This window comes from Cherax quadricarinatus, unplaced genomic scaffold, assembly GCF_038502225.1.
Source record: "Cherax quadricarinatus isolate ZL_2023a unplaced genomic scaffold, ASM3850222v1 Contig1935, whole genome shotgun sequence".
NCBI classification, from domain to species: Eukaryota; Metazoa; Arthropoda; class Malacostraca; order Decapoda; family Parastacidae; genus Cherax; species Cherax quadricarinatus.
The window spans coordinates 1-72089 of record NW_027196961.1 but is presented as its reverse complement, the minus strand read 5'-3'; the positions used below and the strand labels follow the sequence as shown (position 1 = coordinate 72089).

The 72089-nt window shown below is 47.5% G+C and overlaps 1 protein-coding gene across 1 annotated transcript; it reads right to left on the bottom strand.

Moving 5' to 3' along the window:
- Positions 1-38875: 38875 nt before the first annotated feature.
- On the bottom strand, positions 38876-62900 carry LOC138851001 (uncharacterized; the record flags this gene model as incomplete). Its single annotated transcript, XM_070081191.1, is given in 6 exon segments — positions 38876-39027; positions 49175-49354; positions 49711-49916; positions 51296-51434; positions 53426-53532; positions 60585-62900. Coding segments are annotated over 6 exon segments (3068 nt in total), but the record flags the coding sequence as incomplete, so codon positions are not given.
- Positions 62901-72089: the final 9189 nt, after the last annotated feature.

Sequence of the window (72089 nt, the reverse complement as noted above, 5' to 3'; positions counted from 1 at the left end):
TAGTGAAGTCACCTCTGTCACCTGTAGTTACAGTGGTGTAGTGGAGTCACCTCTGTAACCTGTAGTTACAGTGGTGTGGTGAAGTCACCTCTGTCACCTGTAGTTACAGTGGTGTGGTGAAGTCACCTCTGTCACCTGTATTTACAGTGGTGTAGTGAAGTCACCTCTGTCACCTGTAGTTACAGTGGTGCAGTGAAGTCACCTCTTTCACCTGTACTTACAGTGGTGTGGTGAAGTCGCCTCTGTCACCTGTAGTTACAGTGGTGTGGTGAAGTCACCTCTGTCACCTGTAGTTACAGTGGTGTAGTGGAGTCACCTCTGTCACTCGTAGTTACAGTGGTGTGGTGAAGTCACCTCTGTCACCTGTAGTTACAGTGGTGTGGTGAAGTCACCTCTGTCACCTGTAGTTACAGTGGTGTAGTGAAGTCACCTCTGTCACCTGTAGTTAAAGTGGTGCAGTGAAGTCACCTCTGTCACCTGTAGTTACAGTGGTGTAGTGAAGTCACCTCTATTACCGGTAGTTACAGTGGTGTAGTGAAGTCACCTCTGTCACCTGTAGTTACAGTGGTGCAGTGAAGTCACCTCTGCCACATGTAGTTACAGTGGTGTAGTAAAGTCACCTCTGTCACCTGTAGTCACAGTGGTGTGGTGAAGTCACCTCTGTCACCTGTAGTTACAGTGGTGTAGTGAAGTCACCTCTGTCACCTGTAGTTACAGTGGTGTGGTGGAGTCACCTCTGTCACCTGTAGTTACAGTGGTGTGGTGGAATCATCTTTGTCACCTGTAGTTGCAGTGGTGTGGTAGAGTCACCTGTGTCACCTGTAGTTACAGTGGTGTGGTGGAGTCACCTGTAGCTACAGTGGTGTGGTGGAATCATCTCTGTCTCCTGTAGTTACAGTGGTGTGGTGGAGTCACCTTTGTCACCTGCAGCTGCAGTGGTGTGGTGGAGTCATCTGTGTCACCTGTAGTTGCAGTGGTGTGGTGGAGTCACCTGTGTCACCTGTAGTTGCAGTGGTGTGGTGGAGTCACCTGTGTCACCTGTAGTTGCAGTTGTGTGGTGATTCACCTCTGCCATCTGTAGTTACAGTGGTGTGGTGGTGTCACCTGTGTCACCTGTAGTTGCAGTGGTGTGGTGATTCACCTGTGTCACCTGTAGTTGCAGTGGTGTGGTGGAGTCACCTGTGTCACCTGTAGTTGCAGTGGTGTGGTGGAGTCACCTCTGTCTCCTGTAGTTACAGTGCTGTGGTGATTCACCTCTGTCACCTGTAGTTACAGTGGTGTCGTTGAGTCACCTTTGTCACCTGTAGTTACAGTGGTGTGATGGAGTCACCTCTGTCTCCTGTAGTTACAATGGTGTGGTGGAGCCACCTTTGTCACCTGTAATTACAGTGGTGTGGTGGAGTCACCTTTGTCACCTGTAGTTACAGTGGTGTGGTGGAGTCACCTTCGTCATCTGTAGTTACAGTGGTGTGGTGGAGTCACCTTTGTCACCTGCAGTTGCAGTGGTGTGGTGGAGTCACCTGTGTCACCTGTAGTTGGAGTGGTGTGGTGGAGTCACCTGTGTCACCTCTAGTTGCAGTGGTGTGGTGGAGTCACCTGTGTCACCTGTAGTTGCAGTGGTGTGGTGATTCACCTCTGTCACCTGTAGTTACAGTGGTGTGGTGGAGTCACCTATGTCACCTGTAGTTTCAGTGGTGTGGTGGAGTCACCCCTGTCACCTGTAGTTACAGTGGTGTGGTGGAGTTACCTTTGTCACCTGTAGTTACAGTGGTGTGGTGGAGTCACCTATGTCACCTGCAGTTACAGTGGTGTGGTGCAGTCACCTCTGTCACCTGTAGTTAAATTGGTGTGGTGAAGTCACCTCTGTCGCCTGTAGTTACAGTGGTGTGGTGGAGTCACATTTGTCACCTGTAGTTTCAGTGGTGTGGTGGAGTCACCTCTGTCACCCGTAGTTACAGTGGTGTGGTGGTAACCTCTGTCCCCTGTAGTTACAGTGGTGTGGTGGAGTCATCTCTGTCGACTGTAGTTGCAGTGGTGTGGTGGAGTCACCTCTGTCACCTGTAGTTACAGTGGTGTGGTGGAGTCACCTATGTCACCTGTAGTTACAGTGGTGTGGTGGACTCACCTCTGTATCCTGTAGTTACAGTGTGGTGGAGTCACCTTTGTCACCTGTAGTTGCGGCGGTGCGGTGGAGTCACCTCTGTCACCTGTAGTACAGTGGTGTGGTGGAGTCACATTTGCCACATGTAGCTGCAGTGGTGTGGTGGAGTCATCTGTGTCACCTGTAGTTGCAGTGGTGTTGTGGAGTCACCTGTGTCATCTGTAGTTGCAGTGGTGTGGTGGTGTCACCTGTGTCACCTGTAGTTGCAGTGGTGTGGTGATTCACCTCTGCCATCTGTAGTTACAGTGGTGTGGTGGTGTCACCTGTGTCACCTGTAGTTGCAGTGGTGTGGTGATTCACCTGTGTCACCTGTAGTTGCAGTGGTGTGGTGGAGTCACCTGTGTCACCTGTAGTTGCAGTGGTGTGGTGGAGTCACCTCTGTGTCCTGTAGTTACAGTGCTGTGGTGATTCACCTGTGTCACCTGTAGTTGCAGTGGTGTGGTGGAGTCACCTGTGTCACCTGTAGTTACAGTGGTGTGGTGGAGTCACATTTGCCACATGTAGCTGCAGTGGTGTGGTGGAGTCACCTCTGTCACCTGTAGTTACAGTGGTGTGAGGGAGTCACCTCTGTCACCTGTAGTAACAGAGGAGTGGTGGACTTACCTCTGTCACCTGTAGTTACAGTGGTGTGGTGGAGTCACCTCTGACCCCTGTAGTTACAGTGGTGCGGTGGAGTCACCTCTGTCACCTGTAGTAACAGAGGAGTGGTAGACTTACCTCTGTCACCTGTAGTTACAGTGGTGTGGTGGAGTCACCTCTGTCACCTGTAGTAACAGAGGAGTGGTGGAGTCACCTTTGTCACCTGCAGTTGCAGTGGTGTGGTAGATTCACCTGTGTCACCTGTAGTTACAGTGGTGTGGTGGAGTCACCTCTGTCACCTGTAGCTACAGTGGTGTGGTGGAATCACCTCTGTCTCCTGTAATTACAGTGGTGTGGTGGAGTCACCTTTGTCACCTGCAGTTGCAGTGGTGTGGTGGAGTCATCTGTGTCACCTGTAGTTGCAGTGGTGTGGTGGAGTCACCTATGTCACCTGTAGTTGCAGTGGTGTGGTGGAGTCACCTGTGTCACCTGTAGTTGCAGTGGTGTGGTGATTCACCTCTGTCATCTGTAGTTACAGTGGTGTGGTGGAGTCACTTGTGTCACCTGTAGTTGCAGTGGTGTGGTGATTTACCTGTGTCACCTGTAGTTGCAGTGGTGTGGTGGAGTCACCTGTGTCACCCGTAGTTGGAGTGGTGTGGTGGAGTCACCTCTCTCTCCTGGAGTTACAGTGGTGTGGTGATTTACCTCTGTCACCTGTAGTTACAGTGGTGTCGTGGAGTCACCTTTGTCACCTGTAGTTACAGTGCTGTGATGGAGTCACCTCTGTCTCCTGTAGTTACAATGGTGTGGTGGAGCCACCTTTGTCACCTGTAATTACAGTGGTGTGGTGGAGTCACCTTTGTCACCTGTAGTTACATTGGTGTGGTGGAGTCACCTTCGTCATCTGTAGTTACGGTGGTGTGGTGGAGTCACCTTTGTCACCTGCAGTTGCAGTGGTGTGGTGGAGTCACCTGTGTCACCTGTAGTTGCAGTGGTGTGGTGGAGTCACCTGTGTCACCTGTAGTTGCAGTGGTGTGGTGGAGTCAACTGTGTCACCTGTAGTTGCAGTGGTGTGGTGATTCACCTCTGTCACCTGTAGTTACAGTGGTGTGGAGGGGTCACCTGTGTCAACTGTAGTTGCAGTGGTGTGGTGATTCACCTGTGTCACCTGTAGTTGCAGTGGTGTGGTGGAGTCACCTGTGTCACCTGTAGCTGCAGTGGTGTGGTGGAGTCACCTCTGTCTCTTGTAGTTACAGTGGAGTGGTGATTCACCTCTGTCACCTGTAGTTACAGTGGTGTCGTGGAGTCACCTTTGTCACCTGTAGTTACAGTGGTGTGGTGGAGTCACCTCTCTCACCTGTAATTACAGTGGTGTGGTGGAGTCATCTTTGTCACCTGTAGTTACAGTGGTGTGGTGGAGTCACCTTCGTCATCTGTAGATACAGTGGTGTGGTGGAGTCACCTTTGTCACCTGTAGTTACAGTGGAGTGGTGGTAACCTCTGTCACCTGTAGTTACAGTGGTGTGGTGGAGTCACCTCTGTCACCTGTAGTTACAGTGGTGTGGTGCAGTCACCTCTGTCACCTGTAGATAAAATGGTGAGGTGGAGTCACCTCTGTCACCTGTAGTTACAGTGGTGTGGTGGAGTCACCTTTGTCACCTGTAGTTACAGTGGTGTGGTGGAGTCACATCTGTCATCTGTAGTTACAGTTGTGTGGTGGAGTCACCTCTGTCACCTGTAGTTACAGTGGTGTCGTGGAGTCACCTCTGTCACCTCTAGTTACAGTGGTGTGGTGGAGTCACCTCTGTCTCCTGTAGTTACAGTGGTGTCTTGGAGTCACCTCTGTCACCCGTAGTTACAGTGGTGTGGTGGAGTCACCTCTGTCTCCTGTAGTTTCAGTGGTGAGGTGGAGTCACCTTTGTCACCTATAGTTGCAGTGGTGTGGTGCAGTCACCTCTGTCACCTGAATTTAAAATGGTGTGGTGGAGTCACCTCTGTCTCCTGTAGTTACAGTGGTGTGGTGCAGTCACCTCTGTCACCTGTATTTAAAATGGTGTGGTGGAGTCAGCTCTGTCTCCTGTAGTTACAGTGGTGTGGTGGAGTCACCTCTGTCACCTGTAGTTACAGTGGTGTGGTGGAGTCAGCTCTGTCACCTGTAGTAACAGAGGAGTGGTGGACTTACCTCTGTCACCTGTAGTTACAGTGGTGTGGTGGAGTCACCTCTGTCCCTTGTAGTTACAGTGGTGAGGTGGAGTCACCTCTGTCACCTGTAGTAACAGAGGAGTGGTAGACTTACCTCTGTCACTTGTAGTTACAGTGGTGTGGTGGAGTCACCTCTGTCACATGTAGTAACAGAGGAGTGGTAGAGTCACCTTTGTCAGCTGAAGTTGCAGTGGTGTGGTGGAGTCACCTGTGTCACCTGTAGTTACAGTGGTGTGGTGGAGTCACCTTTGTCACCTGTAGTTTCAGTGGTGTGGTAGAGTCACCTGTGTCACCTGTAGTTACAGTGGTGTGGTGGAGTCACCTCTGTCACCTGTAGTAACAGAGGAGTGGTGGAGTCACCTTTGTCACCTGATGTTGCAGTGGTGTGGTGGAGTCACTTGTGTCACCTGTAGTTACAGTGGTGTGGTGGAGTCACCTTTGTCACCTGTAGTTTCAGTGGTGTGGTAGAGTCACCTGTGTCACCTGTAGTTACAGTGGTGTGGTGGAATCACCTCTGTCTCCTGTAGTTTCAGTGGTGTGGTGGAGTCACCTTTGTCACCTGCAGTTGCAGTGGTGTGGTGAGTCATCTGTGTCACCTGTAGTTGCAGTGGTGTGGTGGAGTCACCTGTGTCACCTGTAGTTGCAGTGGTGTGGTTGAGTCACCTGTGTCACCTGTAGTTGCAGTGGTGTGGTGATTCACCTCTGTCATCTGTAGTTACAGTGGTGTGGTGGAGTCACCTGTGTCACCTGTAGTTGCAGTGGTGTGGTGATTCACCTGTGTCACCTGTAGTTGCAGTGGTGTGGTGGAGTCACCTGTGTCACCTGTAGTTGCAGTGGTGTGGGGGAGTCACCTGTGTCTCCTGTAGTTACAGTAGTGTGGTGATTTACCTCTGTCACCTGTAGTTACAGTGGTGTCGTGGAGTCACCTTTGTCACCTGTAGTTACAGTGGTGTGATGGAGTCACCTCTGTCTCCTGTAGTTACAATGGTGTGGTGGAGCCACCTTTGTCACCTGTAATTACAGTGGTGTGGTGGAGTCACCTTTGTGACCTCTAGTTACAGTGGTGTGGTGGAGTCACCTTCGTCATCTGTAGTTACAGTGGTGTGGTGGAGTCACCTTTGTCACCTGCAGTTGCAGCGGTGTGGTGGAGTCACCTGTGTCACCTGTAGCTGCAGTGGTGTGGTGGAGTCACCTGTGTCACCTGTAGTTGCAGTGGTGTCTTGGAGTCACCTGTGTCACCTGTAGTTGCAGTGGTGTGGTGACTCACCTCTGTCACCTGTAGTTACAGTGGTGTGGTGGAGTCACCTATGTCACCTGTAGTTTCAGTGGTGTGGTGGAGTCACTCCTGTCACCTGTAGTTACAGTGGTGTGGTGGAGTTAACTTTGTCACCTGTGGTTACAGTGGTGTGGTGGAGTCACCTATGTCACCTGCAGTTACAGTGGTGTGATGGAGTCACCTTTGTCACCTGTAGTTACAGTGGTGTGATGGAGTCACCTCTGTCTCCTGTAGTTACAATGGTGTGGTGGAGCCACCTTTGTCACCTGTAATTACAGTGGTGTGGTGGAGTCACCTTTGTGACCTCTAGTTACAGTGGTGTGGTGGAGTCACCTTCGTCATCTGTAGTTACAGTGGTGTGGTGGAGTCACCTTTGTCACCTGCAGTTGCAGCGGTGTGGTGGAGTCACCTGTGTCACCTGTAGCTGCAGTGGTGTGGTGGAGTCACCTGTGTCACCTGTAGTTGCAGTGGTGTCTTGGAGTCACCTGTGTCACCTGTAGTTGCAGTGGTGTGGTGACTCACCTCTGTCACCTGTAGTTACAGTGGTGTGGTGGAGTCACCTATGTCACCTGTAGTTTCAGTGGTGTGGTGGAGTCACTCCTGTCACCTGTAGTTACAGTGGTGTGGTGGAGTTAACTTTGTCACCTGTGGTTACAGTGGTGTGGTGCAGTCACCTCTAACACCTGTATTTAAATTGGAGTGGTGGAGTCACCTCTGTCGCCTGTAGTTACAGTGGAGTGGTGGAGTCACATTTGGCACCTGTAGTTTCAGTGGTGTGGTGGAGTCACCTCTGTCACCTGTAGTTACAGTGGTGTGGTGGTAACCTCTGTCCCCTGTAGTTACAGTGGTGTGGTGGAGTCACCTCTGTCGCCTGCAGTTGCAGTGGTGTGGTGGAGTCACCTCTGTCACCTGTAGTTACAGTGTTGTGGTGGAGTCACCTATGTCACCTGTAGTTACAGTGGTGTGGTGGAGTCACCTCTGTATCCTGTAGTTACAGTGTGGTGGAGTCACCTTTGTCACCTGTAGTTGCGGTGGTGCGGTGGAGTCACCTCTGTCACCTGTAGTTACAGTGGTGTGGTGCAGTCACCTCTGTCGCCTGTAGTTACAGTGGTGTGGTGGATTCACATTTGCCACCTGTAGTTGCAGTGGTGTGGTGGAGTCACCTCTGTCACCTGTAGTTACAGTGGTGTGGGGGAGTCACCTCTGTCACCTGTAGTAACAGAGGAGTGGTGGACTTACCTCTGTCACCTGTAGTTACTGTGGTGTCATGGAGTCACCTCTGACCCCTGTAGTTACAGTGGTGTGGGGGAGTCACCTCTGTCACCTGAAGTAACAGAGGAGTGGTGGACTTACCTCTGTCACCTGTAGTTACAGTGGTGTGGTGGAGTCACCTCTGTCACCTGTAGTAACAGGGGAGTGGTGGAGTCACCTTTGTCACCTGTAGTTGCAGTGGTGTGGTGGAGTCACCTGTGTCACTTGTAGTTACACTGGTGTGGTGGAGTCACCTCTGTCACCTGTAGTTACAGTGGTGTGGTGGAGTCACCTTTGTCACCTGTAGTTGCAGTGGTGTGGTAGAGTCACCTGTGTCACCTGTAGGTACAGTGGTGTGGTGGAGTCACCTGTGTCACCTGTAGTTGCAGTGGTGTGGTGGAGTCACCTGTGTCACCTGTAGTTGCAGTGGTGTGGCGATTCACCTCTGTCATCTGTAGTTACAGTGGTGTGGTGGAGTCACTTGTGTCACCTGTAGTTGCAGTTGTGTGGTGATTCACCTGTGTCACCTGTAGTTGCAGTGGTGTGGTGGAGTCACCTGTGTCACCTGTAGTTGCAGTGGTGTGGTGGAGTCACCTCTCTCTCCTGTAGTTACAGTGATGTGGTGATTCACCTCTGTCACCTGTAGTTACAGTGGTGTCGTGGAGTCACCTTTGTCACCTGTAGTTACAGTGGTGTGATGGAGTCACCTCTGTCTCCTGCAGTTACAATGGTGTGGTGGAGCCACCTTTGTCACCTGTAATTACAGTGGTGTGGTGGCGTCACCTTTGTCACTTGTAGTTACAGTGGTGTGGTGGAGTTACCTTCGTCATCTGTAGTTACAGTGGTGTGGTGGAGTCACCTTTGTCACCTGCAGTTGCAGTTGTGTGGTGGAGTCATCTGTGTCACCTGTAGTTGCAGTGGTGTGGTGGAGTCACCTGTGTCACCTGTAGTTGCAGTGGTGTGGTGGAGTCACCTGTGTCACCTGTAGTTGCAGTGGTGTGGCGATTCACCTCTGTCACCTGTAGTTACAGTGGTGTGGTGGAGTCGCCTATGTCACCTGTAGTTACAGTGGTGTGGTGGAGTCACCTATGTCACCTGCAGTTACAGTGGTGTGGTGCAGTCACCTCTGTCACCTGTAGTTAAATTGGTGTGGTGAAGTCACCTCTGTCGCCTGTAGTTACAGTGGTGTGGTGGAGTCACATTTGTCACCTGTAGTTTCAGTGGTGTGGTGGAGTCACCTCTGTCACCCGTAGTTACAGTGGTGTGGTGGTAACCTCTGTCCCCTGTAGTTACAGTGGTGTGGTGGAGTCATCTCTGTCGACTGTAGTTGCAGTGGTGTGGTGGAGTCACCTCTGTCACCTGTAGTTACAGTGGTGTGGTGGAGTCACCTATGTCACCTGTAGTTACAGTGGTGTGGTGGAGTCACCTCTGTATCCTGTAGTTACAGTGTGGTGGAGTCACCTTTGTCACCTGTAGTTGCGGCGGTGCGGTGGATTCACCTCTGTCACCTGTAGTACAGTGGTGTGGTGCAGTCACCTCTGTCGCCTGTAGTTACAGTGGTGTGGTGGAGTCACATTTGCCACATGTAGCTGCAGTGGTGTGGTGGAGTCATCTGTGTCACCTGTAGTTGCAGTGGTGTTGTGGAGTCACCTGTGTCATCTGTAGTTGCAGTGGTGTGGTGGAGTCACCTGTGTCACCTGTAGTTGCAGTGGTGTGGTGATTCACCTCTGCCATCTGTAGTTACAGTGGTGTGGTGGTGTCACCTGTGTCACCTGTAGTTGCAGTGGTGTGGTGATTCACCTGTGTCACCTGTAGTTGCAGTGGTGTGGTGGAGTCACCTGTGTCACCTGTAGTTGCAGTGGTGTGGTGGAGTCACCTCTGTCTCCTGTAGTTACAGTGCTGTGGTGATTCACCTCTGTCACCTGTAGTTACAGTGGTGTCGTTGAGTCACCTTTGTCACCTGTAGTTACAGTGGTGTGATGGAGTCACCTCTGTCTCCTGTAGTTACAATGGTGTGGGGGAGCCACCTTTGTCACCTGTAATTACAGTGGTGTGGTGGAGTCACCTTTGTCACCTGTAGTTACAGTGGTGTGGTGGAGTCACCTTCGTCATCTGTAGTTACAGTTGTGTGGTGGAGTCACCTTTGTCACCTGCAGTTGCAGTGGTGTGGTGGAGTCACCTGTGTCACCTGTAGTTGCAGTGGTGTGGTGGAGTCACTTGTGTCACCTGTAGTTGCAGTGGTGTGGTGGAGTCACCTGTGTCACCTGTAGTTGCAGTGGTGTGGTGATTCACCTCTGTCACCTGTAGTTACAGTGGTGTGGTGGAGTCACCTATGTCACCTGTAGTTTCAGTGGTGTGGTGGAGTCACCCCTGTCACCTATAGTTACAGTGGTGTGGTGGAGTTACCTTTGTCACCTGTAGTTACAGTGGTGTGGTGGAGTCACCTATGTCACCTGCAGTTACAGTGGTGTGGTGCAGTCACCTCTGTCACCTGTAGTTAAATTGGTGTGGTGGAGTCACCTCTGTCGCCTGTAGTTACAGTGGTGTGGTGGAGTCACATTTGTCACCTGTAGTTTCAGTGGTGTGGTGGAGTCACCTCTGTCACCCGTAGTTACAGTGGTGTGGTGGAGTCATCTCTGTCGCCTGTAGTTGCAGTGGTGTGGTGGAGTCACCTCTGTCACCTGTAGTTACAGTGGTGTGGTGGAGTCACCTATGTCACCTGTAGTTACAGTGGTGTGGTGGAGTCACGTCTGTATCCTGTAGTTACAGTGTGGTGGATTCACCTTTGTCACCTGTAGTTGCGGCGGTGCGGTGGAGTCATCTCTGTCACCTGTAGTACAGTGGTGTGGTGCAGTCACCTCTGTCGCCTGTAGTTACAGTGGTGTGGTGGAGTCACATTTGCCACATGTAGCTGCAGTGGTGTGGTGGAGTCACCTCTGTCACCTGTAGTTACAGTGGTGTGGGGGAGTCACCTCTGTCACCTGTAGTAACAGAGGAGTGGTGGACTTACCTCTGTCACCTGTAGTTACAGTGGTGTGGTGGAGTCACCTCTGACCCCTGTAGTTACAGTGGTGCGGTGGAGTCACCTCTGTCACCTGTAGTAACAGAGGAGTGGTAGACTTACCTCTGTCACCTGTAGTTACAGTGGTGTGGTGGAGTCACCTCTGTCACCTGTAGTAACAGAGGAGTGGTGGAGTCACCTTTGTCACCTGCAGTTGCAGTGGTGTGGTAGAGTCACCTGTGTCACCTGTAGTTACAGTGGTGTGGTGGAGTCACCTCTGTCACCTGTAGCTACAGTGGTGTGGTGGAATCACCTCTGTCTCCTGTAATTACAGTGGTGTGGTGGAGTCACCTTTGTCACCTGCAGTTGCAGTGGTGTGGTGGAGTCATCTGTGTCACCTGTAGTTGCAGTGGTGTGGTGGAGTCACCTATGTCACCTGTAGTTGCAGTGGTGTGGTGGAGTCACCTGTGTCACCTGTAGTTGCAGTGGTGTGGTGATTCACCTCTGTCATCTGTAGTTACAGTGGTGTGGTGGAGTCACTTGTGTCACCTGTAGTTGCAGTGGTGTGGTGATTTACCTGTGTCACCTGTAGTTGCAGTGGTGTGGTGGAGTCACCTGTGTCACCCGTAGTTGGAGTGGTGTGGTGGAGTCACCTCTCTCTCCTGGAGTTACAGTGGAGTGGTGATTTACCTCTGTCACCTGTAGTTACAGTGGTGTCGTGGAGTCACCTTTGTCACCTGTAGTTACAGTGCTGTGATGGAGTCACCTCTGTCTCCTGTAGTTACAATGGTGTGGTGGACCCACCTTTGTCACCTGTAATTACAGTGGTGTGGTGGAGTCACCTTTGTCACCTGTAGTTACATTGGTGTGGTGGAGTCACCTTCGTCATCTGTAGTTACGGTGGTGTGGTGGAGTCACCTTTGTCACCTGCAGTTGCAGTGGTGTGGTGGAGTCACCTGTGTCACCTGTAGTTGCAGTGGTGTGGTGGAGTCACCTGTGTCACCTGTAGTTGCAGTGGTGTGGTGGAGTCAACTGTGTCACCTGTAGTTGCAGTGGTGTGGTGATTCACCTCTGTCACCTGTAGTTACAGTGGTGTGGAGGAGTCACCTGTGTCAACTGTAGTTGCAGTGGTGTGGTGATTCACCTGTGTCACCTGTAGTTGCAGTGGTGTGGTGGAGTCACCTGTGTCACCTGTAGTTGCAGTGGTGTGGTGGAGTCACCTCTGTCTCTTGTAGTTACAGTGGAGTGGTGATTCACCTCTGTCACCTGTAGTTACAGTGGTGTCGTGGAGTCACCTTTGTCACCTGTAGTTACAGTGGTGTGGTGGAGTCACCTCTCTCACCTGTAATTACAGTGGTGTGGTGGAGTCACCTTTGTCACCTGTAGTTACAGTGGTGTGGTGGAGTCACCTTCGTCATCTGTAGATACAGTGGTGTGGTGGAGTCACCTTTGTCACCTGTAGTTACAGTGGAGTGGTGGTAACCTCTGTCACCTGTAGTTACAGTGGTGTGGTGGAGTCACCTTTGTCACCTGTAGTTACAGTGGTGTGGTGGAGTCACATCTGTCATCTGTAGTTACAGTTGTGTGGTGGAGTCACCTCTGTCACCTGTAGTTACAGTGGTGTCGTGGAGTCACCTCTGTCACCTCTAGTTACAGTGGTGTGGTGGAGTCACCTCTGTCTCCTGTAGTTACAGTGGTGTCTTGGAGTCACCTCTGTCACCCGTAGTTACAGTGGTGTGGTGGAGTCACCTCTGTCTCCTGTAGTTTCAGTGGTGAGGTGGAGTCACCTTTGTCACCTATAGTTGCAGTGGTGTGGTGCAGTCACCTCTGTCACCTGAATTTAAAATGGTGTGGTGGAGTCACCTCTGTCTCCTGTAGTTACAGTGGTGTGGTGCAGTCACCTCTGTCACCTGTATTTAAAATGGTGTGGTGGAGTCACCTCTGTCTCCTGTAGTTAAAGTAGTGTGGTGGAGTCACCTCTGTCACCTGTAGTTACAGTGGTGTGGTGGAGTCAGCTCTGTCACCTGTAGTAACAGAGGAGTGGTGGACTTACCTCTGTCACCTGTAGTTACAGTGGTGTGGTGGAGTCACCTCTGTCCCTTGTAGTTACAGTGGTGCGGTGGAGTCACCTCTGTCACCTGTAGTAACAGAGGAGTGGTAGACTTACCTCTGTCACTTGTAGTTACAGTGGTGTGGTGGAGTCACCTCTGTCACCTGTAGTAACAGAGGAGTGGTAGAGTCACCTTTGTCAGCTGAAGTTGCAGTGGTGTGGTGGAGTCACCTGTGTCACCTGTAGTTACAGTGGTGTGGTGGAGTCACCTTTGTCACCTGTAGTTTCAGTGGTGTGGTAGAGTCACCTGTGTCACGTGTAGTTACAGTGGTGTGATGGAGTCACCTCTGTCACCTGTAGTAACAGAGGAGTGGTGGAGTCACATTTGTCACCTGATGTTGCAGTGGTGTGGTGGAGTCACCTGTGTCACCTGTAGTTACAGTGGTGTGGTGGAGTCACCTTTGTCACCTGTAGTTTCAGTGGTGTGGTAGAGTCACCTGTGTCACCTGTAGTTACAGTGGTGTGGTGGAATCACCTCTGTCTCCTGTAGTTACAGTGGTGTGGTGGAGTCACCTTTGTCACCTGCAGTTGCAGTGGTGTGGTGAGTCATCTGTGTCACCTGTAGTTGCAGTGGTGTGGTGGAGTCACCTGTGTCACCTGTAGTTGCAGTGGTGTGGTTGAGTCACCTGTGTCACCTGTAGTTGAAGTGGTGTGGTGATTCACCTCTGTCATCTGTAGTTACAGTGGTGTGGTGGAGTCACCTGTGTCACCTGTAGTTGCAGTGGTGTGGTGATTCACCTGTGTCACCTGTAGTTGCAGTGGTGTGGTGGAGTCACCTGTGTCACCTGTAGTTGCAGTGGTGTGGGGGAGTCACCTGTGTCTCCTGTAGTTACAGTAGTGTGGTGATTTACCTCTGTCACCTGTAGTTACAGTGGTGTCGTGGAGTCACCTTTGTCACCTGTAGTTACAGTGGTGTGATGGAGTCACCTCTGTCTCCTGTAGTTACAATGGTGTGGTGGAGCCACCTTTGTCACCTGTAATTACAGTGGTGTGGTGGAGTCACCTTTGTGACCTCTAGTTACAGTGGTGTGGTGGAGTCACCTTCGTCATCTGTAGTTACAGTGGTGTGGTGGAGTCACCTTTGTCACCTGCAGTTGCAGCGGTGTGGTGGAGTCACCTGTGTCACCTGTAGCTGCAGTGGTGTGGTGGAGTCACCTGTGTCACCTGTAGTTGCAGTGGTGTGGTGGAGTCACCTGTGTCACCTGTAGTTGCAGTGGTGTGGTGACTCACCTCTGTCACCTGTAGTTACAGTGGTGTGGTGGAGTCACCTATGTCACCTGTAGTTTCAGTGGTGTGGTGGAGTCACTCCTGTCACCTGTAGTTACAGTGGTGTGGTGGAGTTACCTTTGTCACCTGTGGTTACAGTGGTGTGGTGGAGTCACCTATGTCACCTGCAGTTACAGTGGTGTGGTGCAGTCACCTCTAACACCTGTATTTAAATTGGAGTGGTGGAGTCACCTCTGTCGCCTGTAGTTACAGTGGAGTGGTGGAGTCACATTTGGCACCTGTAGTTTCAGTGGTGTGGTGGAGTCACCTCTGTCACCTGTAGTTACAGTGGTGTGGTGGTAACCTCTGTCCCCTGTAGTTACAGTGGTGTGGTGGAGTCACCTCTGTCGCCTGCAGTTGCAGTGGTGTGGTGGAGTCACCTCTGTCACCTGTAGTTACAGTGGTGTGGTGGAGTCACCTATGTCACCTGTAGTTACAGTGGTGTGGTGGAGTCACCTCTGTATCCTGTAGTTACAGTGTGGTGGAGTCACCTTTGTCACCTGTAGTTGCGGTGGTGCGGTGGAGTCACCTCTGTCACCTGTAGTTACAGTGGTGTGGTGCAGTCACCTCTGTCACCTGTAGTTACAGTGGTGTGGTGGAGTCACCTCTGACCCCTGTAGTTACAGTGGTGCGGTGGAGTCACCTCTGTCACCTGTAGTAACAGAGGAGTGGTAGACTTACCTCTGTCACCTGTAGTTACAGTGGTGTGGTGGAGTCACCTCTGTCACCTGTAGTAACAGAGGAGTGGTGGAGTCACCTTTGTCACCTGCAGTTGCAGTGGTGTGGTAGAGTCACCTGTGTCACCTGTAGTTACAGTGGTGTGGTGGAGTCACCTCTGTCACCTGTAGCTACAGTGGTGTGGTGGAATCACCTCTGTCTCCTGTAATTACAGTGGTGTGGTGGAGTCACCTTTGTCACCTGCAGTTGCAGTGGTGTGGTGGAGTCATCTGTGTCACCTGTAGTTGCAGTGGTGTGGTGGAGTCACCTATGTCACCTGTAGTTGCAGTGGTGTGGTGGAGTCACCTGTGTCACCTGTAGTTGCAGTGGTGTGGTGATTCACCTCTGTCATCTGTAGTTACAGTGGTGTGGTGGAGTCACTTGTGTCACCTGTAGTTGCAGTGGTGTGGTGATTTACCTGTGTCACCTGTAGTTGCAGTGGTGTGGTGGAGTCACCTGTGTCACCCGTAGTTGGAGTGGTGTGGTGGAGTCACCTCTCTCTCCTGGAGTTACAGTGGAGTGGTGATTTACCTCTGTCACCTGTAGTTACAGTGGTGTCGTGGAGTCACCTTTGTCACCTGTAGTTACAGTGCTGTGATGGAGTCACCTCTGTCTCCTGTAGTTACAATGGTGTGGTGGACCCACCTTTGTCACCTGTAATTACAGTGGTGTGGTGGAGTCACCTTTGTCACCTGTAGTTACATTGGTGTGGTGGAGTCACCTTCGTCATCTGTAGTTACGGTGGTGTGGTGGAGTCACCTTTGTCACCTGCAGTTGCAGTGGTGTGGTGGAGTCACCTGTGTCACCTGTAGTTGCAGTGGTGTGGTGGAGTCACCTGTGTCACCTGTAGTTGCAGTGGTGTGGTGGAGTCAACTGTGTCACCTGTAGTTGCAGTGGTGTGGTGATTCACCTCTGTCACCTGTAGTTACAGTGGTGTGGAGGAGTCACCTGTGTCAACTGTAGTTGCAGTGGTGTGGTGATTCACCTGTGTCACCTGTAGTTGCAGTGGTGTGGTGGAGTCACCTGTGTCACCTGTAGTTGCAGTGGTGTGGTGGAGTCACCTCTGTCTCTTGTAGTTACAGTGGAGTGGTGATTCACCTCTGTCACCTGTAGTTACAGTGGTGTCGTGGAGTCACCTTTGTCACCTGTAGTTACAGTGGTGTGGTGGAGTCACCTCTCTCACCTGTAATTACAGTGGTGTGGTGGAGTCACCTTTGTCACCTGTAGTTACAGTGGTGTGGTGGAGTCACCTTCGTCATCTGTAGATACAGTGGTGTGGTGGAGTCACCTTTGTCACCTGTAGTTACAGTGGAGTGGTGGTAACCTCTGTCACCTGTAGTTACAGTGGTGTGGTGGAGTCACCTTTGTCACCTGTAGTTACAGTGGTGTGGTGGAGTCACATCTGTCATCTGTAGTTACAGTTGTGTGGTGGAGTCACCTCTGTCACCTGTAGTTACAGTGGTGTCGTGGAGTCACCTCTGTCACCTCTAGTTACAGTGGTGTGGTGGAGTCACCTCTGTCTCCTGTAGTTACAGTGGTGTCTTGGAGTCACCTCTGTCACCCGTAGTTACAGTGGTGTGGTGGAGTCACCTCTGTCTCCTGTAGTTTCAGTGGTGAGGTGGAGTCACCTTTGTCACCTATAGTTGCAGTGGTGTGGTGCAGTCACCTCTGTCACCTGAATTTAAAATGGTGTGGTGGAGTCACCTCTGTCTCCTGTAGTTACAGTGGTGTGGTGCAGTCACCTCTGTCACCTGTATTTAAAATGGTGTGGTGGAGTCACCTCTGTCTCCTGTAGTTAAAGTAGTGTGGTGGAGTCACCTCTGTCACCTGTAGTTACAGTGGTGTGGTGGAGTCAGCTCTGTCACCTGTAGTAACAGAGGAGTGGTGGACTTACCTCTGTCACCTGTAGTTACAGTGGTGTGGTGGAGTCACCTCTGTCCCTTGTAGTTACAGTGGTGCGGTGGAGTCACCTCTGTCACCTGTAGTAACAGAGGAGTGGTAGACTTACCTCTGTCACTTGTAGTTACAGTGGTGTGGTGGAGTCACCTCTGTCACCTGTAGTAACAGAGGAGTGGTAGAGTCACCTTTGTCAGCTGAAGTTGCAGTGGTGTGGTGGAGTCACCTGTGTCACCTGTAGTTACAGTGGTGTGGTGGAGTCACCTTTGTCACCTGTAGTTTCAGTGGTGTGGTAGAGTCACCTGTGTCACGTGTAGTTACAGTGGTGTGATGGAGTCACCTCTGTCACCTGTAGTAACAGAGGAGTGGTGGAGTCACATTTGTCACCTGATGTTGCAGTGGTGTGGTGGAGTCACCTGTGTCACCTGTAGTTACAGTGGTGTGGTGGAGTCACCTTTGTCACCTGTAGTTTCAGTGGTGTGGTAGAGTCACCTGTGTCACCTGTAGTTACAGTGGTGTGGTGGAATCACCTCTGTCTCCTGTAGTTACAGTGGTGTGGTGGAGTCACCTTTGTCACCTGCAGTTGCAGTGGTGTGGTGAGTCATCTGTGTCACCTGTAGTTGCAGTGGTGTGGTGGAGTCACCTGTGTCACCTGTAGTTGCAGTGGTGTGGTTGAGTCACCTGTGTCACCTGTAGTTGAAGTGGTGTGGTGATTCACCTCTGTCATCTGTAGTTACAGTGGTGTGGTGGAGTCACCTGTGTCACCTGTAGTTGCAGTGGTGTGGTGATTCACCTGTGTCACCTGTAGTTGCAGTGGTGTGGTGGAGTCACCTGTGTCACCTGTAGTTGCAGTGGTGTGGGGGAGTCACCTGTGTCTCCTGTAGTTACAGTAGTGTGGTGATTTACCTCTGTCACCTGTAGTTACAGTGGTGTCGTGGAGTCACCTTTGTCACCTGTAGTTACAGTGGTGTGATGGAGTCACCTCTGTCTCCTGTAGTTACAATGGTGTGGTGGAGCCACCTTTGTCACCTGTAATTACAGTGGTGTGGTGGAGTCACCTTTGTGACCTCTAGTTACAGTGGTGTGGTGGAGTCACCTTCGTCATCTGTAGTTACAGTGGTGTGGTGGAGTCACCTTTGTCACCTGCAGTTGCAGCGGTGTGGTGGAGTCACCTGTGTCACCTGTAGCTGCAGTGGTGTGGTGGAGTCACCTGTGTCACCTGTAGTTGCAGTGGTGTGGTGGAGTCACCTGTGTCACCTGTAGTTGCAGTGGTGTGGTGACTCACCTCTGTCACCTGTAGTTACAGTGGTGTGGTGGAGTCACCTATGTCACCTGTAGTTTCAGTGGTGTGGTGGAGTCACTCCTGTCACCTGTAGTTACAGTGGTGTGGTGGAGTTACCTTTGTCACCTGTGGTTACAGTGGTGTGGTGGAGTCACCTATGTCACCTGCAGTTACAGTGGTGTGGTGCAGTCACCTCTAACACCTGTATTTAAATTGGAGTGGTGGAGTCACCTCTGTCGCCTGTAGTTACAGTGGAGTGGTGGAGTCACATTTGGCACCTGTAGTTTCAGTGGTGTGGTGGAGTCACCTCTGTCACCTGTAGTTACAGTGGTGTGGTGGTAACCTCTGTCCCCTGTAGTTACAGTGGTGTGGTGGAGTCACCTCTGTCGCCTGCAGTTGCAGTGGTGTGGTGGAGTCACCTCTGTCACCTGTAGTTACAGTGGTGTGGTGGAGTCACCTATGTCACCTGTAGTTACAGTGGTGTGGTGGAGTCACCTCTGTATCCTGTAGTTACAGTGTGGTGGAGTCACCTTTGTCACCTGTAGTTGCGGTGGTGCGGTGGAGTCACCTCTGTCACCTGTAGTTACAGTGGTGTGGTGCAGTCACCTCTGTCGCCTGTAGTTACAGTGGTGTGGTGGATTCACATTTGCCACCTGTAGTTGCAGTGGTGTGGTGGAGTCACCTCTGTCACCTGTAGTTACAGTGGTGTGGGGGAGTCACATCTGTCACCTGTAGTAACAGAGGAGTGGTGGACTTACCTCTGTCACCTGTAGTTACTGTGGTGTGGTGGAGTCACCTCTGACCCCTGTAGTTACAGTGGTGTGGGGGAGTCACCTCTGTCACCTGTAGTAACAGAGGAGTGGTGGACTTACCTCTGTCACCTGTAGTTACAGTGGTGTGGTGGAGTCACCTCTGTCACCTGTAGTAACAGGGGAGTGGTGGAGTCACCTTTGTCACCTGTAGTTGCAGTGGTGTGGTGGAGTCACCTGTGTCACTTGTAGTTACAGTGGTGTGGTGGAGTCACCTCTGTCACCTGTAGTTACAGTGGTGTGGTGGAGTCACCTTTGTCACCTGTAGTTGCAGTGGTGTGGTAGAGTCACCTGTGTCACCTGTAGGTACAGTGGTGTGGTGGAGTCACCTGTGTCACCTGTAGTTGCAGTGGTGTGGTGGAGTCACCTGTGTCACCTGTAGTTGCAGTGGTGTGGCGATTCACCTCTGTCATCTGTAGTTACAGTGGTGTGGTGGAGTCACTTGTGTCACCTGTAGTTGCAGTTGTGTGGTGATTCACCTGTGTCACCTGTAGTTGCAGTGGTGTGGTGGAGTCACCTGTGTCACCTGTAGTTGCAGTGGTGTGGTGGAGTCACCTCTCTCTCCTGTAGTTACAGTGATGTGGTGATTCACCTCTGTCACCTGTAGTTACAGTGGTGTCGTGGAGTCACCTTTGTCACCTGTAGTTACAGTGGTGTGATGGAGTCACCTCTGTCTCCTGCAGTTACAATGGTGTGGTGGAGCCACCTTTGTCACCTGTAATTACAGTGGTGTGGTGGAGTCACCTTTGTCACTTCTAGTTACAGTGGTGTGGTGGAGTCACCTTCGTCATCTGTAGTTACAGTGGTGTGGTGGAGTCACCTTTGTCACCTGCAGTTGCAGTGGTGTGGTGGAGTCACCTGTGTCACCTGTAATTGCAGTGGTGTGGTGGTGTCACCTGTGTCACCTGTAGTTGCAGTGGTGTGGTGGAGTCACCTGTGTCACCTGTAGTTACAGTTGTGTGGTGGAGTCACCTCTGTCTCCTGTAGTTTCAGTGGTGAGGTGGAGTCACATTTGTCACCTATAGTTGCAGTGGTGTGGTGCAGTCACCTCTGTCACCTGTATTTAAAATGGTGTGGTGGAGTCACCTCTGTCTCCTGTAGTTACAGTGGTGTGGTGCAGTCACCTCTGTCACCTGTATTTAAAATGGTGTGGTGAGTCACTTCTGTCTCCTGTAGTTAAAGTAGTGTGGTGGAGTCACCTCTGTCACCTGTAGTTACAGTGGTGTGGTGGAGTCACCTCTGTCACCTGTAGTTACAGTGGTGTGGTGGTGTCACCTCTGTCACCTGTAGTAACAGAGGAGTGGTGGACTTACCTCTGTCACCTGTAGTTACAGTGGTGTGGTGGAGTCACCTCTGTCCCTTGTAGTTACAGTGGTGCGGTGGAGTCACCTCTGTCACCTGTAGTAACAGAGGAGTGGTAGACTTACCTCTGTCACTTGTAGTTACAGTGGTGTGGTTGAGTCACCTCTGTGACCTGTAGTAACAGAGGAGTGGTGGAGTCACCTTTGTCAGCCTTAGTTGCATTGGTGTGGTGGAATCACCTGTGTCACCTGTAGTTACAGTGGTGTGGTGGAGTCACCTTTGTCACCTGTAGTTTCAGTGGTGTGGTAGAGTCACCTGTGTCACCTGTAGTTACAGTGGTGTGGTGGAGTCACCTCTGTCACCTGTAGTAACAGAGGAGTGGTGGAGTCACCTTTGTCACCTGAAGCTGCAGTGGTGTGGTGGAGTCACCTGTGTCACCTGTAGTTACAGTGGTGTGGTGGAGTCACGTTTGTCACCTGTAGTTTCAGTGGTGTGGTAGAGTCACCTGTGTCACCTGTAGTTACAGTGGTGTAGTGGAATCACCTCTGTCTCCTGTAGTTACAGTGGTGTGGTGGAGTCACCTTTGTCACCTGCAGTTGCAGTGGTGTGGTGGAGTCATCTGTGTCACCTGTAGTTGCAGTGGTGTGGTGGAGTCACCTGTGTCACCTGTAGTTGCAGTGGTGTGGTGATTCACCTCTGTCATCTGTAGTTACAGTGGTGTGGTGGAGTCACCTGTGTCACCTGTAGTTGCAGTGGTGTGGTGATTCACCTGTGTCACCTGTAGTTGCAGTGGTGTGGTGGAGTCACCTGTGTCACCTGTAGTTGCAGTGGTGTGGGGGAGTCACCTGTGTCTCCTGTAGTTACAGTGGTGTGGTGATTCACCTCTGTCACCTGTAGTTACAGTGGTGTCGTGGAGTCACCTTTGTCACCTGTAGTTACAGTGGTGTGATGGAGTCACCTCTGTCTCCTGTAGTTACAATGGTGTGGTGGAGCCACCTTTGTCACCTGTAATTACAGTGGTGTGGTGGAGTCACCTTTGTCACCTCTAGTTACAGTGGTGTGGTGGAGTCACCTTCGTCATCTGTAGTTACAGTGGTGTGGTGGAGTCACCTTTGTCGCCTGCAGTTGCAGCGGTGTGGTGGAGTCACCTGTGTCACCTGTAGTTGCAGTGGTGTGGTGGAGTCACCTGTGTCACCTGTAGTTGCAGTGGTGTGGTGGAGTCACCTGTGTCACCTGTAGTTGCAGTGGTGTGGTGACTCACCTCTGTCACCTGTAGTTACAGTGGTGTGGTGGAGTCACCTATGTCACCTGTAGTTTCAGTGGTGTGGTGGAGTCACTCCTGTCACCTGTAGTTACAGTGGTGTGGTGGAGTTACATTTGTCACCTGTGGTTACAGTGGTGTGGTGGAGTCACCTATGTCACCTGCAGTTACAGTTTTGTGGTGCAGTCACCTCTGTCACCTGTAGTTAAATTGGAGTGGTGGAGTCACCTCTGTCGCCTGTAGTTACAGTGGTGTGGTGGAGTCACATTTGGCACCTGTAGTTTCAGTGGTGTGGTGGAGTCACCTCTGTCACCTGTAGTTACAGTGGTGTGGTGGTAACCTCTGTCCCCTGTAGTTACAGTGGTGTGGTGGAGTCACCTCTGTCGCCTGTAGTTGCAGTGGTGTGGTGGAGTCACCTCTGTCACCTGTAGTAACAGTGGTGTGCTGGAGTCACCTATGTCACCTGTAGTTACAGTGGTGTGGTGGAGTCACCTCTGTATCCTGTAGTTACAGTGTGGAGTCACCTTTGTCACCTGTAGTTGCGGTGGTGCGGTGGAGTCACCTCTGTCACCTGTAGTTACAGTGGTGCGGTGGAGTCACCTCTGTCACCTGTAGTAACAGAGGAGTGGTAGACTTACCTCTGTCACCTGTAGTTACAGTGGTGTGGTGGAGTCACCTCTGTCACCTGTAGTAACAGGGGAGTGGTGGAGTCACCTTTGTCACCTGTAGTTGCAGTGGTGTGGTGGAGTCACCTGTGTCACTTGTAGTTACAGTGGTGTGGTGGAGTCACCTCTGTCACCTCTAGTTACAGTGGTGTGGTGGAGTCACCTTTGTCACCTGTAGTTGCAGTGGTGTGGTAGAGTCACCTGTGTCACCTGTAGGTACAGTGGTGTGGTGGAGTCACCTGTGTCACCTGTAGTTGCAGTGGTGTGGTGGAGTCACCTGTGTCACCTGTAGTTGCAGTGGTGTGGCGATTCACCTCTGTCATCTGTAGTTACAGTGGTGTGGTGGAGTCACTTGTGTCACCTGTAGTTGCAGTGGTGTGGTGATTCACCTGTGTCACCTGTAGTTGCAGTGGTGTGGTGGAGTCACCTGTGTCACCTGTAGTTGCAGTGGTGTGGTGGAGTCACCTCTCTCTCCTGTAGTTACAGTGATGTGGTGATTCACCTCTGTCACCTGTAGTTACAGTGGTGTCGTGGAGTCACCTTTGTCACCTGTAGTTACAGTGGTGTGATGGAGTCACCTCTGTCTCCTGCAGTTACAATGGTGTGGTGGAGCCACCTTTGTCACCTGTAATTACAGTGGTGTGGTGGAGTCACCTTTGTCACTTGTAGTTACAGTGGTGTGGTGGAGTCACCTTCGTCATCTGTAGTTACAGTGGTGTGGTGGAGTCACCTTTGTCACCTGCAGTTGCAGTGGTGTGGTGGAGTCACCTGTGTCACCTGTAGTTGCAGTGGTGTGGTGGAGTCACCTGTGTCACCTGTAGTTGCAGTGGTGTGGTGGAGTCACCTGTGTCACCTGTAGTTGCAGTGGTGTGGTGATTCACCTATGTCACCTGTAGTTACATTAGTGTGGTGGAGTCACCTGTGTCAACTGTAGTTGCAGTGGTGTGGTGATTCACCTGTGTCACCTGTACTTGTAGTGGTGTGGTGGAGTCACCTGTGTCACCTGTAGTTGCAGTGGTGTGGTGGAGTCACCTCTGTCTCCTGTAGTTACAGTGGTGTGGTGATTCACCTCTGTCACCTGTAGTTACAGTGGTGTGGTGGAGTCACCTTTGTCACCTGTAGTTACAGTGGTGTGGTGGAGTCACCTTCGTCATCTGTAGGTACAGTGTTGTGGTGGAGTCACCTTTGTCACCTGTAGTTATAGTGGTGTGGTGGTAACCTCTGTCACCTGTAGTTACAGTGGTGTGGTGGAGTCACCTCTGTCACCTGTAGTTACAGTGGTGTGGTGCAGTCACCTCTGTCACCTGTAGTTAAAATATTGTGGTGGAGTCACCTCTGTCACCTGTAGTTACAGTGGTGTGGTGGAGTCACCTTTGTCACCTGTAGTTACAGTGGTGTGGTGGAGTCACCTCTGTCACCTGTAGTTACAGTTGTGTGGTGGAGTCTCCTCTGTCACCTGTAGTTACAGTGGTGTCGTGGAGTCACCTCTGTCACCTGTAGTTACAGTGGTGTGGTGGAGTCACCTCTGTCTCCTGTAGTTACAGTGGTGTCGTGGAGTCACCTCTGTCACCTGTAGTTACAGTGGTGTTGTGGAGTCACCTCTGTCTCCTGTAGTTTCATTGGTGAGGTGGAGTCACCTTTGTCACCTGTAGTTACAGTTGTGTGGTGGAGTCACCTCTGTCACCTGTAGTTACAGTGGTGTGGTGGAGTCACCTCTGTCACCTGTAGTTAAAATGGTGTGGTGGAGTCACCTCTGTCTCCTGTAGTTATAGTGGTGTGGTGGAGTCACCTCTGTCACCTGTAGTTACAGTGGTGTGGTGCAGTCACCTCTGTCACCTGTAGTTAAAATGGTGTGGTGGCGTCACCTCTGTCTCCTGTAGTTACAGTAGTGTGGTGGAGTCACCTCTGTCACCTGTAGTTACAGTGGTGTGGTGGAGTCACCTCTGTCACCTGTAGTTACAGTGGTGTGGTGGAGTCACCTCTGTCACCTGTAGTAACAGAGGAGTGGTGGACTTACCTCTGTCACCTGTAGTTACAGTGGTGTGGTGGAGTCACCTCTGTCCCTTGTAGTTACAGTGGTGCGGTGGAGTCACCTCTGTCACCTGTAGTAACAGAGGAGTGGTAGACTTACCTCTGTCACCTGTAGTTACAGTGGTGTGGTGGAGTCACCTCTGTCACCTGTAGTAACAGAGGAGTGGTGGAGTCACCTTTGTCACCTGTAGTTGCAGTGGTGTGGTGGAGTCACCTGTGTCACCTGTAGTTACAGTGGTGTTGTGGAGTCACCTTTGTCACCTGTAGTTGCAGTGGTGTGGTAGAGTCACCTGTGTCACCTGTAGTTACAGTGGTGTGGTGGAGTCACCTCTGTGACCTGTAGCTACAGTGGTGTGGTGGAATCACCTCTGTCTTCTGTAGTTACAGTGGCGTGGTGGGGTCACCTTTGTCACCTGTAGTTGCAGTGGTGTGGTGGAGTCATCTGTGTCACCTGTAGTTGCAGTGGTGTGGTGGAGTCACCTGTGTCACCTGTAGTTGCAGTGGTGTGGTGGAGTCACCTGTGTCACCTGTCGTTGCAGTGGTGTGGTGATTCACCTCTGTCATCTGTAGTTACAGTGGTGTGGTGGAGTCACCTGTGTCACCTGTAGTTGCAGTGGTGTGGTGATTCACCTGTGTCACCTGTAGTTGCAGTGGTGTGGTGGAGTCACCTGTGTCACCTGTAGTTGCAGTGGTGTGGGGGAGTCACCTCTGTCTTCTGTAGTTACAGTGGTGTGGTGATTTACCTCTGTCACCTGTAGTTACAGTGGTGTCGTGGAGTCACATTTGTCACCTGTAGTTACAGTGGTGTGATGGAGTTACCTCTGTCTCCTGTAGTTACAATGGTGTGGTGGAGCCACCTTTGTCACCTGTAATTACAGTAGTGTGGTGGAGTCACCTTTGTCACCTTTAGTTACAGTTGTGTGGTGGAGTCAACATCGTCATCTGTAGTTACAGTGGTGTGGTGGAGTCACCTTTGTCACCTGCAGTTGCAGTGGTGTGGTGGAGTCACCTGTGTCACCTGTAGTTGCAGTGGTGTGGTGGAGTCACCTGTGTCACCTGTAGTTGCAGTGGTGTGGTGGAGTCACCTGTGTCACCTGTATTTGCAGTGGTGTGGTGATTCTCCTCTGTCACCTGTAGTTACAGTGGTGTGGTGGAGTCACCTATGTCACCTGTAGTTACAGTGGTGTGGTGGAGTTACCTTTGTCACCTGTGGTTACAGTAGTGTGGTGGAGTCACCTATGTCACCTGCAGTTACAGTGGTGTGGTGCAGTCACCTCTGTCACCTGTAGTTAAATTGGTGTGGTGGAGTCACCTCTGTCGCCTGTAGTTACAGTGGTGTGGTGGAGTCACATTTGTCACCTGTAGTTTCAGTGGTGTGGTGGAGTCACCTCTGTCACCTGTAGTTACAGTGGTGTGGTGGTAACCTCTCCCCTGTAGTTACAGTGGTGTGGTGGAGTCACCTCTGTCGCCTGCAGTTGCAGTGGTGTGGTGGAGTCACCTTAGTCACCTGTAATTACAGTGGTGTGGTGGAGTCACCTATGTCACCTGTAGTTACAGTGGTGTGGTGGAGTCACCTCTGTCTCCTGTAGTTACAGTGTGGTGGAGTCATCTTTGTCACCTGTAGTTGCGGTGGTGCGGTGGAGTCACCTCTGTCACCTGTAGTTACAGTGGTGTGGTGGAGTCACCTCTGTCACCTGTAGTAACAGAGGAGTGGTGGACTTACCTCTGTCACCTGTAGTTACAGTGGTGTGGTGGAGTCACCTCTGTCCCCTGTAGTTACAGTGGTGCGGTGGAGTCACCTCTGTCACCTGTAGTAAAAGAGGAGAGGTAGACTTACCTCTGTCACCTGTAGTTACAGTGGTGTGGTGGAGTCACCTCTGTCCCCTGTAGTTACAGTGGTGTGGTGGAGTCACCTCTGTCACCTGTAGTAACAGAGGAGTGGTGGAGTCACTTTTGTCACCTGTAGTTGCAGTGGTGTGGTGGAGTCACCTGTGTCACCTGTAGTTACAGTGGTGTGGTGGAGTCACCTCTGTCACCTGTAGTTACAGTGGTCAGTCGTCACGTGAGGTCACAGACCCTGAGCTGCTTTGGGGATTAGTGTGGACGGTTACAAAGCATGGCTTGCTTCTGCAGTGTTTTAAAAATTGAGGTTGGAGAGTTGAAGGAGGAGGTCTTGCTTCTCCAGGAGGAGATTAGGAGGCTGAAGGACCACTTCAATGGGTCTGGGAGAGAGTGTGAGGTGGCTGGAGTTGTGGGGAATGAGGCTTCTAGCAGCGAGGTGCAGTCTGTCTCTCGCTGTGAGGAGGCTGTAGTTGGGGAGGCAGCAACGGCTACCAGCAGTGAGGTGCAGCCCAGCACCTGCTACAAGTGGCGAGTAGTTCACAGTAATGGAAGGCGCATCAGAGTAAGGAAAGTTAAGAGTGAAGATCTGAAGGTAGGAAATCGCTTCTCTGTTCTTCAGGATGAATGTACTTCAGTGGCCAGTGAAGGTAAGGGTACTACTGCCCCTGCTAATGGAGGTAAGCGCATTCTTGTGGTTGGTGACTCTCAGGTAAGATACATTGACCGTGCTTTTTGTAATAGGAATAAGAAGATGAGAGATAGAGTGTGCTTCCCTGGAGCTGGTGTTGGGGACATTGTCAACAGGCTGGATAATATCATGTCAGGTAATGGGAGCAAGCCCATTATCTGTCTCAGTGCTGGTGGAAATGATATTGGGAAGGGTAGGAGAGAAGAGCTGCTAGATAAGTACAGGTCAGCTATAGATTTCATTAAGTCTAAGGGAGGGATCCCAATCATATGTAGCATCTTGCCTAGAAGGGGAGTAGGAAATGAATGGTTGTCTAGGGCAATTGGTGTAAATTGCTGGCTAGACAGATACTGCAAGGAACTTGCAGTCCCATTCATTGACAACTGGAACAACTTTTATGGCAAACATGATATGTATGCAAGGGATGGGGTACATCTCTCTGGGGCTGGGGTGGTAGCACTTGCAGACTCGATTGAGAAGGCCATTGGTGAAATGGCTATGATTTTAAACTGATGGAAGATAGAGGTATGGGTGTGTGTGGGAAACAAGCAGGTTGCAACACTTGGGTTGGAAACAGTAAATGTATAAAAGGCATTCAGCATGAAGTTATAAATAAAGACAATAGATCAGGTCAGCAAACAAAGGGGGACAGCAGTGGGCAGCAAGGGACTAGCTCCCTTAAGGTTTACTATACTAATAGCAGGAGTGTAAGAAATAAGATAGATGAGCTAAGATTAATTGCAAGTGCAGGAAACATAGATATTATTGCTATAACAGAGACCTGGCTCAATCTGAAAGATAGAGAGATGCCCTCTGAATGTCACATACAAGGCTATAAATTATTCCACTCTGACAGGGTCAACAGGAAAGGTGGTGGAGTAGCGATATATGTCAGAGACAATTTAAATTGTTGTGTTAGACAAGATATTAAATTAGAAGCGTCAGCCACTGAATCTGTTTGGTTACAGCTTCTCGAGGGCCGAGAAAAACTAATTTTGGGTGTGATTTACAGGGCCCCAAATCTTGATAGGGAGTGCAGTAAACTTCTATGGGACGAAATTCGTAAGGCATCTACATACGAAAATGTTGTGCTAATGGGAGATTTCAACTATAGACAGATTGACTGGAGCAATTTGACAGGAAATTTAGAGTCAGGTGACTTTCTTGATACGATCCAGGATTGTTTTTTAAAACAGTTTGTGACAGAGCCAACTAGGGGAAATAATCTCCTTGACTTGGTTCTTGCCAGTAGGGAAACACTAATTAATAATCTTGAGGTTAATGATGAGCTTGGGGAAAGTGATCACAAATCACTCAGTTTTAATATATCATGGAATTCCCCTAATAATGGCAATCAAGTCTCCGTCCCTGACTTTCGCTTAGCTGATTTCATAGGACTGAAAAATTACTTAGGTGGGCTGAACTGGAATGACCTGACTAAGGGTCAGGTAGGTGGTGATGGTTGCCGATATGATGCTTTCCAGGGCATAGTTCTAGCTGCTCAGTCAAATTATGTTCCAAATAGGGAAATCAGATCAAACAAAAATGATCCTAAATGGATGAACAATAGATTAAAATATCTGATTGGTCAAAAGAGAGGCATATATAGGCAAATCAAAAGAGGAGAGGGGCAATTGAGAAATCGATATATTCAGTTAAAGAGAGAAATAAAAAAGGGAATTAGAAAAGCAAAAAGAGATTATGAGGTTAAAGTTGCAAGAGAATCGAAGACTAACCCAAAAGGATTCTTTCAGGTATACAGAAGTAAGATCAGGGACAAGATAGGCCAACTCAAAAGTTCCTCGGGTCAGCTCACTGACAGTGATAAGGAAATGTGTAGAATTTTTAACACATACTTCCTCTCAGTTTTTACACAGGAGGATACCAGCGATATTCCAGTAATGATAAATTATGTAGAACAGGACGATAATAAACTGTGCACTATTAGGGTCACTAGTGACATGGTCCTTAGGCAAATAGATAAATTAAAACCTAACAAATCCCCAGGCCCTGATGAACTGTATGCAAGGGTTCTAAAGGAATGTAAAGAGGAGCTTAGCACACCTTTGGCTAATCTTTTCAACATATCACTACAAACTGGCATGGTGCCAGATAAGTGGAAAATGGCAAATGTGATACCTATTTTCAAAACAGGTGACAGGTCCTTAGCTTCGAACTATAGACCAATAAGCCTAACCTCCATAGTGGGAAAATTTATGGAATCAATAATTGCCGAGGCAGTTCGTAGCCACCATGAAAAGCATAAATTAATCAACGAATCTCAGCATGGTTTTACAAAGGGGCGTTCCTGCCTTACGAATTTATTAACTTTTTTCACTAAGGTATTTGAGGAGGTAGATCATGGTAATGAATATGATATTGTGTATATGGACTTCAGTAAGGCTTTTGACAGGGTCCCACATCAGAGACTATTGAGGAAAATTAAAGCACATGGAATAGGAGGAGAAATTTTTTCCTGGATAGAGGCATGGTTGACAAATAGGCAGCAGAGAGTTTGCATAAATGGGGAGAAATCAGAGTGGGGAAGTGTCACGAGCGGTGTTCCACAGGGGTCAGTGTTGGGCCCCCTGCTGTTCACAATCTACATAAACGACATAGATGAGGGCATAAAGAGCGACATCGGCAAGTTTGCCGATGACACCAAAATAGGCCGTCGAATTCATTCTGACGAGGACATTCGAGCACTCCAGGAAGATTTGAATAGACTGATGCAGTGGTCGGAGAAGTGGCAGATGCAGTTTAATATAGACAAATGCAAAGTTCTAAATGTTGGACAGGACAATAACCATGCCACATATAAACTAAATAATGTAGATCTTAATATTACGGATTGCGAAAAAGATTTAGGAGTTCTGGTTAGCAGTAATCTGAAACCAAGACAACAGTGCATAAGTGTTCGCAATAAAGCTAATAGAATCCTTGGCTTCATATCAAGAAGCATAAATAATAGGAGTCCTCAGGTTGTTCTTCAACTCTATACATCCTTGGTTAGGCCTCATTTAGATTATGCTGCACAGTTTTGGTCACCTTATTACAGAATGGATATAAATTCTCTGGAAAATGTACAAAGGAGGATGACAAAGTTGATCCCATGTATCAGAAACCTTCCCTATGAGGATAGACTAAGGGCCCTGAATCTGCACTCTCTAGAAAGACGTAGAATTAGGGGGGATATGATTGAGGTGTATAAATGGAAGACAGGAATAAATAAAGGGGATGTAAATAGTGTGCTGAAAATATCTAGCCTAGACAGGACTCGCAGCAATGGTTTTAAGCTGGAAAAATTCAGATTCAGGAAGGATATAGGAAAGTAATGGTTTGGTAATAGAGTTGTGGATGAGTGGAACAAACTCCCAAGTACCGTTATAGAGGCCAGAACGTTGTGTAGCTTTAAAAATAGGTTGGATAAATACATGAGTGGATGTGGGTGGGTGTGAGTTAGACCTGATAGCTTGTGCTACCAGGTCGGTTGCCGTGTTCCTCCCTTAAGTCAATGTGACCTGACCTGACTAGGTTGGGTGCATTGGCTTAAGCCGGTAGGAGACTTGGACCTGCCTCGCATGGGCCAGTAGGCCTTCTGCAGTGTTCCTTCGTTCTTATGTTCTTATGTTCTTATGTCACGTGTAGTTGCAGTGGTGTGGTAGAGTCACCTGTGTCACTTGTAGTTACAGTGGTGTGGTGGAGTCACCTCTGTCACCTGTAGCTACAGTGGTGTGGTGGAATCACCTCTGTCTCCTGTAGCTACAGTGGTGTGGTGGAGTCACCTTTGTCACCTGCAGTTGCAGTGGTGTGGTGGAGTCATCTGTGTCACCTGTAGTTACAGTGGTGTGGAGAAGTCACCTCTGTCACCTGTAGTTGCAGTGGTGTGGTGGAGACACCTGTGTCACCTGTAGTTGCAGTGGTGTGGTGATTCACCTCTGTCATCTGTAGTTACAGTGGTGTGGTGGAGTCACCTGTGTCACCTGTAGTTGCAGTGGTGTGGTGATTCACCTGTGTCACCTGTAGTTGCAGTGGTGTGGTGGAGTCACCTGTTTCACCTGTAATTACAGTGGTGTGGTGGAGTCACCTATGTCTCCTGTAGTTACAGTGGTGTGGTGATTCACCTCTGTCACCTGTAGTTACAGTGGTGTCGTGGAGTCACCTTTGTCACCTGTAGTTACAGTGGTGTGATGGAGTCACCTCTGTCTCCTGTAGTTACAATGGTGTGGTGGAGCCACCTTTGTCACCTGTAATTACAGTGGTGTGGTGGAGTCACCTTTGTCACCTGTAGTTACAGTGGTGTGGTGGAGTCACCTTCGTCATCTGTAGTTACAGTGGTGTGGTGGAGTCACCTTTGTCTCCTGCAGTTGCAGTGGTGTGGTGGAGTCACCTGTGTCACCTGTAGTTGCAGTGGTGTGGTGGAGTCACCTATGTCACCTGTAGTTGCAGTGGTGTGGTGGAGTCACCTGTGTCACCTGTAATTGCAGTGGTGTGGTGATTCACCTCTGTCACCTGTAGTTACAGTGGTGTGGTGGAGTCACCTGTGTCACCTGTAGTTGCAGTGGTGTGGTGATTCACCTGTGTCACCTGTAGTTGCAGTGGTGTGATGGAGTCACCTCTGTCTCCTGTAGTTACAATGGTGTGGTGGAGTCACCTCTGTCACCTATAATTACAGTGGTGTGGTGGAGTCACCTTTGTCACCTGTAGTTACAGTGGTGTGGTGGAGTCACCTTCGTCATCTGTAGTTACAGTGGTGAGGTGGAGTCACCTTTGTCACCTGTAGTTACAGTGGTGTGGTGGTAACCTCTGTCACCTGTAGTTACAGTGGTGTGGTGGAGTCACCTCTGTCACCTGTAGTTAGAGTGGTGTGGTGCAGTCACCTATGTCACCTGTAGTTAAAATGGTGTGGTGGAGTCACCTCTGTCACCTGTAGTTACAGTGGTGTGGTGGAGTCACCTTTGTCACCTGTAGTTACAGTGGTGTGGTGGAGTCACCTCCGTCACCTGTAGTTACAATTGTGTGGTGGAGTCACCTCTGTCCCTTGTAGTTACAGTGGTGCGGTGGAGTCACCTCTGTCACCTGTAGTAACAGAGGAGTGGTAGACTTACCTCTGTCACCTGTAGTTACAGTGGTGTGGTGGAGTCACCTCTGTCACCTGTAGTAACAGAGGAGTGGTGGAGTCACCTTTGTCACCTGTAGTTGCAGTGGTGTGGTGGAGTCACCTGTGTCACCTGTAGTTACAGTGGTGTTGTGGAGTCACCTTTGTCACCTGTAGTTGCAGTGGTGTGGTAGAGTCACCTGTGTCACCTGTAGTTACAGTGGTGTGGTGGAGTCACCTCTGTCACCTGTAGCTACAGTGGTGTGGTGGAATCACCTCTGTCTTCTGTAGTTACAGTGGCGTGGTGGGGTCACCTTTGTCACCTGTAGTTGCAGTGGTGTGGTGGAGTCATCTGTGTCACTTGTAGTTGCAGTGGTGTGGTGGAGTCACCTGTGTCACCTGTAGTTGCAGTGGTGTGGTGGAGTCACCTGTGTCACCTGTCGTTGCAGTGGTGTGGTGATTCACCTCTGTCATCTGTAGTTACAGTGGTGTGGTGGAGTCACCTGTGTCACCTGTAGTTGCAGTGGTGTGGTGATTCACCTGTGTCACCTGTAGTTGCAGTGGTGAGGTGGAGTCACCTGTGTCACCTGTAGTTGCAGTGGTGTGGGGGAGTCACCTCTGTCTTCTGTAGTTACAGTGGTGTGGTGATTCACCTATGTCACCTGTAGTTACAGTGGTGTCGTGGAGTCACCTTTGTCACCTGTAGTTACAGTGGTGTGATGGAGTTACCTCTGTCTCCTGTAGTTAAAATGGTGTGGTGGAGCCACCTTTGTCACCTGTAATTACAGTAGTGTGGTGGAGTCACCTTTGTCACCTCTAGTTACAGTTGTGTGGTGGAGTCAACATCGTCATCTGTAGTTACAGTGGTGTGGTGGAGTCACCTTTGTCACCTGCAGTTGCAGTGGTGTGGTGGAGTCACCTGTGTCACCTGTAGTTGCAGTGGTGTGGTGGAGTCACCTGTGTCACCTGTAGTTGCAGTGGTGTGGTGGAGTCACCTTTGTCACCTGTAGTTGCTGTGGTGTGGTGATTCACCTCTGTCACCTGTAGTTACAGTGGTGTGGTGGAGTCACCTATGTCACCTGTAGTTTCAGTGGTGTGGTGGAGTCACTCCTGTCACCTGTAGTTACAGTGGTGTGGTGGAGTTACCTTTGTCCCCTGTGGTTACAGTAGTGTGGTGGAGTCACCTATGTCACCTGCAGTTACAGTGGTGTGGTGCAGTCACCTCTGTCACCTGTAGTTAAATTGGTGTGGTGGAGTCACCTCTGTCGCCTGTAGTTACAGTGGTGTGGTGGAGTCACATTTGTCACCTGTAGTTTCAGTGGTGTGGTGGAGTCACCTCTGTCACCTGTAGTTACAGTAGTGTGGTGGTAAACTCTGTCCCCTGTAGTTACATTGGTGAGGTGGAGTCACCTCTGTCGCCTGCAGTTGCAGTGGTGTGGTGGAGTCACCTCAGTCACCTGTAATTACAGTGGTGTGGTGGAGTCACCTATGTCACCTGTAGTTACAGTGGTGTGGTGGAGTCACCTCTGTCTCCTGTAGTTACAGTGGTGTGGTGCAGTCACCTCTGTCGGCTGTAGTTACAGTGTTGTGGTGGAGTCACCTTTGCCACCTGTAGTTGCAGTGGTGTGGTGGAGTCACCTCTGTCACCTGTAGTTACAGTGGTGTGGTGGAGTCACCTCTGTCACCTGTAGTAACAGAGGAGTGGTGGACTTACCTCTGTCACCTGTAGTTACAGTGGTGTTGTGGAGTCACCTCTGTCCCCTTTAGTTACAGTGGTGCGGTGGAGTCACCTCTGTCACCTGTAGTAAAAGAGGAGTGGTAGACTTACCTCTGTCACCTGTAGTTACAGTGGTGTGGTGGAGTCACCTCTGTCCCCTGTAGTTACAGTGGTGTGGTTGAGTCACCTCTGTCACCTGTAGTAACAGAGGAGTGGTGGAGTCACTTTTGTCACCTGTAGTTGCAGTGGTGTGGTGGAGTCACCTGTGTCACCTGTAGTTACAGTGGTGTGGTGGAGTCACCTCTGTCACCTGTAGTTACAGTGGTGTGGTGGAGTCACCTTTGTCACGTGTAGTTGCAGTGGTGTGGTAGAGTCACCTGTGTCACCTGTAGTTACAGTGGTGTCGTGGAGTCACCTCTGTCACCTGTAGCTACAGTGGTGTGGTGGAATCACCTCTGTCTCCTGTAGCTACAGTGGTGTGGTGGAGTCACCTTTGTCACCTGCAGTTGCAGTGGTGTGGTGGAGTCATCTGTGTCACCTGTAGTTGCAGTGGTGTGGTGGAGTCACCTGTGTCACCTGTAGTTGCAGTGGTGTGGTGATTCACCTTTGTCATCTGTAGTTACAGTGGTGTGGTGGAGTCACCTGTGTCACCTGTAGTTGCAGTGGTGTGGTGATTCACCTGTGTCACCTGTAGTTCCAGTGGTGTGGTGGAGTCACCTGTGTCACCTGTAATTACAGTGGTGTGGTGGAGTCACCTATGTCTCCTGTAGTTACAGTGGTGTGGTGATTCACCTCTGTCACCTGTAGTTACAGTGGTGTCGTTGAGTCACCATTGTCACCTGTAGTTACAGTGGTGTGATGGAGTCACCTCTGTCTCCTGTAGTTACAATGGTGTGGTGGAGCCACCTTTGTCACATGTAATTACAGTGGTGTGGTGGAGTCACCTTTGTCACCTGTAGTTACAGTGGTGTGGTGGAGTCACCTTCGTCATCTGTAGTTACAGTGGTGTGGTGGAGTCACCTTTGTCTCCTGCAGTTGCAGTGGTGTGGTGGAGTCACCTGTGTCACCTGTAGTTGCAGTGGTGTGGTGGAATCACCTGTGTCACCTGTAGTTGCAGTGGTGTGGTGGAGTCACCTGTGTCACCTGTAATTGCAGTGGTGTGGTGATTCACCTCTGTCACCTGTAGTTACAGTGGTGTGGTGGAGTCACCTCTGTCACCTGTAGTTACAGTGGTGTGGTGGAGTCACCTGTGTCACCTGTAGTTGCAGTGGTGTGGGGGAGTCACCTCTGTCTTCTGTAGTTACAGTGGTGTGGTGATTCACCTCTGTCACCTGTAGTTACAGTGGTGTCGTGGAGTCACCTTTGTCACCTGTAGTTACAGTGGTGTGATGGAGTTACCTCTGTCTCCTGTAGTTAAAATGGTGTGGTGGAGCCACCTTTGTCACCTGTAATTACAGTAGTGTGGTGGAGTCACCTTTGTCACCTCTAGTTACAGTTGTGTGGTGGAGTCAACATCGTCATCTGTAGTTACAGTGGTGTGGTGGAGTCACCTTTGTCACCTGCAGTTGCAGTGGTGTGGTGGAGTCACCTGTGTCACCTGTAGTTGCAGTGGTGTGGTGGAGTCACCTGTGTCACCTGTAGTTGCAGTGGTGTGGTGGAGTCACCTTTGTCACCTGTAGTTGCAGTGGTGTGGTGATTCACCTCTGTCACCTGTAGTTACAGTGGTGTGGTGGAGTCACCTATATCACCTGTAGTTTCAGTGGTGTGGTGGAGTCACTCCTGTCACCTGTAGTTACAGTGGTGTGGTGGAGTTACCTTTGTCACCTGTGGTTACAGTAGTGTGGTGGAGTCACCTATGTCACCTGCAGTTACAGTGGTGTGGTGCAGTCACCTCTGTCACCTGTAGTTAAATTGGTGTGGTGGAGTCACCTCTGTCGCCTGTAGTTACAGTGGTGTGGTGGAGTCACATTTGTCACCTGTAGTTTCAGTGGTGTGGTTGAGTCACCTCTGTCACCTGTAGTTACAGTGGTGTGGTGGTAACCTCTGTCCCCTGTAGTTACAGTGGTGTGGTGGAGTCACCTCTGTCGCCTGCAGTTGCAGTGGTGTGGTGGAGTCACCTCAGTCACCTGTAATTACAGTGGTGTGGTGGAGTCACCTATGTCACCTGTAGTTACAGTGGTGTGGTGGAGTCACCTCTGTCTCCTGTAGTTACAGTGTGGTGGAGTCATCTTTGTCACCTGTAGTTGCGGTGGTGCGGTGGAGTCACCTCTGTCACCTGTAGTTACAGTGGTGTGGTGCAGTCACCTCTGTCGCCTGTAGTTACAGTGGTGTGGTGGAGTCACCTTTGCCACCTGTAGTTGCAGTGGTGTGGTGGAGTCACCTCTGTCACCTGTAGTTACAGTGGTGTGGTGGAGTCACCTCTGTCACCTGTAGTAACAGAGGAGTGGTGGACTTACCTCTGTCACCTGTAGTTACAGTGGTGTGGTGGAGTCACCTCTGTCCCCTGTAGTTACAGTGGTGTGGTGGAGTCACCTCTGTCACCTGTAGTAAAAGAGGAGTGGTAGACTTACCTCTGTCACCTGTAGTTACAGTGGTGTGGTGGAGTCACCTCTGTCCCCTGTAGTTACAGTGGTGTGGTGGAGTCACCTCTGTCACCTGTAGTAACAGAGGAGTGGTGGAGTCACTTTTGTCACCTGTAGTTGCAGTGGTGTGGTGGAGTCACCTGTGTCACCTGTAGTTACAGTGGTGTGGTGGAGTCACCTCTGTCACCTGTAGTTACAGTGGTGTGGTGGAGTCACCTTTGTCACGTGTAGTTGCAGTGGTGTGGTAGAGTCACCTGTGTCACCTGTAGTTACAGTGGTGTGGTGGAGTCACCTCTGTCACCTGTAGCTACAGTGGTGTGGTGGAATCACCTCTGTCTCCTGTAGCTACAGTGGTGTGGTGGAGTCACCTTTGTCACCTGCAGTTGCAGTGGTGTGGTGGAGTCATCTGTGTCACCTGTAGTTACAGTGGTGTGGTGGAGTCACCTGTGTCACCTGTAGTTGCAGTGGTGTGGTGGAGTCACCTGTGTCACCTGTAGTTGCAGTGGTGTGGTGATTCACCTCTGTCATCTGTAGTTACAGTGGTGTGGTGGAGTCACCTGTGTCACCTGTAGTTGCAGTGGTGTGGTGATTCACCTGTGTCACCTGTAGTTGCAGTGGTGTGGTGGAGTCACCTGTGTCACCTGTAATTACAGTGGTGTGGTGGAGTCACCTATGTCTCCTGTAGTTACAGTGGTGTGGTGATTCACCTCTGTCACCTGTAGTTACAGTGGTGTCGTGGAGTCACCTTTGTCACCTGTAGTTACAGTGGTGTGATGGAGTCACCTCTGTCTCCTGTAGTTACAATGGTGTGGTGGAGCCACCTTTGTCACCTGTAATTACAGTGGTGTGGTGGAGTCACCTTTGTCACCTGTAGTTGCAGTGGTGTGGTGGAGTCACCTTCGTCATCTGTAGTTACAGTGGTGTGGTGGAGTCACCTTTGTCTCCTGCAGTTGCAGTGGTGTGGTGGAGTCACCTGTGTCACCTGTAGTTGCTGTGGTGTGGTGGAATCACCTGTGTCACCTGTAGTTGCAGTGGTGTGGTGGAGTCACCTGTGTCACCTGTAATTGCAGTGGTGTGGTGATTCACCTCTGTCACCTGTAGTTACAGTGGTGTGGTGGAGTCACCTGTGTCACCTGTAGTTGCAGTGGTGTGGTGATTCACCTGTGTCACCTGTAGTTGCAGTGGTGTGATGGAGTCACCTCTGACTCCTGTAGTTACAATGGTGTGGTGGAGTCACCTCTGTCACCTATAATTACAGTGGTGTGGTGGAGTCACCTTTGTCACCTGTAGTTACAGTGGTGTGGTGGAGTCACCTTCGTCATCTGTAGTTACAGTGGTGTGGTGGAGTCACCTTTGTCACCTGTAGTTACAGTGGTGTGGTGGTAACCTCTGTCACCTGTAGTTACAGTGGTGTGGTGGAGTCACCTCTGTCACCTGTAGTTAGAGTGGTGTGGTGCAGTCACCTATGTCACCTGTAGTTAAAATGGTGTGGTGGAGTCACCTCTGTCACCTGTAGTTACAGTGGTGTGGTGGAGTCACCTTTGTCACCTGTAGTTACAGTGGTGTGGTGGAGTCACCTCCGTCACCTGTAGTTACAATTGTGTGGTGGAGTTACCTCTGTCACCTGTAGTTACAGTGGTGTCGTGGAGTCACCTCTGTCACCTGTAGTTGCAGTGGTGTGGTGGAGTCACCTCTGTCTTTTGTAGTTACAGTGGTGTCGTGGAGTCACCTCTGTCACCTGTAGTTACAGTGGTGTGGTGGAGTCACCTCTGTCTCCTGTAGTTTCAGTGGTGAGGTGGAGTCACCTTTGTCACCTGTAGTTGCAGTGGTGTGGTGGAGTCACCTCTGTCACCTGTAGTTACAGTTGTGTGGTGGAGTCACCTCTGTCACCTGTAGTTACAGTGGTGTGGTGGAGTCACCTCTGTCTCCTGTAGTTATAGTGGTGTGGTGGAGTCACCTCTGTCACCTGTAGTTACAGTAGTGTGGTGGAGTCACCTCTGTCTCCTGTAGTTACAGTAGCGTGGTGGAGTCACCTCTGTCACCTGTAATTACAGTGGTGTGGTGGAGTCACCTCTGTCACCTGTAGTTACAGTGGTGTGGTGGAGTCACCTCTGTCACCTGTAGTTTCAGTGGTGTGATGGAATCACCTCTCTCTCTTGTAGTTACAGTGGTGTGGTGGGGTCACCTCTGTCACCTGTAGTTACAGTGGTGTGGTGGAGTCACCTCTGTCACCTGTAGTTACAGTGGTGTGGTGGAGTCACCTCTGTCACCTGTAGTTACAGTGGTGTGGTGGAATCACCTCTGTCTCTTGTAGTTACAGTGGTGTGGTGGAGTCACCTTTATCACCTGTAGTTACAATGGTGTGATGCAGTCACCTCTGTCACCTGTAGTTAAAATGGTGTCGTGGAGTCACCTCCGTCTCCTTTAGTTACAGTGGTGTGGTGGAGTCACCTCTGTCACCTGTAGTTACAGTGGTGTGGTGGAGTCACTTCTGTCACCTGTAGTTACAGTGGTGTGGTGGAGTCACCTCTGTCACCTGTAGTTACAGTGGTGTAGTGGAGTCACCTCTGTCTCCTGTAGTTACAGTGGTGTGGTGATTCACCTCTGTCACCTGTAGTTACAGTGGTGTCGTGGAGTCACCTTTGTCACCTGTAGTTATAGTGGTGTGGTGGAGTCACCTTTGTCACCTGTAGTTACAGTGGTGTGGTGGAGTCACCTTTGTCACCTGTAGTTACAGTGATGTAGTGGAGTCACCTTCGTCAACTGTAGTTACAGTGGTGTGGTGGAGTCACCTCTGTCACATGTAGTTATAGTGGTGTGGAGCCACCTTTGTCACCTGTAGTTACAGTGGTGTGGTGGAGTCACCTTTGTCACCTGTAGTTATAGTGGTGTGGTGGAGTCACCTCTGTCTCTTGTAGTTACGGTGGTGGTATGGAGTGACCTTTGTCACCTGTAGTTACAGTGGTGTGACTGACTCACCTCTCTCACCTGTAGTTAAAGAAGTGTGGTGGAGTCACCTTTGTCACTTGTAGTTACAGTGGTGTGGCTGAGTCACCTCTGGTACCTATAGTTACAGTGGAGTGACAGACTCACCTTTGGTGCCTCTAGTTAGTGATGTGGCTGACTCACCTCTGGTGCCTGTAGTTAGAGTGGTGTGGCTGATTCAATTTGTCAGCTGTAGTTACATTGTTGTGGCTGACTCACCTCTGGTACCTGTGTAGCTAGCTGCTGCAGAGTGAGGCGCCGATGTACCGCTGACAGGTTCCTTCTCTCCTCTGCTGCCGTCAGTATCTGCGGGTCACCACAGGCAGGTTACCAACACACATACATACACAGAGATACACTCTTCTCAGTGTATATTCTCAGTCATACAAAACTCTGGTAGTATGTACAATAAGAGATGCAAACCTTCTAGTGTATATACCCTGACATATACATCTCTGGGTGTATATGTACTGACAGATGCAAACTAATTTGTGAATATAGGCAAAAATATACACCTCCGAACATATATTCATTCCGATATACAACCCTCTTTGCATATATACAATGGGAAATCCAAAGCTCTCAGTGCGTATATATATATATATATATATATATATATATATATATATATATATATATATATATATATATATATATATATATATATATATATATATATATATATATCTTGCCGAATACGTAAAACATGTGATTTTGGCTTAAATAGCAACGCTCTTCTTGCCGAATAAGGCAAGCGAAAATTTGTGTATGCAATAATTTCGCAAAAATCATTCTGAACCTAACGAAAATAATATATTTCGTTGTGTTTGTTTATTATTAAGTTATTGTAAACTTATATAAAATATATTTAGTTGGAATAGTCTAAATTAAATTGCGCTTATTATAATAAGGTTAGGTAAGTTTCCTAAGGTTCTTTTGGTACAAAGTCATTAATTTTTATATTAACATAAATGAAAAAAATATATCTTTAAATGTATAAAAGAAAATTTTATAAAGGACTTAATTTTCAATGAGTTCTTGCTAATTGACCAGTTTTACCTATTCGGCACGAGATATACACACACACACACACACACACAGACACACACACACACACACACACACACACACACACACACACACACACACACACACACACACACACACACACACACAACAGTCAAAGACCAGGTGATCAGATTAAGGACAGAAGGTGGAGAACTCACAAGAAATGATCAGGAGGTATGTGAGGAGCTGAACAGGAGATTTAAGGAAGTTTTTACAGTAGAGACAGGAAGGGCTGTGGGAAGACAGCACAGAAGGGAACATCAAGAGGGAATATACCAACAAGTGTTGGATGACATACGAACAACTGAGGAGGAGGTGAAGAAGCTCTTAAGTGACCTTGACACCTCAAAGGCGATGGGACCGGACAACATCTCCCCATGGGTCCTTAGAGAAGGAGCAGAGATGCTGTGTGTGCCTCTAACCACAATCTTCAACACATCCCTTGAAACTGGGCAACTACCTGAGAAATGGAAGACAGCTAATGTAGTCCCTATATTTAAGAAAGGAAACAGAAACGAGGCACTAAACTACAGACCTGTGTCACTGACATGTATTGTGTGCAAAGTCATGGAGAAGATTATCAGGAGGAGAGTGGTCGAACACTTGGAAAGGAACAAGATTATAAATGAAAACCAGCATGGGTTCATGGAAGGCAAATCTTGTATCACAAACCTCCTGGAGTTTTATGACAAGGTAACAGAAGTAAGACACGAGAGAGAGGGTTGGGTAGATTGCGTTTTCCTAGACTGCAGGAAGGCCTTTGACACAGTTCCCCACAAGAGATTAGTGCAGAAGCTGGAGGATCAGGCACACGTAAAAGGAAGGGCACTGCAATGGATAAGGGAATACCTGACAGGGAGGCAGCAACGAGTCATGGTACGTGAAGAGGTATCACAGTGGGCGCCTGTTACGAGCGGGGTCCCACAGGGGTCAGTTCTAGGACCAGTGCTATTTTTGATATATGTGAACGACATGATGGAAGGAATAGACTCTGAAGTGTCCCTGTTCGCAGATGACGTGAAGTTGATGAGAAGAATTAAATCGGACGAGGATGAGGCAGGACTGCAAAGAGACCTGGAGAGGCTGGACATGTGGTCCAGTAACTGGCTCCTCGAATTCAATCCAGCCAAATGCAAAGTCATGAAGATTGGGGAGGGGCAAAGAAGACCGCAGACAGAATATAGGCTAGGTGGACAAAGACTACAGACCTCACTCAGGGAGAAAGACCTTGGGGTGACCATAACACCGAGCACATCACCGGAGGCACACATCAACCAAATAACCGCTGCAGCATACGGGCGCCTGGCAAACCTGAGAATAGCGTTCCGATACCTTAATAAGGAATCGTTCAAGACACTGTACACTGTGTATGTTAGACCCATACTGGAGTATGCAGCACCAGTCTGGAACCCACACCTGGTCAAGCACGTCAAGAAGTTAGAGAAAGTACAAAGGTTTGCAACAAGGCTAGTCCCAGAGCTCAAGGGAATGTCGTACGAGGAAAGGTTAAGGGAAATCGGACTGACGACACTGGAGGACAGAAGGGTCAGGGGAGACATGATAACGACATACAAGATACTGCGGGGAATAGACAAGGTGGACAGAGATAGGATGTTCCAGAGAGGGGACACAGGGACAAGGGGTCACAACTGGAAGCTGAAGACTCAGACGAGTCACAGGGACGTTAGGAAGTATTTCTTCAGTCATAGAGTTGTCAGCAAATGGAATAGCCTAGCAAGTGAAGTAGTGGAGGCAGGAACCATACATAGTTTTAAGAAGAGGTATGACAAAGCTCAGGAAGCAGAGAGAGAGAGGATCCAGTAGCGATCAGTGAAGAGGCGGGGCCAGGAGCTGAGTCTCGACCCCTGCAACCACAATTAGGTGAGTACAATTAGGTGAGTACACACACACACACACACAGACACACACACTACACACACATATATATATATATATATATATATATATATATATATATATATATATATATATATATATATATACATATACATATATATATATATATACATATACATATATATATACATATACAGTGGACCCCCGCATAGCGAACGCCTTGCATAGCGAACAATCCGCATAGCGAACGCTTTGTTCGCTGAAATTTTGCCCCGCATAGTAGACAAAAACCCGCTCAGCGAACTTCCTCCGAGACGCGTCCAATGTGGGCCCTCAGCCAGCCTCACATGTGCCGCCCGTCCCATTGTTTACCAGCTAGCCTCCGCGGTAACATTCAAGCATACACTCGGAATATTTCGTATTATTACAGTGTTTTCGGTGCTGTTTCTGGAAAATAAGTGACCATGGGCCCCAAGAAAGCTTCTAGTGCCAACCCTGTGGTAAAAAGGGTGAGAATTAGTATGGAAATTAAGAAAGATTTTGAAGGGTTTGGGGCTAACATTGAGAAGCCTATGCCAGTTGTGGAATCCATTGTGCCTACTTCAAAAATTAAGGAAATGTGTGCACAGTGGGTTGAACTGCAAACCTTTATGGATGAAAATCACCCTGACACAGCTGTTGCAAGCCGTGCTGGTGACTATTTCAATGACAATGTTATGGCCCATTTTAGGAAAGTCTTGAAGAACGGGAGGTACAGAGCTCTATGGACAGATTTGTTGTGCGACAGAGGTCCAGTGACTCTCAAGCTGGTCCTAGTGGCATTAAAAGAAGAAGGGAAGTAACCCCAGAAAAGGACTTGCTACCTCAAGTCCTAATGGAAGGGGATTCCCCTTCTAAACAGTAAGAAGATAATGCTCTCCCCTCCTCCCATCCCATCAATCATCACCAGATCTTCAATAAAAGTAAGTGTCATGTAATTGTGCATGCCTTTTTCAGTTTGTGTGTACTAAAATTAAAATTTTTTTGTGGTAAAAAAATTTTTTTTTCATACTTTTGGGTGTCTTGCACGGATTAATTTTATTTCCATTATTTCTTATGGGGAAAATTAATTCGCATAGCGAACATTTCGCATAACGACCAGCCCTCTTGCACGGATTAAGTTCGCTATGCGGGGGTCCACTGTATATATTTTTTTTTTTTATTATCACACTGGCCGATTCCCACCAAGGCAGGGTGGCCCGAAAAAGAAAAACTTTCACCATCATTCACTCCATCACTGTCTTGCCAGAAGGGTGCTTTACACTACAGTTTTTAAACTGCAACATTAACACCCCTCCTTCAGAGTGCAGGCACTGTACTTCCCATCTCCAGGACTCAAGTCCGGCCTGCCGGTTTCCCTGAATCCCTTCATAAATGTTACTTTGCTCACACTCCAACAGCACGTCAAGTATTAAAAACCATTTGTCTCGATTCACTCCTATCAAACACGCTCATGCATGCCTGCTGGAAGTCCAAGCCCCTCGCACACAAAACCTCCTTTACCCCCTCCCTCCAACCTTTCCTAGGCCGACCCCTACCCCGCCTTCCTTCCACTACAGACTGATACACTCTTGAAGTCATTCTGTTTCGCTCCATTCTCTCTACATGTCCGAACCACCTCAACAACCCTTCCTCAGCCCTCTGGACAACAGTTTTGGTAATCCCGCACCTCCTCCTAACTTCCAAACTACGAATTCTCTGCATTATATTCACACCACACATTGCCCTCAGACATGACATCTCCACTGCCTCCAGCCTTCTCCTCGCTGCAACATTCATCACCCAAGCTTCACACCCATATAAGAGCGTTGGTAAAACTATACTCTCATACATTCCCCTCTTTGCCTCCAAGGACAAAGTTCTTTGTCTCCACAGACTCCTAAGTGCACCACTCACTCTTTTTCCCTCATCAATTCTATGATTCACCTCATCTTTCATAGACCCATCCGCTGACACGTCCACTCCCAAATATCTGAATACATTCACCTCCTCCATACTCTCTCCCTCCAATCTGATATTCAATCTTTCATCACCTAATCTTTTTGTTATCCTCATAACCTTACTCTTTCCAGTATTCACCTTTAATTTTCTTCTTTTGCACACCCTACCAAATTCATCCACCAATCTCTGCAACTTCTCTTCAGAATCTCCCAAGAGCACAGTGTCATCAGCAAAGAGCAGCTGTGACAACTCCCACTTTGTGTGTGATTCTTTATCTTTTAACTCCACGCCTCTTGCCAGGGGTAAATGAAAATGGGGAGCCTTTAATTGAGCTATGTGTAGAAAGAGATTTGGTAATAAGTAATACATATTTTATGAAAAAGAGGATAAATAAATATACAAGGTATGATGTAGCACGTAATGAAAGTAGTTTATTTGATTATGTATTAGTGGATAAAAGGTTGATGGGTAGTCTCCAGGATGTACATGTTTATAGAGGGGCAACTGATATATCGGATCATTATTTAGTTGTAGCTACAGTTAGAGTAAGAGGTAGATGGGAAAAGAGGAAGGTGGCAACAACAAGTAAGAGGGAGGTGAAAGTGTATAAACTAAGGGAGGAGGAAGTTCGGGCGAGATATAAGCGACTATTGGCAGAAAGGTGGGCTGGTGCAAAGATGAGTAGTGGGGGGGTTGAAGAGGGTTGGAATAGTTTTAAAAATGCAGTATTAGAATGTGGGGCAGAAGTTTGTGGTTATAGGAGGGTGGGGGCAGGAGGAAAGAGGAGTGATTGGTGGAATGATGAAGTAAAGGGTGTGATAAAAGAGAAAAAGTTAGCTTATGAGAGGTTTTTACAAAGCAGAAGTGTTATAAGAAGAGCAGAGTATATGGAGAGTAAAAGAAAGGTGAAGAGAGTGGTGAGAGAGTGCAAAAGGAGAGCAGATGAAAGAGTGGGAGAGACACTGTCAAGAAATTTTAATGGAAATAAGAAAAAAAATTGGAGTTAAACATGTTAAGAAAGCCTAGGGAAAGTATGGATTTGTCCGTTAAAAACAGAGTAGGGGAGTTAGTAGATGGGGAGATGGAGGTATTGGGGAGATGGCGAGAATATTTTGAGGAACTTTTAAATGTTGAGGAAGAAAGGGAGGCGGTAATTTCATGCACTGGCCAGGGAGGTATACCATCTTTTAGGAGTGAAGAAGAGCAGAATGTAAGTGTGGTGGAGGTACGTGAGGCATTACGTAGAATGAAAGGGGGTAAAGCAGCTGGAACTGATGGGATCATGACAGAAATGTTAAAAGCAAGGGGGGATATAGTGTTGGAGTGGTTGGTACTTTTGTTTAATAAATGTATGAAAGAGGGGAAGGTACCTAGGGATTGGCGGAGAGCATGTATAGTCCCTTTATATAAAGGGAAAGGGGACAAAAGAGATTGTAAAAATTATAGAGGAATAAGTTTACTGAGTATACCAGGAAAAGTGTATGGTAGAGTTATAATTGAAAGAATTAGAGGTAAGACAGAATGTAGAATTGCGGATGAGCAGGGAGGCTTCAGAGTGGGTAGGGGATGTGTAGATCAAGTGTTTACATTGAAGCATATATGTGAACAGTATTTAGATAAAGGTAGGGAAGTTTTTATTGCATTTATGGAGTTAGAAAAGGTATATGATAGAGTGGATAGAGGAGCAATGTGGCAGATGTTGCAAGTATATGGAATAGGTGGTAAGTTACTAAATGCTGTAAAGAGCTTTTATGAGGATAGTGAGGCTCAGGTTAGGGTGTGTAGAAGAGAGGGAGAATACTTCCCGGTAAAAGTAGGTCTTAGACAGGGATGTGTAATGTCACCATGGTTGTTTAATATATTTATAGATGGGGTTGTAAAAGAAGTAAATGCTAGGGTGTTCGGGAGAGGGGTGGGATTAAATTATGGGGAATCAAATTCAAAATGGGAATTGACACAGTTACTTTTTGCTGATGATACTGTGCTTATAGGAGATTCTAAAGAAAAATTGCAAAGGTTAGTGGATGAGTTTGAGAATGTGTGTAAAGGTAGAAAGTTGAAAGTGAACATAGAAAAGAGTAAGGTGATGAGGGTATCAAATGATTTAGATAAAGAAAAATTGGATATCAAATTGGGGAGGAGGAGTATGGAAGAAGTGAATGTTTTCAGATACTTGGGAGTTGACGTGTCGGCAGATGGGTTTATGAAGGATGAGGTTAATCATAGAATTGATGAGGGAAAAAAGGTGAGTGGTGCGTTGAGGTATATGTGGAGTCAAAAAACGTTATCTATGGAGGCAAAGAAGGGAATGTATGAAAGTATAATAGTACCAACACTCTTATATGGGTGTGAAGCTTGGGTGGTAAATGCAGCAGCGAGGAGGCGGTTGGAGGCAGTGGAGATGTCCTGTCTAAGGGCAATGTGTGGTGTAAATATTATGCAGAAAATTCGGAGTGTGGAAATTAGGAGAAGGTGTGGAGTTAATAAAAGTATTAGTCAGAGGGCAGAAGAGGGGTTGTTGAGCTGGTTTGGTCATTTAGAGAGAATGGATCAAAGTGGAATGACATGGAAAGCATATAAATCTATAGGGGAAGGAAAGAGGGGTAGGGGTCGTCCTCGAAAGGGTTGGAAAGAGGGGGTAAAGGAGGTTTTGTGGGCGAGGGGCTTGGACTTCCAGCAATCGTGCATGAGCGTGTTAGATAGGAGTGCATGGAGACGAATGATACTTGGGACCTGACGATCTGTTGGAGTGTGAGCAGGGTAATATTTAGTGAAGGGATTCAGGGAAACCGGTTATTTTCATATAATCGGACTTGAGTCCTGGAAATGGGAAGTACAATGCCTGCACTTTAAAGGACGGGTTTGGGATATTGGCAGTTTGGAGGGATATGTTGTGTATCTTTATACGTATATGCTTCTAAACTGTTGTATTCTGAGCACCTCTGCAAAAACAGTGATAATGTGTGAGTGTGGTGAAAGTGTTGAATGATGATGAAAGTATTTTCTTTCTTTTTGGGTCACCCTGCCTCGGTGGGAGACGGCCGACTTGTTGAAAAAAAAAAATATATATATATATATATAAATATATATATATATATTATATATATATATATATATATATATATATATATATATATATATATATATATATATATATAAACTTGATGGGGTCATATAGAGACTTGTTAGACTGAAACGGGAGGTCTGATCCAAGGGAAGGGATGGTAGCCTCAGCCCCTTGGATTTATGAACTTAGTGAGCTGGTGTGAGAAGACTAACACCGTAGTACCTGTTTTCTGCTAGGTGAAGACTAGCACCCTGGTACCTATTTACTTCTAGGTGAAGACTAGCACCCTGGTACCTATTTACTTCTAGGTGAAGACTAGCACCCTGGTACTTATTTACTGCTAGGTGAAGACTAGCTCCCTGGTACTTATTTACTGCTAGGTGAAGACTAGCACCCTGGTACTTATGTACTACTAGGTGAAGAACCAGCAAGAGTAACGAGACTAACACCCCATGAGTAGCAATTCTCAGTACTGCCTTAATGGCAGTATGTCACCCACACAGGATAAATGACACTGCCCAGTACTGCCTTAATGGTAGTATGTCACCCACACAGGATAAATGACACTGCCCAGTACTGCCTTAATGGTAGTATGTCACCCACACAGGATAAATGACACTGCCAAGTACTGCCTTAATGGTAGTATGTCACCCACACAGGATAAATGACACTGCCAAGTACTGCCTTAATGGCAGTATGTCACCCACACAGGATAAATGACACTGCCCAGTACTGCCTTAATGGTAGTATGTCACCCACACAGGATAAATGACACTGCCCAGTACTGCCTTAATGGTAGTATGTCACCCACACAGGATAAATGACACTGCCCAGTACTGCCTTAATGGCAGTTTGTCACCCACACAGGATAAATGACACTGCCAAGTACTGCCTTAATGGTAGTATGTCACCCACACAGGATAAATGACACTGCCAAGTACTGCCTTAATGGTAGCATGTCACCCACACAGGATAAATGACACTGCCCAGTACTGCCTTAATGGTAGTATGTCACCCACACAGGATAAATGACACTGCCAAGTACTGCCTTAATGGTAGTATGTCACCCACACAGGATAAATGACACTGCCAAGTACTGCCTTAATGGTAGTATGTCACCCACACAGGATAAATGACACTGCCAAGTACTGCCTTAATGGTAGTATGTCACCCACACAGGATAAATGACACTGCCAAGTACTGCCTTAATGGTAGTATGTCACCCACACAGGATAAATGACACTGCCCAGTACTGCCTTAATGGTAGTATGTCACCCACACAGGATAAATGACACTGCCCAGTACTGCCTTAATGGTAGTATGTCACCCACACAGGATAAATGACACTGCCAAGTACTGCCTTAATGGTAGTAGGTCACCAACACAGGATAATGACACTGCTCAGTACTGCCTTAATGGTAGTATGTCACCCACACAGGATAAATGACACTGCCCAGTACTGCCTTAATGGTAGCATGTCACCCACACAGGATAAATGACACTGCTCAGTACTGCCTTAATGGTAGCATGTCACCCACACAGGATAAATGACACTGCTCAGTACTGCCTTAATGGTAGTATGTCACCCACACAGGATAAATGACACTGCTCAGTACTGCCTTAATGGTAGCATGTCACCCACACAGGATAAATGACACTGCTCAGTACTGCCTTAATGGTAGCATGTCACCCACACAGGATAAATGACACTGCCAAGTACTGCCTTAATGGTAGTATGTCACCCACACAGGATAAATGACACTGCCCAGTACTGCCTTAATGGTAGCATGTCACCCACACAGGATAAATGACACTGCCCAGTACTGCCTTAATGGTAGTATGTCACCCACACAGGATAAATGACACTGCCAAGTACTGCCTTAATGGTAGTATGTCACCCACACAGGATAAATGACACTGCCAAGTACTGCCTTAATGGTAGTATGTCACCCACACAGGATAAATGACACTGCCAAGTACTGCCTTAATGGTAGTATGTCACCCACACAGGATAAATGACACTGCCCAGTACTGCCTTAATGGTAGTATGTCACCCACACAGGATAAATGACACTGCCCAGTACTGCCTTAATGGTAGTATGTCACCCACACAGGATAAATGACACTGCCCAGTACTGCCTTAATGGTAGTATGTCACCCACACAGGATAAATGACACTGCCCAGTACTGCCTTAATGGTAGTATGTCACCCACACAGGATAAATGACACTGCCAAGTACTGCCTTAATGGTAGCATGTCACCCACACAGGATAAATGACACTGCCAAGTACTGCCTTAATGGTAGTATGTCACCCACACAGGATAAATGACACTGCTCAGTACTGCCTTAATGGTAGCATGTCACCCACACAGGATAAATGACACTGCCAAGTACTGCCTTAATGGTAGTATGTCACCCACACAGGATAAATGACACTGCTACTCACCCTTCAGGGCCAAAACAACAATACAACACTTACCCTTGAGATCTGCTTCTCAAAGTGGAGAACATCAGACATGTCCCTGAGCGCTGTGTCGACGGAGGCTCCCAGCATCTGGGTGACCGTCAGCATCAGGTTGAGGTAGGCTTCTCTGTACTGCTGGTCACCGGGGTTGATGAAATACTCTCGTCCAGGCAACCCCAGCTCTGGCTGGTCCAGCTGACTCAACCAAACGTGTACAATCGTGAATTTGTTGCACAGTTAAAAAAATTGCCACAAAGGCCACGGTGATACAATGATAAATGAGCAAAATAGTCATTAAAGAACAAAAGGCACAATACCGCGACTGGAACAATACACAAATAACCCGACTTGCACCATTTACAAAGTCAATGACTTTTTTTAATCACACATAATGTTTGCAGGACACTTTTAATGTAAGTTAAGGTCATTTTTTTGCAGAGGAAAATCTAAAAACACAGAGTTATCTGTGAATTGTATGTTCCACAGAGATCCACTCCAGCACACTACTGCTGAGGAAGGTCTTACAACCAGAGCGAAACACACACACGTACCTGTATGATGTGGTTGGACGAGTTAGTGATGTCAGCAGCGACCCACTCGGAGATAAGGATGTCGTTGTTGTAGTTCCTGAGGCGAGCCATCTGTCGCACCCAGTCGTAGCCTGTGTCGTTCCAGGCGTCGCCCTCCAGCACTGGCCACCCACCCAGCTCCTGAAGAAGATCCAGTAGCGGCTTGGCGTCCAGAGCCTCGATGGCTTCTGCAACAGCAGCAGCAGCAGCACGGGGATGTAGTTAGTGCTCTGCAATTCTTATTTATTATAGTTTTAAGGAACCCCTAAATCCCTAAGGGACCTACAGCACCTAGGGAACGGGACGTCAGCAGCATTGTACTGAGGAAGATCAGTGACTATGTGTGAGGAAGCAATAGTAATAGTTTGACTATGAATAAGGCAGCAATAGTCATAGTCTGACTTTTATTACGCGGTGTATTGGTGGATATTGTATAAAAAAAATGCTCCATATATAATGTCAATTTCCTGGATTGTTGTGAAGCCAGACACGTATTGTTCCTGGTCAGTCAGAGTGGCCAGGAGAGGAAAGTGAGGTATGTGTGTGTGTATCATGACTCACGAAATCGTAATGACACGATTGCAAACAAACCAAACCACGGGCGGGATTTGAACCCGCGACGGTCTGGAGTTTTGAGACTCTCTGACCGCGGGTTCAAATCCCACCCGTGGTATGGTTTGTGTGTATGAGTTTGTTGAGGGCAGCAGCTGCAGCAAGATGTCCTAAGACGTCACGGTTTGTTTTTTGTAGGGATGTTTTTTTTTTTTGTAAGTTTATACCATAGGTTATTTTATTGCTTAAATACTCTCATGTTTACCTGTAAGGCCCTAGTGTGCAGAGGCCTGTGTAAGTTTTAGGAGAACACTTGTACGTGTTTTTACCAACTGGTAGACAAACCGGCATAAGGAGGGGGACGGGGTGTCATGGAGCCTCCCTGTTTACAGATGTTTGTATATTTTGTTTTACTCACTAGTAGTAGTGAACTAGTGAGTTAATGTGAGTGAGTGAAGGTGATGTTCTATATAGAGTGGATTGTACGTTGTATATATTACTTTATTATTAATATATTATATTTTTGTATAGATGAGTTTTTGTGTCCTTCCTCATAATAAATTGACCATTTAAATTGATGCTTCACAACCTACAATGGTATCTTTTTCTATATTAAGTAATATAAATGCCCCTAGACTAGGCAGGTCGTCTAACCTTTAGCAGCCAAGACTTTTATTAACCGTACACTAGTCAAGAAACCTAACACTATGAATGAGGCAGCAACAGTGGTAGTCTGACTACCACACCTGACATAAAATAATCCATGATCATTGTTAAGTATTATATTACTTTAAAGATCAGCAATATTATAAAGTGGTCGCTGGCCACAGATAAACAACATACAAAGAAAAACATAAGAATTTTAAATTGTAGTTCCTCTTGCTGTCGAGAAGAGAAACTGAACCACGACACTGAGGATGTAAATACTTACTAATTTTAGGAGAGATCGTAAAGATAGTGTGTGTGTGTGTGTCTGGCTGTGCCTCACCTGTGTGTGTGTCTGGCTGTGCCTCACCTGTGTTCATACATCCAGCGTAGAGAGTCTTCACAGCCAGGGTGATGTTGTTGTCCGTGTCAAGGGGCTGCTCCTCTAGCAGTGATCTCAGTACCTCGTCCAAATCTTCCTTAAGACGCTCGAAGGTGTTGTCTACAGCCTGGTGATGGTGGTGGTGGGTTACTGGTAGTGGTGGTGGTGGTGAGTTACTAGTAGTGGTGGTGGTGGTGGTGGGTTACTACTAGTGGTGGTGATGGTGGTGGGTTACTACTAGTGGTAGTAGTGATGGGTTACTAGTAGTGGTGGTTGTGGTGGGTTACTAGTAGTGGTGGTGGTGGTGGGTTACTAGTAGTGGTGGTGGTGGTGAGTTACTAGTAGTGGTGGTGATGGTGGTGGGTTACTACTAGTGGTAGTAGTGATGGGTTACTAGTAGTGGTGGTTGTGGTGGGTTACTAGTAGTGGTGGTGGTGGTGGGTTACTAGTAGTGGTGGTGGTGGTGGGGTTACTAGTAGTGGTGGTGGTGGTGGGTTACTAGCAGTGGTGGTGGGTTACTAGTAGTGGTGGTGGTGGTGAGTTAATAGTAGTGGTGGTGGTGGTGGTGGGTTACTAGTAGTGGCGGCGGTGGTGGTGGGTTACTAGTAGTGGTGGTGGTGGTGATGGTGGTGGTGATGGTGGTGATGGTGGTGATGGTGGTGGTGATGGTGATGCTGGTGATGGTGGTGGTGGTGGTGGTGGTGGTGGTGGTGGTGGTGAGTTACTAGTAGTGGTGGTGGTGGTGGTGGGTTGCTAGAAGTGGTGGTGGTGGGTTACTAGTAGTGGTGGTGGTGGTGGGTTACTAGTAGTGGTGGTGGTGGGTTACTAGTAGTGGTGGTGGTGGTGGGTTACTAGCAGTGGTGGTGGGTTACTAGTAGTGGTGGTGGTGGTGAGTTAATAGTAGTGGTGGTGGTGGTGGTGAGTTACTAGTGGTGGTGGTGGTGGTGGTGGTGGTGGTGGTGGTGGTGGGTTGCTAGTAGTGGTGGTGGTGGTGGGTTACTAGTAGTGGTGGTGGTGGTGGGTTACTAGTAGTGGTGGTGGTGGGTTACTAGTAGTGGTGGTGGTGGTGAGTTACTAGTAATGGTGGTGGTGGTGGTGGGTTACTAGTAGTGGTGGTGAGTTACTAGTAGTGGTGGTGGTGGTGGGTTACTAGTAGTGGTAGTGGTGTTGAGTTACTAGTAGTGGTGGTGGTGGTGAGTTACTAGTAGTGGTGGTGGTGGATTACTAGTAGTGGTGGTGGTGGTGGGTTACTAGTAGTGGTGGTGGGTTACAAGTAGTGGTGGTGGGTTACTAGTAGTGGTGGTGGTCTACTAGTAGTGGTGGTGGGTTACTAGTAGTGGTGGTGGGTTACTAGTAGTGGTGGTGGGTTACTAGTAGTGGTGGTGGGTTACTAGTAGTGGTGGTGGGTTACTAATAGTGGTGGTGGGTTACTAGTAGTGGTGGTGGGTTACAAGTAGTGGTGGTGGGTTACTAGTAGTGGTGGTGGTCTACTAGTAGTGGTGGTGGGTTACTAGTAGTGGTGGTGGGTTACTAGTAGTGGTGGTGGGTTACTAATAGTGGTGGTGGGTTACTAGTAGTGGTGGTGGTGGTGAAGTTACTGAAGTATGAGTGGGGGACCATCTGGCAAGACTGAAGTGTGAGTGGTATGAGTGGGGGACCATCTGGCAAGACTGAAGTGTGAGTGGTATGAGTGGGAGACCATCTGGCAAGACTGAAGTGTGAGGGGGGCGCGATTATGGGATTTAAGGGCCACAAGCGACTCGAGGGCCACCTCGTCTGACTCTCTGGTGTAATGCTCTTTCATGTTATGACTTGATGAAGCTCTACTCAGAGCGAAACGTTGCCTCTATAAAAGCTTGTTTTACACCGTGTATGTCTGTTTACCTTCTTGACTCACGAAATCATAATGACACGATTGTAAACAAATCACACCACGGGTGGGGATCGAATTCGTGGCGATGGAGTCGTGAAACTCCAGGCCAGGGCGTAAGCCACTGGGCCAGCTTACGCGCTGCCCTGGAGGTTTACGATTCACTCACCAAAAGTTCAATCCCCGCTCGTGGTGTGGTTTGTATTACCTTTTCTAGGAAGCTGAAGAAGGAGGAGGAGCATACTCACTTTGTCTTGCCGGCTGGGAAACTTTCCATTCCACCGGCCGCAAGCGAACTGGTAGAAATCGTCGCAGGGGTCAGCCGCCGGGTCCATGAGCTGCAACATCAAACTCCCTGCAACACAATACTCAACATCAAGATTACGTTTACATGTTGAGCGGCTCTGGTCAGGAAAGGTCGATGGTTTAACCCGTGTGAGCAAGTCTCAGGTTGTATCTGACGAAGGACACATCGGAGGACAACTTTATCCCGTCACTCACCAAAAGACTAAGATATCCAGGAGGACAAAACAATGGAGATGATAAGATTTATGAAGAACAAGACTCCGGGCATTTGGCCGATGGACATTTCACCGAAAGGACATATCGTCGAACTGGCCTTTATCACCTTAACCTAACCTAACTTAACCTAACAAGACCTAGCATAGCCTAACTTAACCTAACCTAACTTAACCTAGCAAAGGCTAACCTATAGCAAAAGTTAACACAACCTAACTTAACCTAGCATAAGCTAACCTAACCTAACTTAACCTAACATAACCTAACCTAACCTAACTTAACCGAACCTAACTAGACCTAGCATAGCCTAACTTAACCTAGCATAACCTAACCTAACTTAACCTAACCTAACCTAACTTAACCGAACCTAACTAGACCTAGCATAGCCTAACTTAACTTAGCATAACCTAACCTAACTTAACCTAACCTAGCATAACCTAACGTAACCTAACTTAACCTAACCTAACCTAACTTAACCTAGCATAACCTAACTTAACCTAACCTAACTTAACCTAGCAAAGGCTAACCTATAGCAAAGGCTATCGTAACCTAACTTAACCTAGCATAAGCTAACCTAACCTAACTTAACCTAGCAAAGGCTAACCTACAGCAAAGGCTAACGTAACCTAACTTAACCTAGCATAAGCTAACCTAACCTAACCTAACCTAACATAACCGAACCTAACTAGACCTAGCATAGCCTAACTTAACCTAGCATAACCTAACCTAACTTAACCTAACCTAGCATAACCTAACCTAACTTAACCTAATCTAACCGAACTTAACCTAACTTAGCCTAACCTAATCTAATTTAACCTAACCTAACCTAGCATAAGCTAACTTAACCTAATTTAACCTAACCTAACTTAACCTAGTATAACCTACCCTAACCTAACCTAACTTAATCTAACCTAACTAATTATCCGTTCAGCCAAATGGCTGTCTGCGCAATGTTCGTTCGGCCAATTGTCCAGCGATCAAATGTCTGTCGGTCAAGTGTCCGTCGGGCATTTGTCCGGCCACGGAAGAAAACTACGTGTGGCACCAATGGTGGTGGTGTGAGGTGTGGTGAAGGTGCTTACCTCATGCAGGTTCTCTGACTCTTCCTTCACAGCTGCTGGAGAGCCAGTAGCATCACCCTGGCTGGTCACAGACCGGTCCGCCGTAACTAGACGGAGAATCCAGTCTCCACTGTTCCTTATAGTGAATTTCTCACACCGATCTACCGCTCCATTTAATTCAGTTTGAAGTTGTTCATAAAAGTTCACAAAATTATGTAACTGTGTGACAAAAGGAAGGCTAGAACAACCTTCCGAGGACGTTACCTATGAGGTTCTTCCCGTCTGGGCTTGACCTGCCTTCCCCGACCTCCTGACGAGAGCCGCATGTGTGACCACTCGGCTACAGAAAGTGACACTAGTATGCACAAGACGTGTGTATCGTGTGCATTGTAATGTTTACTTACGTGTCTCTATATTCCTACCAATTCCCACTATGATTCAGATATGTCGTGATATTAACAGTTTGACGAGGGAGAACGTGTATGTGTGTGTACTCACCTAGTTGAGGCTGCAAGGGTCGAGTCCAAGCTCCTGTGTGTGTGTGTGTGTGTTTGTGTGTGTGTGTGTGTGTGTGTGTGTGTGTGTGTGTGTGTGTGTGTGTGTGTGTGTGTGTGTGTGTGTGTGTGTGTGTGTGTGTGTACTCACCTATTTGTACTCACCTATTTGTGGTTGCAGGGGTCGAGTCTTAGCTCCTGGCCCCGCCTCTTCACCGGTTGCTACTGGACCCTCTCTCTCCCCGCTCCATGAGCTTTATCAAACCTCGTCTTAAAACTGTGTATGGTTCCTGCCTCCACTACGTCATTTTCTAGGCTATTCCACTGCCTTACAACTCTATGACTGAAGAAATACTTCCTACTATCTCTCTGACTCATTTGTGTCTTCAACTTCCAATTGTGGCCTCTTGTTTCTGTGTCCCCTCCCTGGAACATCCTGTCTTTGTCCACCTTGTCTATTCCACGCAGTATTTTATATGTCGTTATCATGTCTCCCCTGACCCTCCTGTCCTCCAGTGTCGTCAGGCCGATTTCCCTTAATCTTTCTTCATAGGACATTCCCCTTAGCTCTGGAACTAACCTTGTTGCAAACCTTTGTACTTTCTCTAGTTTCTTGACGTGCTTTATCAAGTGCGGGTTCCAAACAGGTGCTGCATACTCCAGTATGGGCCTGACATACACGGTGTACAGTGTCTTGAATGATTCCTTACTAAGGTGTCGGAATGCTGTTCTCAGGTTTGCCAGGCGCCCATATGCTGCAGCAGTTATCTGATTGATGTGTGCTTCCGGAGACATGCTCGGTGTTATACTCACCCCAAGATCTTTCTCCTTGAGTGAGGTTTGCAGTCTTTGGCCACCTAGCCTATACTCTGTCTGTGGTCTTCTGTGCCCTTCCCCTATCTTCATGACTTTGCATTTGGCAGGATTAAATTCGAGAAGCCATTTGCTGGACCAGGTGTCCAGTCTGTCCAGGTCTCTTTGAAGTCCTGCCTGGTCCTCATCAGATTTAATTCTCCTCATTAACTTCACATCATCTGCAAACAGGAACACTTCTGAGTCTAACCCTTCCATCATGTTGTTCACATATACCAAAAATAGCACTGGTCCTAGGACCAACCCCTGTGGGACCCCGCTGCTGTGTGTGTGTGTGTGTGTGTGTGTGTGTGTGTGTGTGTGTGTGTGTGTGTGTGTGTGTGTGTGCGTGTGTGTGTGTGTGTGTGTGTGTGTGTGTGTGTGTGTGTGTGTGTGTGTGTGTGTGTGTGTGTGTGTGTGTGTGTGTGTGTGTGTGTGTGTGTGTGTGTGTGTGTGTGTGTGTGTGTGTGTGTGTGTGTGTGTGGGTGTGTGTGTGGGTGTGTACTCACCTATGTGTTATTGCAGGGGTCGAGTCTTTACCCCGCCCCCCCTTCCCCTATCTTGTTACTTGCTGGATTCTCTCCCTCCTATCCACATGGCCCCTATCGTACCTGCAATTAAAACTGTGTGAAGGCTGCCTCCACCACTTTCTCAACGAGATTATTGTACTTCCTGACGACCCTGAGACTGAAGAAATACTTCCTGACATGCCTGTGGCTCATCTGTGTCCCGGTGTACCTGTTTTGTGTCCCGGAGTACCTGTTTTGTGTCCTGGAGTACCTGTTTTGTGTCCTGGAGTACCTGTTTTGTGTCCTGGAGTACCTGTTTTGTGTCCTGGAGTACCTGTTTTGTGTCCTGGAGTACCTGTTTTGTGTCCCGGTGTACCTGTTTTGTGTCCCGGTGTACCTGTTTTGTGTCCCGGAGTACCTGTTTTGTGTCCCGGAGTACCTGTTTTGTGTCCCGGTGTACCTGTTTTGTGTCCCGGTGTACCTGTTTTGTGTCCCGGAGTACCTGTTTTGTGTACCGGAGTACCTGTTTTGTGTCCTGGAGTACCTGTTTTGTGTCCCGGTGTACCTGTTTTGTGTCCCGGTGTACCTGTTTTGTGTCCCGGAGTACCTGTTTTGTGTCCCGGAGTACCTGTTTTGTGTCCTGGAGTACCTGATTTTTGTCCCGGAGTACCTGTTTTGTGTACCGGTGTACCTGTTTTGTGTCCCGGTGTACCTGTTTTGTGTCCTGGAGTACCTGTTTTGTGTCCTGGAGTACCTGTTTTGTGTCCCGGAGTACCTGTTTTGTGTCCCGGTGTACCTGTTTTGTGTCCCGGAGTACCTGTTTTGTGTCCCGGAGTACCTGTTTTGTGTCCTGGAGTACCTGATTTTTGTCCCGGAGTACCTGTTTTGTGTACCGGAGTACCTGTTTTGTGTCCTGGAGTACCTGTTTTGTGTACCGGAGTACCTGTTTTGTGTACCGGAGTACCTGTTTTGTGTACCGGAGTACCTGTTTTGTGTACCGGAGTACCTGTTTTGTGTACCGGAGTACCTGTTTTGTGTCCTGGAGTACCTGTTTTGTGTACCGGAGTACCTGTTTTGTGCACCGGAGTACCTGTTTTGTGTACCGGAGTACCTGTTTTGTGTACCGGAGTACCTGTTTTGTGTACCGGAGTACCTGTTTTGTGCACCGGAGTACCTGTTTTGCGTACCGGAGTACCTGTTTTGTGTACCGGAGTACCTGTTTTGTGTACCGGAGTACCTGTTTTGTGTACCGGAGTACCTGTTTTGTGTACCGGAGTACCTGTTTTGTGTACCGGAGTACCTGTTTTGCGTACCGGAGTACCTGTTTTGTGTACCGGAGTACCTGTTTTGTGTACCGGAGTACCTGTTTTGTGTACCGGAGTACCTGTTTTGTGTACCGGAGTACCTGTTTTGTGTACCGGAGTACCTGTTTTGTGTACCGGAGTACCTGTTTTGTGTACCGGAGTACCTGTTTTGTGTACCGGACTACCTGTTTTGTGTACCGGAGTACCTGTTTTTTGTACCGGAGTACCTGTTTTGTGTACCGGAGTACCTGTTTTGTGTACCGGAGTACCTGTTTTGTGTACCGGAGTACCTGTTTTGTGCACCGGAGTACCTGTTTTGCGTACCGGACTACCTGTTTTGTGTACCGGAGTACCTGTTTTGTGTACCGGACTACCTGTTTTGTGTACCGGAGTACCTGTTTTGTGTACCGGAGTACCTGTTTTGTGCACCGGAGTACCTGTTTTGCGTACCGGACTACCTGTTTTGTGTACCGGAGTACCTGTTTTGTGTACCGGACTACCTGTTTTGTGTACCGGACTACCTGTTTTGTGTACCGGAGTACCTGTTTTGTGTACCGGAGTACCTGTTTTGTGTCCTGGAGTACCTGTTTCTTTCAAAAAGTCTGTCCCTATCTACTCTATCAATTCCTCTGAAAATTTTGTACGGTGTTAATATTTTTCTCTGGTTATTCTGTCTTGCATTGCCGTTACATATAATTCTGTTAGTCTCTCCTCATAGGTTATATCTCTAAGCTCTGCAACAAGCATCGTTGCATACTTTTGCACACTCTTCAGTTTCATCACATGCTATCATGACAAAAATTTTTTATACTTAATTGTGCACATCAACAACCAAACTTATTTATGGGTAAGTAGGAGTACGTCAGTGTTGTCTAAGTGTTGAATCCACTTTACTCTCGTGAGTTTTTCCAACAGTTTTGCAGCAGCACTTGTTAGAGAAAGTGATCTATGGTTTACTGGGTCTTCTCTGTCATCTTCATTACATATGCTCACAATATGTGTCATCTTCCAAGTGTTTGCTAATTCACTTTCCTGTAGCCAAATTTTAAACATTTTCCGGAGTGGACGGAAGAATTCTTCTGTATATTCTTGTTAAGACTGAAGGTGTTGTCTCGTCTGGGATCCTGTAACTTTTATCTTATCAACATTTATTAAGAATTTCAATATCGTGTAATTCCGGTGTCGCAGCAGCCGCTGCTGAGTGCTGAGAGCAGCGACTCTTATCACTCAGGTCCAGCCATCAAACACTCTCGTATTTGCACATCTTGGTGAGTATAAAGAGGATGCGCGTCTGTATGCTGCTCTGCAGACGGAGGATCAAGCCTCCACCACGTCTTCCTCTGAAGGATTCCCATGGGTTTAGCGCTTAACGTGAATTGAAAAAAAACATGAACACACAGAGTGAGCACAGAGTGAACACAGAGTGAGCACAGAGTGAACACAGAATGAACACAGAGTGAACACAGAATGAACACAGAATGAACACAGAGTGAACACAGAATGAACACAGAATGAACACAGAGTGAACACAGAATGAACACAGAGTGAACACAGAATGAACACAGAGTGAACACAGAATGAACACAGAATGAACACAGAGTGAACACAGAATGAACACAGAGTGAACACAGAATGAACACAGAGTGAACACAGAGTGAACACAGAATGAACACAGAATGAACACAGAGTGAACACAGTGAACACAGAATGAACACAGAATGAACACAGAATGAACACAGAATGAACACAGAGTGAACACAGAATGAACACAGAGTGAACACAGAATGAACACAGAATGAACACAGAGTGAACACAGAATGAACACAGAGTGAACACAGAATGAACACAGAGTGAACACAGAGTGAACACAGAATGAACACAGAATGAACACAGAGTGAACACAGAGTGAACACAGAATGAACACAGAATGAACACAGAATGAACACAGAATGAACACAGAGTGAACACAGAATGAACACAGAGTGAACACAGAGTGAACACAGAGTGAACACAGAGTGAACACAGAGTGAACACAGAGTGAACACAGAGTGAACACAGAGTGAACACAGAGTGAACACAGAATGAACACAGAGTGAACACAGAGTGAACACAGAGTGAACACAGAGTGAACACAGAGTGAACACAGAGTGAACACAGAGTGAACACAGAGTGAACACACTGAAACTTTCCGTGTAAATATCGTCATTTATTCTTTGTATTTGGTCGTTAACATTTAATTTCCTCTTCATAAACTTAAGTAAAAAAGTTGGTTCTACTTGACTCTTCTTTACTTCTTTTCTTTCAAAAATTTGTTCTTCCTGTTCCTTTACATTTATATATTAAATCATTTATATAAATTATTTATATCTGCTCCTTGAGATATATTATTATATTTAATTTCTTTAAAATATCGTTTAAGTCATTGTAATTTATTATAATCTAATTTATTTTTTTTTATTTCGCTGCTTATGTTATTGCTATTAGAATATTATAGCATTTGTCACGTGGTTGCAGGGGTCGAGTCCTAGCTCCTGGCCCCTCCTCTTCACTGGTCGCTACGAGGTCCACTTTTTCCCTGCCCCATGAGCTTTATCATATGTGTGTGTGTGTGTGTGTGTGTGTGAGTGTGTAGAGCAGAGAGGAACTATAAGGAGACCTGTGTACACACCTCGTTCATGCAACACTAGTCTGTAGTGTTCTTCCAAATTTAATCCAGACACTTTCTGGAACATTGATTCGTTGAGGGACACTGAGGTGTTGAGTCCGGTGATGTTGGTTACAAACACAGACCATCCATCGCTTCTAGTGTGAGGGGTCGTGGTGCTCTCGGAGTCAGGGTACTCGCTAGACACGGGAGTGCTCGATGTTGTCAGAGGTTCTGTGGTCGTCGAAGCCAGCAGCACCGTTGTGGTTGATGAAGGCGCCAGTGACGTAACATTGGCTGCAATCTGGTAGTCTGGCGTGTGCAGAGTCACGTCAATGAAATTTGGGTGGGACTGGTTAGTCGTCGGCAGGAAGTCGTCCGTGTTTTCTGTGTGTTTCAGCTGGACATCAAAGTCTTCCACGTCATCTATGCTCGTGTCCACTTTGAGCGTGTCTGAGATCTCCTCGTATATAGGCTTGGTTGTGGTCATCAGCACACCGTCGTCATCCTCAAACCCACCAGTGTTGTCCTTCACCGTGTTGCCATCTTTATCTTCGACGTCTATAGCATTCATAGATTTTCTTGCATCGAGAGATTTGCTGTCTTTCTTTTTTAATACTCTTGGGTCACTGTTTTCGTCAACAAGTCTGACGTAGTATGTTCTGTGAGAGTTGGAGTTAGACTCATCAGCAGAAATGTCTGTGTCATTTTCGTAGAGAAAAGATATCATCGTTGAGGAGAATTGGTGAACACCTAAAGTAACTTGATCATGGCTGCGGTTCTGGATTATAGAATTGACCTTGAATGGATCTTCCAGAGCGTTGGATCCCTGTGCACCTTTTAGAAGAGCAAGGATAGCTTTTCCATCATCCTTTAAGGTCAGAATCTCTTTTGACTCCCCGATTAGAGGTACCAAAGACTGGTCCTCCATAGGTTCCATTACTACTGGTCCCTGAAATTCAAGAACTTTGTGTCCTCTTTCATCGGGGGTCGAAGACATGTTTTGTTGTTCATTACTGTCTTCTAAAGGATCCTTTGATTCCTCCTCTGGTTCATGGTGGGACTCACGTAACTGAGGCAGCGGGTGCATAAAGAAATGTTCCTCGGTAATCTCTCCGTCAAGCAGAGGCGTCGCCACGGTGCTCTCCTGGTCAGGTAAGTTGTGCAATGTTCTTGACACATCAGATGATTTATGCTTTATCAGCAACCTTCCACCTAGAGCTGGATGCATCTCATGGCTGGACTCTGTATCAAGCGTCCCTGGGGCTGCTGCTTCCTCCCCTGCTGCCTCTATGGCGAGTTGAGGCATTATCTCCCCAGCAACTACGTAGGTTTTAAGTGTGCTAGAACTCTCTTGGGGCTGTGTCGTAGGTTTCTGGTTCTCTTCTTCAGTAAAAGTTTTCACACTGGATGTAATTTCTATTTCTGGGGCACTCTTGTATTTCAGCGTTTCTCCTGCAAGCAAGGAATAGTCCAACACTTTATGTAATGGATTTCCCTCCTCTGACTCACCCATTAATGGCTTAGTGTCTCCGTAAGTGTGATCTGCACGTCCTGCGACGTTCACCGAGTGTTGCATTGTGATAATATGTCTTTGTGTTGCGGTTTGTTGTGTAGGTTGGGACGACTGCAGATTCTGGACGTCCTTGTCATCTTTTGATGTCTCATGTGACTGGTGTGTTCCGTCCTCTTTTGGTTTTGCTATGTTGCCTGGTGCTGCCATGTTGCTCGTCTCAGTAAGATTAATGAACCCTGGGAAATCACTTGACCGTGGGACATTACTGGCCCCTAAAACATAAGTGGAGTCTGTGACATCAGTGGACCGTGTTACACCAATGGAATCTGAGACACGATTGGAATCTGAAACGTGACTCAAGCCTGAGAGGAGACTGGAGCCTGGGACATGACTGAAGCCTGGGACATGACTGGAGGCTGGGACATGACTGAAGCCTGGGACATGACTGGAGCCTGGAACATGACTGGAGCCTGGGACGTTGGCTGCAGGAGAGTAGTGACTATTGTCACTAACCTCTTTCGTCAACAACCTCCTCTCCGAGGGCAGAATACCTGCCTCTTGGGTGACATGGGTGGTGGGTGAGACCTGGGTGGGTAGTGGTCTGGCTTCAGGAGGATTAGCACTGCTGAAACGATGCTCTTTTAGAGTGCCACCTACTGAGGTTGACACTGGTGCCGGTGGTGAAGGCTCCTCCTCCAACCCCAGTCTCGAGGGTGTGACGGACTCTTTAGGTCGCCAGAGTGCCAGCAGGAGGTGCCAGCTAGGGTGGGAGGTACTACGTGGCTCTCGTGAGCTTGTCACCGGCCTCTCATCTGTGCCTGTGTCTGCAAGAAGATAAAATACAATTTTAAAATATTAGTATATCTAGGTGAGTACAAATAGGAAGCGTATCTGTCTGGCTTTCAGAAGACGGAGGATCGAGCCTCTGCTACATCTAGCGGTGAATGACACACATGGGTTTAGCGCTTAATATGAATTATTATTATTATTATTATTATTATTATTATTATTATTATTATTATTATTATTATTATTATTATTATTAATTATTACTGAAATATTAACCTTTAAGGGAGGAGGAGTGTGTTTATGTTGGTGAAAATTTCTTATTCCAAGGATTCAGAGCTACATTCCTCCTCCTCAGATCAAACTGGATTATTTTCAAGCGCTATGTGGCCCCTACAGGTTTAACCCATTTGCATGTGTATGATAACATTAATAATTCATGAATATTATTATGTGAGGTGCTGGGATTGTTCTGTCTTAAACCTTTAATGGACAAAGTTGTCTGAAGAACAAAAAGTCACAATACCGTGACTGGAACAATACACAAACAACCCGCACATAGGACACAGAAGCTTAAGATGGCGCTACGGTCCGACTTGAACCATTTACAAAGTCACAATAATAGGAAAGATTGAGGGAGCCAGTATATATAGGTGAGGGGAAACAGGGACGGGACCAAGAGAGGAAGAAAAAGATTGTTTATGTAACTGGCTACACACTGACATGGTGTCGATATATGACTGATGAAAAACTCCATGTAAAATTTTACGTACATAAGTATAATAGAAATAATTCATGTTAAGCGGTAAATCCATATGGAGTCTCGATCCTCCGTCTGCTGAGCATCAGAGCGACCCGGTTCCTGTTAGGTGCTCTAAACAGAGGACGCTAACTATCTGGACATCAAAATATACTGTTACTTCCGGATGTGTGTCTATCAAAGCATATCTTCATCTTTCTAACAGTAATCACTAACCCGTTGAACATTTTCGTCTATACATACTGGCGAAATAACTTTGAATTATATATATTTATTAAGAGTCACTTGTGGCTCCTGCATTTCTGAGGACACTGACCTCTCTGAGACACTTATTATTTCTGGCGCTGCTCAGTTGTACTTTACCTCGGAGGAGTTAGAATCCTTCCTCTGAACGAATCTACCTAGACTTCCTACTCTCTTCTTCAACATTTCAAATTCCTGATGATGTGTTGATTGCGACACGAAAGGCCTAGAGCTATCATTCAACTTCCCTTGTGGCTGTTTTGCATATATAAACGTGTATGCTAGAAAATGTAAAGAAATATATGTAAACAAATTAACATATTTAAGGACTCTAAAATATACACACAAATGTTTCTTATATTTTTAAACATTTACCGTCACCCATATTTTTATTTTCCATTATTCTGTGATAGTTCACATGTGTTTTTATTCTCTCTCTTCCTCTTTCTCTTTTTTTTTACACAGGGTTTAACAAGGTTAGGGTAAGGATTCCTATCTTTATTGACAAACTTAGAGCTGTTACCTATATCAGCTCATTTGAAAGCATTTTTATTGTTATGAGACATACAAGTAGGAACCAGGATGAAGTTGGAGCCAACTGTGGGCCAGCATTTTCATGTGATCAACTGACTTTATCTCGTTGACATCATTATGCTGTACGAATGTGTTCCATACTCGAGTCATCCTGCGGATAAATGATCACAGGCAAGGTGATGCTCTGGAGAAGTGTACAGCCAGAGTCAAGTTGCTGCTGGCTGCCCGTCTTGTGGCGAAGAAGCTCACTTCTCGCTGTCCTTTGAGTGGACCTAAGTGTGGTACCTTGACAATGTTGGCCTCTCTCTCTCTCTCTCTCTCTCTCTCTCTCTCTCTCTCTCTCTCTCTCTCTCTCTCTCTCTCTGACCCATTGGAGAAGTTTTATTAGTTATTTCTGGCAGAGGTCCAGCTCATGAGATGATCATGATGTGAAACATGAGGGAAAAGAATTTGCTTACTGTGAACACTGAGAACACTGAGAACACTGTGAACACTGTGAACACTGTGAACACTGAACACTGAGAACACTGTGAACACTGTGAACACTGTGAACACTGAGAACACTGTGAACACTGTGAACACTGTGAACACTGAGAACACTGTGAACACTGAGAACACTGTGAACACTGAGAACACTGTGAACACTGAGAACACTGAGAACACTGTGAACACTGAGAACACTGTGAACACTGTGAACACTGAGAACACTGTGAACACTGTGAACACTGAGAACACTGTGAACACTGTGAACACTGAGAACACTGTGAACACTGAGAACACTGAGAACACTGTGAACACTGTGAACACTGTGAACACTGTGAACATGGAAGAACACTGTGAACACTGAGAACACTGTGAACACTGAGAACACTGTGAACACTGTGAACACTGAGAACACTGTGAACACTGTGAACACTGAGAACACTGTGAACACTGTGAACACTGAGAACACTGTGAACACTGTGAACACTGAGAACACTGTGAACACTGTGAACACTGAGAACACTGTGAACACTGTGAACACTGAGAACACTGAGAACACTGAGAACACTGTGAACACTATGAACACTGAGAACACTGTGAACACTGTGAACACTGTGAACACTGTGAACACTGAGAACACTGAGAACACTGAGAACACTGTGAACACTGAGAACACTGTGAACACTGTGAACACTGATAACACTGTGAACACTGAGAACACTGTGAACACTGTGAACACTGAGAACACTGTGAACACTGAGAACACTGTGAACACTGAGAACACTGTGAACACTGTGAACACTGAGAACACTGTGAACACTGAGAACACTGAGAACACTGTGAACACTGAGAACACTGTGAACACTGTGAACACTGAGAACACTGTGAACACTGTGAACACTGAGAACACTGAGAACACTGTGAACACTGAGAACACTGTGAACACTGTGAACACTGAGAACACTGTGAACACTGTGAACACTGTGAACACTGAGAACACTGAACACTGTGAACACTGTGAACACTGAGAACACTGTGAACACTGTGAACACAGTGAACACTGAGAACACTGAGAACACTGTGAACACTGTGAACACGGAGAACACTGTGAACACTGTGAACACTGAGAACACTGTGAACACTGAGAACACTGTGAACACTGTGAACACTGAGAACACTGTGAACACTGTGAACACTGTGAACACTGAGAACAATGTGAACACTGAGAACACTGAGAACACTGAGAACACTGTGAACACTGTGAACACTGTGAACACTGAGAACACTGTGAACACTGTGAACACTGTGAACACTGTGAACACTGAGAACACTGTGAACACTGAGAACACTGTGAACACTGTGAACACTGAGAACACTGTGAACACTGAGAACACTGTGAACACTGTGAACACTGAGAACACTGTGAACACTGTGAACACTGTGAACACAGAACAATGTGAACACTGTGAACACTGAGAACACTGAGAACACTGTGAACACTGAACACTGTGAACACTGAACACTGTGAACACTGAACACTATGAACACTGAGAACACTGAACACTGTGAACACTGAGAACACTGAGAACACTGTGAACACTGAACACTGTGAACACTGAGAACACTGTGAACACTGAGAACACTGAACACTGTGAACACTGAGAACACTGTGAACACTGTGAACAATGAGAACACTGAGAACACTGTGAACACTGAGAACACTGTGAACACTGTGAACACTGAGAATACTGTGAACACTGTGAACACTGAGAACACTGTGAACACTGAGAACACTGTGAACACCGAGAACACTGTGAAAACTGTGAACACTGAGAACACTGTTAACACTGAGAACACTGAGAACACTGTGAACACTGTGAACACTGAGAACACTGTGAACACTGAGAACACTGTGAACACTGAGAACACTGAGAACACTGTGAACACTGTGAACACTGAGAACATTGAGAACATTGAGAACCCTGTGAACACTGTGAACACTGAGAACACTGAGAACACTGAGAACACTGAGAACACTGTGAACACTGTGAACACTGAGAACACTGAGAACACTGAGAACCCTGTGAACACTGTGAACACTGTGAACACTGAGAACACTGAGAACACTGTGAACACTGAGAACACTGAGAACACTGTGAACACTGTGAACACTGAGAACACTGAGAACACTGTGAACACTGTGAACACTGTGAACACTGAGAACACTGAGAACACTGTGAACACTGTGAACACTGTGAAAACTGTGAACACTGAGAACACTGAGAACACTGTGAACACTGAGAACACTGTGAACACTGAGAACACTGAGAACACTGTGAACACTGTGAACACTGTGAACACTGAGAACACTGTGAACACTGAGAACACTGTGATAACTGAGAAAACTGAGAACACTGTGAACACTGTGAACACTGTGAACACTGAGAACACTGAGAACACTGAGAATACTGAGAACACTGTGAACACTGTGAACACTGAGAACACTGTGAACACTGTGAACACTGAGAACACTGTGAACACTGTGAACACTGTGAACACTGTGAAAACTGAGAACACTGAGAACACTGAGAATACTGTGAACACTGTGAACACTGTGAACACTGAGAACACTGAGAACACTGAGAACACTGTGAACACTGAGAACACTGTGAACACTGTGAACACTGTGAACACTGTGAACACTGAGAACACTGTAAACACTGTGAACACTGAGAACACTGTGAACACTGAGAACACTGAGAACACTGAGAACACTGAGAACACTGTGAACACTGAGAACACTGAGAACACTGTGAACACTGAGAACACTGTGAACACTGTGAACACTGAGAACACTGTGAACACTGTGAACACTGAGAACACTGTGAACACAGAGAACACTGAGAACACTGAGAACACTGTGAACACTGTGAACACTGTGAACACTGAGAACACTGTGAACACTGTGAACACTGAGAACACTGTGAACACTGAGAACACTGTGAACACTGTGAACACTGTGAACACTGAGAACACTGTGAACACTGAGAACACTGTGAACACTGGGAACACTGAGAACACTGAGAACACTGTGAACACTTTGAACACTGAGAACACTGAGATCACTGAGAACCCTGTGAACACTGTGAACACTGTGAACACTGAGAAAACTGAGAACACTGAGAACACTGAGAACACTGTGAACACTGAGAACACTGAGAACCCTGTGAACACTGTGAACACTGTGAACACTGAGAACACTGAGAACACTGTGAACACTGAGAACACTGTGAACACTGTGAACACTGAGAACACTGAGAACACTGAGAACACTGTGAATACTGTGAACACTGTGAACACTGAGAACACTGAGAACACTGAGAACACTGTGAACACTGTGAACACTGTGAACACTGAGAACACTGAGAACACTGTGAACACTGAGAACACTGTGAACACTGTGAACACTGTGAACACTGAGAACACTGAGAACACTGAGAATACTGAGAACACTGTGAACACTGTGAACACTGAGAACACTGTGAACAATGTGAACACTGAGAACACTGTGAACACTGTGAACACTGTGAACACTGAGAACACTGAGAACACTGAGAATACTGTGAACACTGTGAGCACTGAGAACACTGAGAACACTGAGAACACTGAGAACACTGTGAACACTGAGAACACTGTGAACACTGTGAACACTGTGAACACTGAGAACACTGAGAACACTGTGAACACTGAGAACACTGTGAACACTGAGAACACTGAGAACACTGAGAATACTGAGAACACTGAGAACACTGAGAACACTGGGAACGCTGTGAACACTGAGAACACTGTGAACACTGTGAACACTGAGAACACTGAGAACACTGTGAACACTGTGAACACTGTGAACACTGAGAACACTGTGAACACTGTGAACACTGAGAACACTGTGAACACTGAGAACACTGAGAACACTGAGAACACTGTGAACACTGAGAACACTGAGAACACTGAGAACACTGAGAAGACTGTGAACACTGTGAACACTGAGAACACTGTGAACACTGAGAACACTGAGAACACTGTGAACACTGAGAACACTGAGAACACTGTGAACACTGAGAACACTGTGAACACTGTGAACACTGAGAACACTGAGAACACTGTGAACACTGAACACTGAGAACACTGAGAACACTGTGAACACTGTGAACACTGTGAACACTGTGAACACTGATAACACTGAGAACACTGTGAACACTGAGAACACTATGAACACTGAGAACACTGAGAACACTGTGAACACTGTGAACACTGTGAACACTGTGAACACTGTGAACACTGAGAACACTGTGAACTCTGAGAACACTGTGAACACTGTGAACACTGTGAACACTGAGAACACTGAGAACACTGAGAATACTGAGAACACTGTGAACACTGTGAACACTGTGAACACTGAGAACACTGTGAACACTGTGAACACTGTGAACACTGTGAACACTGAGAACACTGAGAACACTGAGAATACTGTGAACACTGTGAACACTGTGAACACTGAGAACACTGAGAACACTGAGAACACTGTGAACACTGAGAACACTGTGAACACTGTGAACACTGTGAACACTGAGAACACTGTGAACACTGTGAACACTGAGAACACTGTGAACACTGAGAACACTGTGAACACTGTGAACACTGAGAACACTGTGAACACTGAGAACACTGTGAACACTGAGAACACTGAGAACACAGAGAACACTGAGAACACTGTGAACACTGAGAACACTGAGAACACTGAGAACACTGAGAACACTGTGAACACTGTGAACACTGAGAACACTGTGAACACTGTGAACACTGTGAACACTGAGAACACTGTGAACACTGAGAACACTGAGAACACTGAGAACACTGTGAACACTGTGAACACTGAGAACACTGTGAACACTATGAACACTGAGAACACTGTGAACACTGTGAACACTGAGAACACTGTGAACACTATGAACACTGAGAACACTGTGAACACTGAGAACACTGTGAACACTGTGAACACTGTGAACACTGAGAACACTGTGAACACTGAGAACACTGTGAACACTGAGAACACTGAGAACACTGAGAACACTGTGAACACTTTGAACACTGAGAACACTGAGAACACTGAGAACCCTGTGAACACTGTGAACACTGTGAACACTGAGAACACTGAGAACACTGAGAACACTGTGAACACTGTGAACACTGAGAACACTGAGAACCCTGTGAACACTGTGAACACTGAGAACACTGAGAACACTGTGAACACTGAGAACACTGTGAAGACTGAGAACACTGAGAACACTGAGAACACTGTGAACACTGTGAACACTGTGAACACTGAGAACACTGAGAACACTGTGAACACTGAGAACACTGTGAACACTGTGAACACTGTGAACACTGTGAACACTGAGAACACTGAGAACACTGTGAACACTGAGAACACTGTGAACACTGAGAACACTGAGAACACTCTGAACACTGTGAACACTGTGAACACTGAGAACACTGAGAACACTGAGAATACTGAGAACACTGTGAACACTGAGAACACTGTGAACAATGTGAACACTGTGAACACTGTGAACACTGTGAACACTGTGAACACTGAGAACACTGAGAACACTGAGAATACTGTGAACACTGTGAGCACTGTGAACACTGAGAACACTGAGAACACTGAGAACACTGTGAACACTGTGAACACTGAGAACACTGAGAACACTGTGAACACTGAGAACACTGTGAACACTGTGAACACTGAGAACACTGAGAACACTGAGAACCCTGTGAACACTGTGAACACTGTGAACACTGAGAACACTGAGAACACTGAGAACACTGTGAACACTGAGAACACTGTGAACACTGAACACTGAGAACATTGTGAACACTGTGAACACTGTGAACACGGAGAACACTGTGAACACTGAGAACACTGAGAACACTGAGTACATTGAGAACACTGTGAACACTGTGAACACTGAGAACACTGTGAACACTGAGAACACTGAGAACACTGTGAACACTGTGAACACTGTGAACACTGAGAACACTGTGAACACTGTGAACACTGAGAACACTGTGAACACTGAGAACACTGAGAACACTGTGAACACCGAGAACACTGTGAACACTGTGAACACTGAGAACACTGTGAACACTGAGAACACTGAGAACACTGTGAACACTGAGAACACTGAGAACACTGTGAACACTGAGAACACTGTGAACACTGAGAACACTGAGAACACTGTGAACATTGAGAACATTGTGAACACTGTGAACACTGAGAACACTGAGAACACTGAGAACACTGAGAATACTGAGAACACTGTGAACACTGAGAACACTGAGAACACTGAGAACACTGTGAACACTTAGAACACTGTGAACACTGTGAACACTGTGAACACTGTGAACACTGAGAACACTGAGAACACTGAGAACACTGTGAACACTGAGAACACTGTGAACACTGAGAACACTGTGAACACTGAGAGCACTGTGAACACTGAGAACACTGAGAACACTGAGAACACTGAGAATACTGAGAACACTGTGAATACTGAGAATACTGAGAACACTGTGAACACTGTGAACACTGAGAACACTGTGAACACTGAGAACACTGAGAACACTGTGAACACTGTGAACACTGTGAACACTGAACACTATGAACTCTGTGAACACTGAGAACACTGAGAGCACTGTGAACACTGTGAGCACTGAGAACACTGAGAACACTGTGAACACTGTGAACACTGAGAACACTGTGAACACTGAACACTGTGAACACTGAGAACACTGAGAACACTGAGAACACTGTGAACACTGTGAACACTGAGAACACTGTGAACACTGAGAACACTGAGAACACTGAGAACACTGAGAACACTGTGAACACTGAGAACACTGTGAACACTGAGAACACTGAGAACACTGTGAACACTGAGAACACTGAGAACACTGTGAACACTGAGAACACTGTGAACACTGTGAACACTGTGAACACTGTGAACACTGTGAACACTGAGAACACTGAGAACACTGAGAACACTGTGAACACTGAGAACACTGTGAACACTGAGAACACTGTGAACACTGAGAACACTGTGAACACTGAGAACACTGTGAACACTGAGAACACTGTTGTTTCTTG